Genomic DNA, 72,089 nt, shown 5'->3' with positions numbered 1-72,089 from the left:
GGGAAAATCGTTTAAAAACTCAAGTAGAGCATGGAAACACAATAGATCTAAGAAAATTGGAGAAAACCTCGAAGCGTCAGGGTTTCAGAAGAACCCTAGAATGAGAAAGGCTTTGAAAAGATCACCGATCTGAGTCGGAGAAGTCAGACGCAGGCTCAGAAGACCCGGATACACCGGAGCAAGGCCAGAGATGGCCGTGAAACCTCGAGCCGGCGAAGGTCTGGGTGGGAACCTTCAAGGTCTGGCCTTGGATATTCAAGTATCAAGTGTATAAGAGCAAAGTGAGGTGAGTTCAAGACTCCCATGGCCTGAGAGGCCATGGATTCCGGTGGTTCCAAGGTTGAAGACGGCGAGAGGGGGCTAGGGTTAGGGAATGTTCGAGAGAGTTTGAGAGAGGAGAGGGGTTTCAGAGGTAGCGGTTTAGATGAAATGAACTAGGGTTAGGGGTGTGGGTGGATTAAAAAAGGAAAGAAATGATTGTGGCCGTTGATCATTTTGATCAATGGCCCGGATCAAAAGGGGAGGCCTGGCGGGTTAGATTAGTTGGTTCAGGGGGAGGGTTAAATTGAAATTGGGTCGATCAATTTGTGATTTGAAATTGGGTTAATTGGGGGGTTGATTTGGGCTATAATTAAAATAAAATAGGGCTACTATTTAAATAACCGCTTTTTCCCTTTTATTTTATAAAAATAGTAAAATGATTTCAGAAAACAAATTAAAAGTACTAAATTAATTAATAATGTATAAATATTAACTAAAAATACTAGAGTCAATTTTGTAATTATAAACGTGATTAAATCTTAAGATATGCTAAAATTGCAATTATATGCAATTTAGCTTTAAAAATACTAAATAAATTTGTAAAAATGCGTAAAAATTACATTAGCTATATTTTGGTATAAATGTGAGAATAAAATGAGTTATTCACCAAAATGATGACTTTGGGAATAATTATTAGTTTTTGTACAACTAAAATGGGCAATAAATTGATCTAAAAGATCTTTTGAAAATTAGGAAAAAATACTAAAATACTTGGGCATACTTATATATGCACATACATACTATTTTGAAAGTATTTTGAATATATAAAATGCCTGGAGAAAAATTGGGTATCAACAGCTGCTCCTCTTTACCCGGGAAGGATGAAAGAGTTGTCAGGTAAAGATGTGATGGCCAATTTGACCGAATGAAATGGTTTGAAGAATCTGACATTGCTCTGGTTCCTGAGCTGCCTGCATATCCCTGGTCTTACAGGAATTAGGCTATATGTAGTTTAGGATCCGTCGGCGGAATATGCTGATAGAGATTTTTCAAAAATGGACGAGATATTCGGGTTGGGATAGATGGTTAATGTCTAGTAGAGCTGTGGGAACTGGAGCGGGGTTGATCCTATTGAGACGGCCGTTTCTCGCCAGTTTACCTGCAAATAAGCAATACAAGTGTATAGTGTGCGTAAATTTAAACATGATGCAAGTTCCCGTTGGACCATGCATGCTGTCAGGACAGTTAGGATGACGTCATAGGACCATGATGTCCTGGGCCATGAAGCGTATAATGAAGGATTTGCGGCCATGAAATGATGCTCTTGGGCTATGAGGATGGTGACTCCGAACCGTGATGCTTTTGAATAATGATATGCAAAAGATTAAAAGGATCCTTGGGCCATGGCATGGTGTTCTCGGGCTATGCAAATGGTGCCTCTGAACGATGATGCCCTAGGATAATTTGGCAATCTTTCAGCACATGAGATGCAGTAGGGTGGCGATTTTTCAGCCATGCAAGAAGTAAATGAAGGTGGCGATCTTTCAACTATGCAAGAAGTAAATGAAGGCGACGATCTTTCAGCCATGCGAGATGGAGGTAGATCTTAACCTCGGAAGGCAGAATGGTAGCCTTATGCAATGCAGGAAATGCAGATGGAGACAGAGCTTAGTCTTGGAAGGCAGAATGGTAGCCTTATGCAATGCAGAGAATGCAGAGAGAGACAGAGCTTAGTCTCGGAAGGCAGAATGAGAGCCTTATGTAATGCAGGAAATGCAGATGGAGACAGAGCTTAGTCTCGGAAGGCAGAATGGCAGCCTTATGCAATGCAGGAAATGCAGATGGAGACAGAGCTTAGTCTCGGAAGGCAGAATGGTAGCCTTATGCAATGCAGGAAATGCAGATGGAGATAGAGCTTAGTCTCGGAAGGCAGAATGGTAGCCTTATGCAATGTAGGAAATGCATAGGGAGACAAAGCTTAGTCTCGGAAGGCAGAATGGTAGCCTTATGCAAGAAGTAAAAGGGCAAAATAATAATAGAATTTTCTTAGCTGATAGCGGATTGCGATATTGCTACTGCTGGGGATACTGTGTCTGCTGGGGACACAGCGTGCAGCAACTGTGAGTAAGTGCAACGGTTCTGAGAGTTGTATTTCTAAGCAATGTGAGTCTCGTGAGTGTATAGTATATTTGATGATTATGCAACTGAAGTATCTGCATTCAAAGAAAAATCGTGAGTTTTATAAAGAGGGGAGGTTAGTTTGTATCTCCACTGGCTCTTCTTGACCTGCTCGGCTTTGATCTGGTGACGCTATACGTATTGTTGGGGGTAGCATTGCTGAACAGAGCAATTTGAGAAATAAACATGCGTGATTTAGTAAAGAAAATGTGACAATAAATACATAATTAAGATTAGTTTTCTTCAGATGAACCGATGACTGCGACGTGGTTCAAGACATTGCAACCTTCCTTGTTACGGAATTTTGAGGGTCCTCCTCAAAATTCTGCCCCAGTTTACTGGGTTGCTGCTTTTGACTATTGCTAGTGACAATTGGCTGTAATCATCTTCGGAATTTTGAGAGCCCTCCTTAAAATTCTGCCTTAGTTTCCAATTGCGGGGCAAAATAAGAGTTTTGTTGAATTGTGACCAAACCCATAGGGCTGCCTATGTATCCCCTCTTAAATAGGAATTAGGTCAGGCATAGTTCAAATTACATCATATGAGCAAAGCATAAAGATTACACATAGTAACGCTTGACTGCGTCTGAATTTATCGGCTTTGGCCAAACTTCTTCGTCCATTTCTGCGAGTATGAGGGCTCTTCCTGTCAGAACCCGATGAACCATGTATGGACTCTGCCAGTTGGGAGAGAATTTCTCTTGGCTTCATCTTGATGCGGGAAAATTTTCTTTAACACTAGCTGCCCCGGTGTGAACTGTCTTGGCTTGACTCTTTTGTTGAAGGCTCTGGACATTCTGTTATGATAAAGCTGACCGTGGAAAACTGCATTCATTCTCTTTTCGTCTATAAGAGCTAGTTATTCGCAATGACTTTTCACCCATTCTGCATCATCGAGTTCAACTTCCTGTATGATCCTTAGGGAGGGAATTTCCACTTCGGCGGGAATGACTGCCTCTGTACCGTAAACCAGCATATAAGGGGTTGCCCTAGTTGATGTGCGGACTGTGGTGCGATACCCCAATAGAGCAAACGATAGCTTCTTATGCCATTGCTTATGCCTGTCTATCATTTTCCTTAGTATCTTCCTAATATTCTTGTTGGCTGCCTCCACGGCTCCGTTTATTTGAGTCTGTAAGCTGTGGAATTCTTGTATTTGATTTTGAAGGTTTCACACATGGCTTTTATCAAATCACTGTTGAGATTGGAACCATTATCAGTAATGATTGATTCTGGAATTCCGAACCGACAAACGATACGGTCGCGGACAAAGTCAGCCATGACTTTCTTGGTCACTACTCTGTAAGATACTGCTTCAACCCATTTGGTGAAATAATCAATTGCCACTAGGATAAACCTGTGCCCGTTTGATGCGACATGTTCAGTTGGTCCGATAACATCCATTCCCCAAGTGGCGAATGACCATGGTGAGCTTGTTGCGTTAAGCTCATTTGGAGGCACCTTTATCATATCCGCATGTGTCTGACAACAGTGGCACTTCCGGACATACTGGATGCAGTCCGTTTCCATAGTCATCCAAAAAATAACCAGCTCGGAGTATCTTCTTAGCTAAGACAAAGCCATTCATATGTGGCCCGCAAGTCCCAGCATGGATTTATTCTAGCAATTTAGATGCTTCCTTTGCGTCGATACACCTTAGCAATCCCAGATCCGGAGTCCTCCTATACAGGATTCCTCCGCTGTGAAAGAAATTGTTGGATAATCTTCGAAGTGTATGCTTTTGAATAGGGTTTGCAAGCTCTGGATATTCTCTTTTCGCCAAGTATTCCTTGATATCATGAAACCAAAGTTTTCCATCCGCTTCTTCTTCGATGTGAGCATAGTAAGCTGGCTGTTCATTTTATTGGAATAGAGTCAATGAAATTCTTATCTGGATGTTGTATCATGGATGATAGGGTAGCCAATGCATCGGCAAATTCATTCTGGACCCTGGGAACATGCTGGAACTCTGTCTTTGTGAACCTCTTTCACAACTCCAATACATGATACAGATAGGGGAGTATCTTGGAGTTCTTGGTTGCCCATTCTTCTCGGACCTAACATATAAGAAAGTTTGAATCCCCGATCACTAGCAACTCTTAGATGTTCATGTCAATGGCCATCTTGAGTCCCAAGATGCAGGACTCGTACTCAGCCATGTTGTTGGTGCAAGGGAATTTGAGTTTGGAAACACGGGATAATGCTGACCGATTTCTGACACTAGGACTGCCCCTATGCCAACTCCTTTGAAATTTGCTGCTCCATCGAAAAACATTCTCCAACCATCATAGGATTCTGCAATGTCTTCTCCTATGAATGACACCTCTTCATCAGGAAAATACGTCTTTAAGGGTTCATATTATCCGTCCACGAGATTCTCGGCAAGATGATCTGCAAAAGCCTGTCCTTTGATTGTTTTCTGAGCTACATAGACTGTGTCGAATTCACTTAGCAGGATTTGCACTTGGATAGCTTGCCAGTGGGCATGGGCTTCTGAAAGATGTACTTCAATGGATCCATCCTTGATATGAGATACGTGGTATAGGCACATAAATAGTGCCTCAACTTCTGAGCTACCCAAGTCAGAGCACAACAGGTGCATTCTAATAGAGAATACCGGGCCTCGTACGGGGTGAACTTCTTGATAAGATAGTAGATGGCCTGCTCCTTCCTCCCCATTTCATCATGTTTCCCAAGAACACAACTGAACGCTCCATCTAGCACTACAAGGTGGAGTAATCGGGGTCTACCTGGTTTGGGTAGGACCAAAACTAGCGGTGTTGACAGGTACTCCTTAATTCTGTTGAAGGCTCTCTGACAGTCATCAGTCTATTTGGTAGCGGCGTCCTTCTTCAACATCTTAAAGATTGGCTCGCAAATAATAGTGGATTGAGCTATGAACCGGCTGATGTAGTTGAGTCTCCCTAGGAAACTCATCACGTCTTTCTTGTTCTTTGGCGGTGGCAATTCTTGAATGACTTTAACCTTTAATGGATCCAGTTATATTCCTCGGCGACTTACAATGAACCCGAGTAGTTTTTTGGCAGAAACCCCAAATGCACATTTCACAGGATTCAGTTTCAGGTTATACCTTCTCAATCTGTTGAAGAACTTCCTTAAATCTTCCATGTGATCAGTGGCTTTCTTGGATTTGATGATGACATCATATACATACACCTCGATATCCTTATGTATCATAAAAAATGGTAGTCATGGCCCTCATGTAGGTAGCCCCTGCATTCTTTAGTCCGAATGGCATCATCTTGTAACAGTACATTTCCCACAGCGTGATGAAAGCTGTTTTCTCAGCGTCTCCTTCATCCATCCAGATCTGATGATACCCAACAAAACAATCCACGAATGACTGCAACTCATGCTTGGCGTAATTGTCAATCAGGACGTGTATGTTTGGCAAAGGGAAGTCATCTTTTGGACTGGTCTGGTTAAGATCCCGGTAGTCAACACAGACCCTGACCTTCCCATCCTTCTTTGGCACTGGCACAATGTTGGCCAACCATCTCGGATATTCTACCACCCTGAGAACCTTAACTTTGACTTACTTAGTGACTTCTTCCTTGATTTTCAAGCTCATGTCAGGGTTGAGCTTCTGCTTTACTGGCAGACATGTCAGATCCGTTGGCAGTTTGTGTGCCATAATAGATGTACTCAAACTAATCATATCGTCATACGACCAGGCGAATATGTCCTTATATTCCTTTAGAAATTATGTGTATTCTTCCTTTTCTGAAAGTGACAAGTGAACGCTGATTCGTGTATCTTTAACATTTTTTACATCTTTCAAGTTAACAATCTCAGTCTCGTCCAGGTTGGACTTAGGTCTGTTCTCAAAAATTTTAACCTCTTTAACAATCTCTTCCGGTATATCATCTTCCTCTGAATCTATGCCCGTTTGTTGCATTGTCTCGTTGCATGTCACGATCGTTGGTTCATCAAAATAAGTAATAGTAACACTGTATAAATAAAGTAAATGAGAGAAAATAATGAGAGTATGATTTATAAAAAATTGGAGTGCTTTGACAAATTTCATAACTGTTTTGAACATTGGAGCTCTTATTTTGGAATTAAAAATGCAAAGAGAAAATCAACTAGCAAAAATGAAAGATAATGCATGGTGCTTTGTTCAGCCTTGCTACCTCGAAGCTTTCTGGGCTCTGGTGGTTCTGATGGTCCAGTTATTGAGGCATGCTCCCCTGCTTACGACTATATGGAAGGGCCTTTCTCCCCCCTCCTCGAAAATGACACAACAATCCATGTCATCATCTTTTAGGAACAAATTCCTTATTGCTGCCAGTGCTTCCTCTTCTTCCGACCCATAGATAACATCGGTTGGCTGGAAAGTTTGCTCCAAGTGTGGTATCGGCTGCTCCAGTGGGTAGTAAGGACCGCGCCATGGTGGCGACCAGATGTTGAATTCCTCCCAAGTATACTCATATCCCAGCCCAAAAGTGGTACTATATTTCTTTAGTTTGATAGGCTTGGCGATCCCTTGGAGATTCTTGCCAAGTCCTTTGCCAGGTTCATATCCGCTTCAGTTCAATATACTCTCAATTTTGTTGTCCCACCATTTGTCTTTGTCAACGGCGTTGACTCGCTCGATGTGGTGATAAGTTTCCCCGCCTATCTTTCTTCTTCCTCCGATTGCTGGGATGGTCTAGCGACTGTATATGGGATTGCTACCGTCGCCGTGGATGATCACCTCTTGGTGATTCCACTTAAACTTCACTGCCTGATGTAGTGTGGATGCTACATCCCCAGCGACATGAATCCACGACCATCCCAACAACAAATTGTAAGATGCCGACATGTCTATTACTTGAAATTCAACATCAAACCAAGTAGACCCCATTTGCAGACATAAGCTAATTTCCTCGATAGTGGATCTTTGGGAACCGTCGAAAGCTTTGACATTGATGGCCCTATCCTTGATCTCATGTAGACTTTTTCCCAATGTTCTAAATGTTACCAATGGACAAATTTTGAGGCTGGACCCTCCGTCAATCAGGATTCTGGTGATGAAATAATCCTCGCATTGCAGAGTGATGTGCAACGCCTTATTATGACTCAACCCTTCTGGTGGCAACTCATCTTCGTGAAAAGTAATCTTGTGACTCTCCAATACCTGCCCTACCATGTTTTCCTTTTCCCCTCCGGTGATGTTGCTTGGTACATATGCCTCACTTAGCACCTTTAATAGAGCATTCTTATGTGCATTAGAGCTTTGCATCAAAGCTAGGATAGAGATCTGTGCTGGCGTTTTGTTCAGTTGATTAATGACTGAGTATTCCTTTACTTGTATCTTTCTCCAGAGATCATCAGGCCCGGTTTCAGTGACGGTCGGCTAACCAGAGGCCTACTTACTCGACTCAGCTAAATGTTCCGGGGTATAAACCCTACCGGTTCTTGCCATACCTTGTGCTGCAACTGCTTCCCTAGACTTGGCTTTCCCTTTTCTTCTTTCCTCAGCTGTGTAGTCCCAAGGTATGGCATTTGGAATGGCGTTATAGCCAACATTGCTATTGGAATGGGCGCCTTTACCCCAAATGGAGCATGTATTTTAGACGGTAAAACTGCAACTTCGAACAGTGCGGGTGTGTTTGCTGGAGACCCAAATTCGACCTCAATTGGTGTTGGCGTCTTTGTGGGGGAGGGCTCTTCAAACTCAAGTGGTATGCACATATTTACCTCGGTGTCCCCAAAAGGCTGAGTCTGGACTACAATCGGATTGAGGGTGACTATTGGCTTCTTTGGTTTGTCACCTTCTGTGATTAAACCGATCGATCCTTTGGGATCCCAATCATCCTCTATCTCAATCATGTGAATGCCTCCACCCTTGTAGTCTGGAAGAGGGTTTTTGCGGACATTCGGAGTAGGCTCCTTTGTTGCAATGATCTTGTTATCGATCAAAGTCTAGATCTTATCTTTCAGAGAATGGCATTCATCAATGGTATGCCCTTTCATGCCGGAATTGTATGCACATGATTTGTTTGGGTTAACCCACTGAGAAGGGTTTTCAAGGTTTATAGAAGGGATGGGGGTGACATAACCGGCAGCTTTGAGCCTTTCATACAACTGGTCAATTGGTTCAGCAATGGCTGTATATTGTTTGGGAGGTCTGCGATCGAAATTTGGTCGGGGTCTGGGAAAGTTTTGGCGAGTGGGAGGTGATTGATAGTGAGAGGGTTGAGCATTGTAGGCTTGGTAAACATGTACGGTTGGGAATATCTGGGCGAAGTAGGTTGATATGTAGGAGGTGGAGGTGATTGGTAAGTAGGTGGTGGATTTGGTAAGAGGGCGAGAGTGCTTGGTAATTTGGAGTAGGTTGATATGTGAGTGGAGGCATCGGGTAGGTTTGGTATTTGATAGGGGACATGGTCCTCTGTGCAACCATCATGACGCTCACGTCCCTTTTCTTGTACGTGCCACCAGACTGTAGAGCCTTGTTGGTACCCTACAAGGCTTCAACGTTTGTGACCATACCACTTTTGATGCCTTCCTGAATCCTCTCACCTAGCTTTATGATGTCGAAAAATTTCTAGCTTTCAATCAGCATCAACCTTTCATAGTACTGGGGGTCTTGAGCTCGGATGAAAAACCTGTTCATTTGTTCTACCTCTAGAGTAGGCCTGACTTTAGCAGCTTCTGACCTCCAGCGAGTGGCATACTCGCGGAATGTTTCCGTGGGTTTCTTCTTTAGGTTCTGGATGTAGAACACGTCTGGTGCATTTTCTGTGTTGAACCTGAACTTGTCCATGAAATCGGACGCCATGATTACCCAGTTTGACAATTTCTTCATATCTTGGCTAATGTACCAAGACAGAGCATCTCCCTTCAGACTCCTCATGAAAAGTTTCATGCGAATCTTTTCGTCCTTCCCTACTCCGACCAACTTGTCACAGTATGTTCTCAGATGAACTCTCGGATCCCCTGTACCATCAAACATCTCGAACATAGGAGGTTTGTACTCCTCGGACAGTTCGATATCGGGTTGAATGCAAAGGTCTTCATAATTCAGCCCTTCAACCCCCTTACTTCCTTTGACGCCCTGAATCCGGCTAGTCAGTTTTTTGAGTTCTTCTGCCAGGTTCCTGATGAGTGAGTCTTTGTCATTAAACTTAGGTGTGCTTGAAATGGGTTGAGTGGATTGTGGTATAGTCTCCCCATAGATGAGGGTGTTATGAGTGTGGAAATGGTCATTTGTGGAGTTCAAAGGTTCTGGGATGAACAGTGGAGTATTGTTGGAAGTATGTCAGGTGTTGCAGTGATGGTGAGGAGCGGGATGGTTTTGTGGTTTCGGGATACTTTGTGGAGGTGTGGGGTTCTAAGCGTTAAGAAAATTGACATCTGGGGTAGTGAGGGAAAATGATAAGCTCGCCAAGTTCCGGACTTGGTCAAGTTCCTCCTAAAATTTTAACAGTTTTTGCTCGAGTTGGGACGCACTTTCTTTGGAGACCTGAGTACCATGAGTGACCTCTACCCGCTTAGTTGAGTTGTTCAAATCCTCCATCTTTTCTTTGTTCTTGTTTTTGACCGGACTTGTAGGAGGAGTGGGTGGAGGGCCCCGAGATCTTGTGAAATATAATGACGATGCCAGAGTGCACAAACTAACCTTTGGGGAGGGGAATAAAAAAAACAAAAAAAAAACAAAAAAGGTAACAAGTTAGTGAGGATTATGAAAATAAATGTTGCAATATTTAAACACATAGTGTGAGAACATAAATCGTGTCCTAATTTGGGGGACCTCTTTGTGCCCGAGGTAGGCCTAACGACAAGTTGATTTGGAGATCTTATAATGCTAAATGCCTCATTTTATTGATAAAAATAGACGAACCCCAAAACGACAGGAAATAAAATATTACTAGTGACCACTGGCCTTATTACATTTCTTAAAGCAAAAGAAAAGACTCCTATCTATTTGGTCCCAGAAGGACCTTCCCCAGACTCGGTATCTTTGGCTCCATCGAACAGCTTCACCAGCTCGCGAAGTCCCAGCAGCGAGTAGGCTCTAGCCAGGTGTCCACTTTCGTTTCCCTCAGCATTCTGGCAGTCCTCGTTCCTCTTGCAAAACTTCCTTTCCAGCTCCACTAAACCTCGTTCCAGGTAACCTAGTCGCTTGTCGGCACTGACAACCATGTCCTTCCACTCTTTAATCAGCTTTTGGTGGGCTTCTTGAATCTCACGGTGTTCGCTTTCACATTCCCGAATCCTCTTGCGCAGTTAGTTGTATTTGATCTATGCTTCAGCCCTTTCATCGATGATTCTGTGACCTCGAACAAACCCAGGTTGGCCCAGACCATTGTGATTATCCTCCAGCCATCCTGAATAGTACGGGGTGCAGCCAACATGGTATCTGTCTGGCTCGATAGTATCTCTTCCCATGGCGATCTTGCAATGCCACATATGTTGAGATTGACACTTATAAGGACTGTTATCAGCTTGGAAGTCAGCCCGGAAGTGACTCATCTGGTCGACCCTTGGTATAACCTGCTTCCTACCAGCCTGTCTCATAACCCGGAGAGGGACATAAAGGTAGGTTCCCCTCAAACCGATCAGTATCAGAAATAGTGCATCCCTGGATCGGGCGATGAACTCTTCAATAGGGAACCACTCGAACATCCATTGTATTTGATCCTCAGTTAGATTTTCGAAAAGCTCCACCCACCCCTTGGCATCTTCTGGTTGAGCGAACATGTTGGGCATGTAGTTCATTTGCCTTGGTTGATGGAAGGCTATATGATCGTCCCAGTCTCTAGGATTTGTTCATTCGGTCATATTTTGAGTTGGGGAGCTCGGATTTGGGCGATTTTGGAGGCAATATTCACTATACGGATTGGGGTAAGTGTTCTCTACTCGGTTTTGGTTATATTTCATGGATCCATCATCATTTTTGGGATTTGATTGATGATTTCAAAGTGAAATTGAGGGAGTTAGGGTTTGAGTTTTGGAGTGTTTTAAGTGAGGATTTGAGGGACCAAACGGTGTCCGATTTTGATAGGTTTTATATGGTTAGACACGGGAGAGAACTAGGTTTATGATTCTACCATTTTTGACTGATTCCGAGACGTGGGCCTGGGGGCCAAATTTTGGCCAATTTCGAATTTTTGGCATATTTTGTAGTTTTTATTGTGGAATTCGATTCTTTAGCACATGGTGATGGTATTAAACTAATTAGGGTTAGATTCAGAGCTTTTGTAGACCGAGTCCAGAGACGAGGGCATCCTGGAGTAAGATTTTATTTGGTTGAGGTAAGTAACAGTTTTAACTCTGGTTTTGAGGGTATAAACCTGGAGAATTTGATATCGTGTAACTGTTTGGAGGTGATACCCATGCTAGGTGATGGACGTATGAGTGTATACCTCGAGGGATGGAGACTTGGTTCGTCCCGTGAGGCCTTATGGACATCATCTGTGTTTACATAGTTACTTGTTGTTGAACTTGTCTGCCTTCATGTTAGAGATCATGCTTAGGCTTTATTCATGCTCAAATTAATTGTACTAAGTCATAGAAATTATTGTACATGTTTACCTCAGTCTCTATTATTTGCTTATATGTTGTGATACCTGCTGTGGGCTGTGTCCCCTTATTGGTGGTGCATTGTGAGGCTGGAGAGGTACATGATTGAGTGAGGCCGAGGGCCTGGTTGTGAGGATATTAATATCATAGCACGTGAGTTGTCCGCGTAGCACATGAGTTGACCGTGCGGGTCCAGGTATTGATACCATAGCACGTGAGTTGTCCGCGTAGCACGTGAGTTGACCGTGCAGATCCAGGTATTGATATGATGGCACGTGAGTTGTCTGTGTTTAGCGCTTGGGCTTTGAGAGCCTCTCCGGAGTCTGTACACCCCCCTAGTGAGCGCAGAGTGTTGAGTGTTTTGAGTGTGTAGAGTGCTGAGTGCTGAGTGCGAGTGATGAGTGATGGAGTGACATTGCTGTAAGGTTATATTTATTTGTGATGTTGCTGCATTTATCTGTTAAATTTCTTTGTGGCATTTACTAAGTTATGGAATTTACCTGTATATTTTTGTTTATATTTGTAAATTATAAAAATAAATAATTGGACTGTTTTACTTAGCTTGTCACTACTACTTAGTTCCTTAGTTATTTCTGTTACTACTGAGGTGGTTGTACTCATACTACACCCTGCACTTTATGTGCAGATCCAGGTGAGTTAAAACGCGACGATCGTTGAGTTCAGGCCGACTATCTGTGGAGATTGCAAGGTAGCTACTAGTGTTCGTAGGACCTTGTTACTCCTTTTTTCATTTCTTCTTGTGGACAGTTAGACAGTTTATATATCTTAGTTCATAGTTTTAGACGCTCATGACTTAGTGACACCCCGATGTTTGGGACTGATTTCCGTATTTTTCTATATTATATTTAGAGTTGATTTAGTTTATGAAAAATTTAAATGTTGAAATATTTTATTAATTTCTTATAATCGATTTAGTAGTAATATTTTGGGAAGTAGGCTTGCCTTGTAAAACGATAGGTGCCATCACGACCATGGTTAGATTTTGGGTCGTGACTAGTTGGTATCAGAGCGTAGGTTACATAGTCTCACGAGTGATGAACGAGTTTATTAGAGTCTTGCAGATCGGTACGGAGACGTCTATACTTATCTTCGAGAGGCTGCAGAACGTTTAGGAAAGCTTTACCTTCTTGAATTCTTATCGTGCGATATTGATTCAGCTTGAAGTGTAACTCTTTAAATTCCTTCCACGCATTCGTATGCGCACATGAGCGCTCGGTATCAGTTATGCAATGACGGCTTGTGATTCTTTGGATGAGGTGTGAGAGGTAATTTCTATGTGTTGATGTTGAGCCAGCCTGGAGGACTTGAGGCCGGGTTCTGAATGTAGCTTGAGCACTGAGCTATCAATTGTGTGAGCACGTGCTTGTGGACTTATATGTTCGATAATGTCCCTATTAGTGAAAATAATAGCTGGATGGATACGTGGTGAGCATGATGTGACCGTAAGATGAGTTCATATGATTTAAATATGACGAGAAGGTATTTCTGAAGGTTTCACCTATTTTAGACTCCGGATATGTTTTTAGACTCGTTCGAGGATGAACGTTTGTTTAAGAGGGGGAGGATGTAACGACCCGGTCAGTCGTTCTAAGAGTTATAGCCCCATTTCCTCCATCTATGCTTATTTATGTGTTGTTCAGCTGTGTTGAGTTGTATCGAGTTGGTAGGTTTGGGTTGGGAGTAGTTTTGGAGTGAAATGATTACTTAGTCTCTTAGTTAGAAAGCTAAGTTCGAAAAGTCAACCGAAAGTTGACTTATGGGTAATCGAATTCGAATTTTGATTTTTATGATTCGGTTAGCTTCGTTAGGTGATTTTAGACTTAGAAGTGTGCCCGGAATATAATTTGGAGGTCCGTGGTAGAATTAGGCTTGAATTGGTGAAAGTTGGAAGTTTAGAAGTTCTTAGGCTTGAATTCGAGGTTGATTTGTTTTGATGTTGTTTTGTTTGTTTCGGAGGTTCGACTATAGTGATATATGACTGGTTGGAATTATTGGTTGAGGTCCCGAGGGCCTCGGGTGAGTTTCGGATAGGTTTGAGTTGTGTTGCGCTCGTTTTTCTTATGTTTTGATATCGTTTCATCAATTATAAATGATATCATATTGAACAAATGAGCTCTGATTTTTTTTTTGATTGAAGCATTAGATTTGTATTGTAATTCCGGATCCGTAAAAGAATCGTCAAATTTGGACATCGTATGAGGATTTTATGGTTATTTTACTAAGAATTAGGATGTTAAATTTTTCAGATTAATTACAAAATTGCCACTGATAGCGTATTTAAAAAGCTGCACTATTTGTAAATATTAAAACCTACATATTTCATTTATTATAAGGTCAAATGGAGTGATTCAAAAGCCTAACTTGATTAAAATTTCACAAAGAATCCATTGGAAGCATAAAATATGAGTTTCGGAATCATTTGGCATGAGAAACGAGCAGAATAGCTGGCAGAAAAATATATAAAACTAGGATTTGTTCATTCAGTCATATTTTGAGCTGGTGAGCTTGGATTTGGGCAATTTTGGAGGCGATTTTCACCATATGAATTGGGGTAAGTGTTCTCCACTTGGTTTTGGTTATATTTCATGAATCCATCATCGTTTTTTAGATTTGATTGATGATTTCAATGTGAAATTGAGGGAGTTAGGGTTTGAGTTTTGGAGAGTTTTAAGTGCGGATTTGAGGGACCAAGTGGAGTCCGATTTTGATAAATTTTATATGGTTAGACTCGGGAGAGAATGAGATTTATGATTATGCCATTTAGACTGATTCTGAAACGTGCGCCCAGGGGCCGGATTTTGGCCGATGTAAGATTTTTGGCATATTTTGTAGTTTTTATTATGGAATTCAATTCTTTAGCACATGGTGATAGTATTAATTTGATTATGGTTAGATTCAGAGCTTTTGGAGACCGAGTCCAGAAACGAGGGAATCTCGGAGTAGGATTTTATACGGTTGAGGTATGTAACAGTTTTAACTCTGGCTTTGAGGGTATAAACTCGGAGAATTTGATATCGTGTGCCTGTTTGGAGGTGATACCTATGCTAGGTGACGGACGTGTGGGTGTATACCTCGAGGGATGGAGACTTGGTCCGTCTCGTGAGGCATCATGGCCATCATCTGTGTTTACGTAGTTACTTGTTGTTGAACTTATCTGCCTTCATGTTATACATCATGCTTAGGCTTTATTCATGCTCAAATTATGTGTACTCAGTCATAGAAATTATTGTACATGTTTACCTCAGTCTCTATTATTTTGCTGATATATTGTGATACTTGATGTGGGTTGTGTCCCCTTATTGGTGGTGCATTGTGAGGCTGGAGAGGTACATGACTGAGTGAGACCGATGGCCTGGTTGTGAGGATATTAATACCATAATGCCTAAGTTGTCTGCGTAGCATGTGAGTTGACCGTGCGGGTCCAGGAATTGATACCATAGTGCGTGAGTTATCCGCGTAGCACGTGAGTTGACTGTGCGGATCCAGGTATTGATATGATGGCACGTGAGTTGTTCGTGCTTAGTGCTTGGGATTTGGGAGCCCCTCCGGAGTCTGTACACACCCCCAATGAGCGTAGAGTGTTGAGTGTTAAGTGCGAGTGATGAGTGATGGAGTGACACTGCTGTGAGGTTATATTTATTTGTGATGTTGCTGCATTTATCTGTTAAATTTCTTTGTGGAATTTACTGAGTTATGGAATTTACCTGTTTATTTTTGTTTTGTTTTTTATAATTGTGAAAATAAATAATTGGACTGTTTTACTTAGCTCGTCACTACTGCTCATTTCCTTAGTTATTTCTATTACTACTGAGGTGGTTGTACTCATACTACACCCTGCACTTTATGTGCAGATCCAGGTGAGTTAAAGCGCGACGATCGTTGAGTTCAGGCCGGCTATTTGTGGAGATTGCAAGGTAGCTGCTAGTGTCCGCAGGACCTTTGTTACTCCTTTCGTCATTTCTTCTTTTGGATAGTTAGACAGTTTATATATCTTAGTTCATAGTTTTACACGCTCATGGCTTATTGACACCCTGATGTTTGGGACTCATTTCCGTATTTTTCTATATTATATTTAGAGTTGATTTAGTTTATGAAAAATTTAGATGTTGAAATATTTTATTAATTTCTTATAATCGGTTTAGTAGTAATATTTTGGGACGTAGGCTTGCCTTGTAACCTAATAGGCGCCATCACGACCATGGTTAGATTTTGGGTCGTGACAAGTTGGTATCAGAGCCTAGGTTACATAGTCTCATGAGTCATGAGCGGGTTTAGTAGAGTCTTGCGGATTGGTACGGAGACGTCTGTACTTATCTTCGAGAGGCTACAAAACCTTTATAAAAGCTTCACCTTCTTGAATTCTTATCGTGTGGTATTGATTCAGCTTGAAGTGTAACTCTTTGAATTCCTTACACGCATTCGTATGCGCACATGAGCGCTCGGTATCAGTTGTGCAATGATGGCTTGTTCCTTGGATGAGGTGTGAGAGGTGATTTCTATGTGTTGATGTTGGGCCAGTCTGGAGGACTTGAGGCCGGGTTCTGACTGTAGCTTGAACACTGAGGTATCGATTGTGTGAGCATGTGCTTGTGGACTTATATGTTCGATAGTGTCCCTATTAGTGAAAATAGTGGTTGGATAGATACGTGGTGAGTACAATATGACCGCGAGATGAGTTCATATGATTTGAATGTGACGATACGGTATTGCTGAAGGTTTCAACTATTTGAAACTCCGGATATGTTTTTAGACTTGTTTAAGGACGAACGTTTGTTTAAGAAAGGGAGGATGTAACCACCCGGTCAGTCGTTCTGAGAGGTATAGCCCCATTTCCCCCATCTATGCTTATTTATGTGTTGTTCGAAGTAGTTTTGGTAGGTTTGGGTTCGGAGTAGTTTTGGAGTGAAATGATTACTTAGTCTCTTAGTTAGAAAGCTAAGTTCGAAAAGTCAACCGGAAGTTGACTTATGAGTAATCAAATTCGGATTTGGATTATTATGATTCAGTTAGCTTCGTTGGGTGATTTTAGACTTAGGAGTGTGTCCGGAATATAATTTGGAGGCCCGTGGTAGAATTAGGCTTGAATTGGTGAAAGTTGGAAGTTTAGAAGTTCTTACGCTTGAATTCGAGGTTGATTTGTTTTGATGTTGTTTTGAGTGTTTCGGATGTTCGACTAAGTTTGAGTAGTGATATATGACTGGTTGGAATTATTGGTTGAGGTCCCGAGGGCGTCGAGTGAATTTCGGATAGGTTTGGGTTGTGTTGCGCTCGTTTTTATTATGTTTCGACGCCGTTTCTTCAAGTATAAATGATATCATATTGAACAAATGAGCTCCGATTTCTTTTTTGATTGAAGCATTAGATCAGTATTGTAATTACAGACCCGTAGCAAAAAGAGTCGTCGAATTTAGACATCGTATGAGGATTTCATGGTCATTTTACTAAGAATTAGGTTGCTAGATTTTTCAGATTAATTACGAAATTGCCACTGATGGCGTATTTAAAAATCTGCATTATTTGCAAATATTAAAACCTTCATATCTCATTCATTATAAGGTCAAATTGAGTGATTCAAAAGCCTAACTTGACTAGGATTTCACAAGATATCCGTTGGAGGCCTAAAATACGAGTTTTAGAATCATTTGGCATGAGAAACGAGGCAATAACTAGCAAAAAAATGTATAAAACTAAGATTTGTTCATTCGGTCATATGTTGAATTGGTGAGCTCGGATTTGGGCGATTTTCACCATATGGATTGGGTAAGTGTTCTCTACTCGGTTTTGGTTATATTTCATGAATCCATCATCATTTTTGGGATTTGATTAATGATTTCAAAGTGAAATTGAGGGAGTTAGGGTTTGAGTTTTGGAGAGTTTTAAGTGAGGATTTGAGGGACCAAACGGAGTCCGATTTTAATAAATTTTATATGATTAGACTCGGGAGAGAACGAGGTTTATGATTCTGCCATTTTGACTGATTCTGAGATGTGGGCTCGGGGGGCGAATTTTGGCCGATTTTGGATTTTTGGCATATTTTGTAGTTTTTATTGTGGAATTCGATTCTTTAGCATATGGTGATGGTATTAATATGATTATGGTTAGATTTGGAGCTTTTGTAGACCGAGTCGAGAGATAAAGGTATCCCGGAGTAGGATTTTATGCGATTTAGGTATGTAACAGTTTTAACTCTGGCTTTGAAGGTGTAAACCCGGAGAATTTGATATCGTATGACCGTTTGGAGGTGATACCACTACAACAAAATTGGCCTAAGGAAACGCAACGCTTCAAAAATGTTGCCAAAAGTAGCAATAGGAACAATTTTGTAAGGGTGACCTTTGATAAGAGCTTTTGGCAACGGAGTTTGGGCTACACCGGTAAAGTGTGCTCTTTATGTCCAAAGACTACACATTGCAAGTGTTGCTTAGTATTAAAATTTTTGAGAACGCTTATTCTGATATTAAGCAACACTTTACAAGCATTATCCTTGTCCTTGGTACATTAAAAGTAATGCGGTGCAGACGTGGTTTGAATTAAAAATAATTAGCACAAAAATTCCCACTTAAACGATTCCCTCTAAAATTTCTCACTTCCCCTCTAAATTTTTTTATTAAAAGTCTAAGCGATTCCAGTTGCCCCTTTACTCTAAGGTTTGAAACCCACAACCTTCTTCACTTGATTTAAAAAAAAAACTGTCCATTGCACCCAATCTTCGTCAAAAAGGGAAAGAAGAAAATGATTTCACCCAACTGGTGATGCTCTTCAAAAGCAGGAGATCTAATTTACTTTATTTGATTCCTCCTAAGATATGAGTTACATAAGTCAGTTTCTCAAGACAACAAGAAAGGTTCGACATTCAGGTTTTTTCTATTTCTTTTGAGACCATATACAGGATATTCTACTTTCATTCAGTTTCTGGGTTTAATCGAAAATTGTAGTATTTAGATTTGCTTATGAATACAGAATAAATGAATTTCTCAGGGAATTTATGATATTGTCCCTTTCTTATGAATTTGGGAAAAACTTGAGTTAAACAATTTGTAGATCTTTTAATGTCTCAGTTTTTGGATAGATCATTTATGGGTTTAGCATGAGAGGCTTGAAATTATTATATTAGAATTTTTTATACTGCCTTTATCATCTAAATTATTTTACCTACTTTTAAATACCTTTATTCCTGTCAATAAAGAATTTCTTTAAAAAAAAAAGTCAAGTTTGTTTTGCTTGTTCCGGGAAATGAAGGAAAAGTAGAAGATTTCCAAGGGTATTTGAACTTTCAACTTAAATGATAAAGAGCTACGAAACTCACGGATTTAGATATATCAAAGTTTTTTGATGAAACTCAACTTGATTGACTTGAATAAAACTAAAAGCTTTTGTTTTTATTGGAGGATTCAAATATTTTGAGACTACACAAATTGTTTAATTGGATCGGTGACATTTGACTAAATAATTACATGCTTGGATTTAATATAGTGAATCAATAGAAGTGTAATAAGAAATTATACAATTTTAGTTAGAGGAAGAACAATTTGAACAAAGTAGTAGCAGATAATTACTTCTTCCTGAATTATGTATATGTTTGATTTATACTACCCTTGAAGCTCTTTTATGAAATTTAATTTCCTTCTGTCTGAATTGCATGGAAGTTTTAAATATTGTTGAGTTTGTCATTTTCATGTTTTCATGTTATTCTACAATTTCTTGTCTAAAATTATGTATTTGTCTGTAGATTGACATTATCCTTTTTAAATATTATGTTTAATTCTTTTACAAAATTCAGTAAGCAAAGAATACAATTATCATTTTCTATTGTAGCATAGTGACTGCTGATATCATGTCTCATTAAAGCTTAGTAACAAAGTGAAGAAATTATCGGCTTCCCCGCTCCCCTAAAAATAAAAAAAAAAAAATTTGGAACTTGTGATTTGCCTCTTTATGTAAAAATTATTCTATATGTGTCTTAAGTAAATTTGTTCTTAATATGGTGAAATTATTTGCCTACTATAATAGTCTATTTCAGCCAACATTTATTTTTCAAAATCATTTGGCGTCCACCAAAACGATACTTGTGTTTGTCGAAGACATGCTCTATGATACTGGAATATAGCTATGCTTGTCAAAGATAATATTTTCTTGCACATAAAAATTGTCCCTGTTTTTTTGGTACTACTACTTTTTGTATATGATAAGAGATCTACGTAATAGTCAACTAACTCACTAGTTCGATACAATTGTAGACTTAAGCACTCTTTTATGTCTAACTATTATTCTTGCCTTTTGTAGTATTGAGCTTAGGGGAGCCAGTACTAGACGTTGTTATCTTGTGTATAGCTCCACTCCTTTTGAAACTTCTACAAGAATGAATAATCCAAGAATTTCTTGTCTTTTGTCAAACTTTGCAGTGGTTTACCGACAAGAAGATGCGATTCAACTTACAGGTCTCCTTTCTGAAAATATATATTGATTGAAATCCAAAGCCAGGCTTGCTCTAATATAACTGTTTATTAGTGTTGTAGCTAAAAATATTCTCATATTGTGAGAGAAAATAAAAAAATTACACGTACTAAAATATTTTCTTTTCTCTGTTTCGCCACAAATAAAGAAATGTATTTAATAATATTTCTAACTAAAGATTTCACAATACTCTTTTTTTTATAGGTTTGTTATGCCAATGAAGAATTGTGACCTTGACATCAAAGGGGTTTACTTTTCGCAAGTATTACTCAAACTGAAGGAACAATAGAATTAGTCAAGGTCCTTATAATATATAACTTCATCATATCTCATTTAGATGTGTTAGCTACCCTATCCTTCTACGATGATTCAAGTAACGCAGAGGCTGTTAGAGACCAAATGTTTTCAAATTCCTTTGGATCTAACTCATAGTCCAATTCTTGGAAAGGTACTTTTTTATTCATTTATTATTTATACATGCTAAAGTAAGATATTAGTACTATTGTTGGGATGGTGAATTCTCTTTTATGCATTAGTATCACCATTTTCATAGGGATTTCCATTGGTGCTACCGCTAGTACATAGAGCTAGAGGGTTCTGTTTTTGAGTCACCATCAAAATAGAAACGTAGTCTAGCTTCTGATCTGATTGAATATTTTCACGTATTGCATTTTTGTGATGTTATGTTACCACGAATGCAACATTTTGGCAAGTGCACCTGGTGTGTGAATTGAATTTAAGTAACATATTGTTCCTTTGTTGTATTGAATATGAGTTCTAATGATAATCTCCATTATTATTCATAATGTATGAAAATTACATGTGAAATCTTCTCCCTATAGTTTGCACTCTATTGGTTTCTATTTAATATTTGATTTTTTTTCAATGTGTAGGAAAATTCTTGTGATGCTATTAAACGTGGTGGCCAAAGTCAATTTGATCCATTTGAAGTTAATGATGAAGACTTTTGGACAATACATTTGATTTTGTAAAGTTCATATTTAGCACACTACTTGAAGCAATTTGCTTTATTGGTTGATTGTAGTATATGAAATGTATTCCTTTTTCGAAGTAAATTGCATGTATGTGTTTAAACAATCTCTTTTTTTATTGATTAATGAAGTACTTGAGATCTTTATACTTAAGTAATGACCTCAAATATATGATAAAATATGTATTTATTAATAAATACAATTATAGGATATATACAAAAAATATAATTTTTTTAAAAGCTTAGTAACAAAGACCACGCTTTAGAAGTGCAACTAATTTAGGAGCCACACTTGAAAAGCGTGACCTATGAGGTAAAAAGGACCCCGCTTTAGAAGTGTAGCCTTAGGACATGAAAAGTGTGGCCATAGGCAAGTTTAACCTTTACCTTATGAAAAACGTAGCCTTAGAGCAAAGGTTACGCTTGTTTGGCCACCCTTTGAAAAGTGTTGTCGTAGGTCGAAAAGTGTGGTCTTTGATCAAAAGCCACACTTTTTGTTAGTTTAGACCACCCTTTTCGGGTGTGGTTAAAAGCCTAATTTGTTGTAGTATACCCACGCTAGGTGACGGGCGTGTAAGTATATACCTCGAGGGATGGAGACTTGGTCCATCCCGTGAGGCCTCAGGGCCATCATCTGTGTTTACGTAGTTACTTGTTGTTGAACTTGTCTGCCTTGATTTAGAGATCATGCTTAGACTTTATTCATGCTCAAATTATTTGTACTCAGTCATATAAATTATTGTACATGTTTACCTCAGTCTATATTATTTTGCTGATATGTTGTGATACTTGATGTGGGTTGTGTCCCCTTATTGGTGGTGTATTGTGAGGCTGGAGAGGTACATGACTGAGTGAGGCCGAGGGCCTAGTTGTGATGATATTAATACCATGGCGTGTGAGTTGTCCACATACCACGTGAGTTGACCGTGCGGGTCCAGGTATTGATACCATAGCGCGTGAGTTGTCCGTGTAGAGCATGAGTTGACCGTGCGGATCCAGGTTTTGATATGATGGCACGTGAGTTGTCCGTTCTTAGCTCTTGGGCTTTGGGAGCCCCTCTGGAGTCTGTACACACTCCCAGTAAGCGTAGAGTGTTGAGTGTGTTGAGTGCTGAGTGCGAGTAATGAGTGATGAAGTGACACTGCTATGAGGTTATATTTATTTGTGATGTTGCTACATTTATCTGTTAAATTTCTTTGTGGCATTTACTGAGTTATGGAATTTACCTGTTTATTTTTTTTTAAATTGCGAAAAATTGGACTGTTTTACTTAGCTCGTCGCTACTGCTCAGTTCCTTAGTTATTTCTGTTACGACTGAGGTGGTTGTACTCATACTACACCCTGCATTTTATGTGCAGATCCATGTGAGTTAAAGCGCGACAATCATTGAGTTCAGGCCGATTATCTGTGGAGATTGGAAGGTAGCTGCTAGTGTCCGCAGGACCTTGTTACTCCTTTTGTCATTTCTTCTTTTGGACAGTTAGACAGTTTATATATCTTAGTTCATAGTTTTAGACGCTCATGACTTAGTAACACCCCGATGTTTGGGACTCGTTTCCGTATTTTTCTATATTATATTTAGAGTTGATTTAGTTTATGAAAAAAATTAAATGTTGAAATATTTTATTAATTTCTTATAATCGGTTTAGTAGTAATATTTTGGGAAGTAGGCTTGCCTTGTAATACGACAGGTGTCATCACAACCACAGTTAGATTTTGGGTCGTGACATCAACCCTCCAACCAAAGGCGTATCTAGGATTTGAAGATTATGAGTTTCTATCGTAATTTCAAATTAATAAACAATAATAATTGGGTTCATATTAAGATATTTATAGATATTTGGTGGACTTTTTAATAAAAATACAATCTTTATGCAAAAGTTACTGAATTCCCAGGAATCCTTGTACAATGCTCTAGACCTGCCACTGCCTCAAGTTCTCAGCCCGGTAAATCTCCCCCTCCCAAACCAACCCCCGCCTTGGCACACCGCCCACTCCTCCCTTGTCCCCCTTCCTCTGCCCCAGTCCTACCCCCTCTCCTCCCCTTGCCCTCATTCATTTGGTTTTCCATAGTTCTTGCCTAGATTATATATTTTTCAAAAAATATTTTCTGCTAGCTAATCAAATACTAAAAAAAAGGGTAAGAAAATCACTTATTTTTTAAGAAAATATTTTTTTATGAAAAATATTTTCCTTCATGCTAAACACACCCTAAATTAAGATATTGTTTTTGTTAGCAGAAACGTAAAATAAAGAACACAAGATTTAACGTGGTTCGGATCAAAATAATCCTACGTCCACCAGAGAACAGTTGCCTTTTTAATATTAACAAAGGAAGGGGAGAGTTCCCAATTACACTTGAGAGAATTTCTCTCTTAACTCTCTACTCACTACAATGTGTTGTATTATTTTTGGGATGATTTCTACAAATGAAGGAGTGCATCTATTTATAGAGGTAAAGACCTCCTCTTGATGTCATTGGTGACATCAAACTACCTCCTCTTGATGTCATGGGTGACATCAAAGGAGGAAGCTTCCTCCTAGCATCCACACCAACTCTTTCCACCAACTCTTCCAATTGGCATGCCATTGTTGACTAAACATAAACCAACACCTTCAGTTTTCTATCAATAAGTTGATAAACTAGAATTACAAAGAGCAACCAAAAAGAAAATGTGAATGTTTCTTCGCAAAATCACATGACCCTACCCAAGCACTGTATCGGCACCGAATGAACTAAGTCACATAACTCCTAGTTATCGTATTCACTATGTAGGCGAAATATTCTTAAGGACAACATATTTACACGCAACGAGCTAATAAATTTCTTTTGTCCATGTTATTTTTCTAACAAATTCAACCATTTAGATATAAATTTTATTATCCACTATAATGGTGGGAGGGCAAGGGAGAGAAATGGAAGGGATTCTGATGGTGATGGTAGGAAAAATGAGAGAGAAAAATAGTAAGGGACAAAAAACAAAAATTGAGAATGAAAAGAAATATTAATAAAGAAAAGTAAGGGCAGGTGTAACGATTTGGCCGGTTGTTTTGTGAATTAACACTCCGATACCCTATTAACTTCTTTTCCCGTGTCTTTTTCTGCTATTGTAATTTGCCGGGATGGTTCATCTGGAGTTTTAGAGTGTTTTGAGATATTTAGTCCCTAAATGAGTGTTTAAGTCTTAGAATTTGGACTGTAGTCGGAGCAGTATGAAGATCGCTCCAAAATGGAAATTCGTCGATTCCGTTAGCTCCATTGGGTGATTTCGGGCTTAGGGGCGTGTACGGATTGTGTTTTGGAGGTCCGTAGCTTATTTAGGCTTGAAATGGCGAAAGTTAAATTTTTAGAGTTTCAGGCCGATAGTGAAAGTTTTGATATCAGGGTTGGAATAAAATTCCGAAAGTTGGAATAGGTCCGTAGTGGTGAATGTGACTTGTGTGCAAAAATTGTGGTCAATCAGACATGGTTTGGTTGGTTTCGGCATCAGTGTTAGAATTTTGGAATTTCAAATTCATTTAGTTTGAATTGGAGGGTGATTTGTGGCTTTAGCGTTACTTGACGTGATTTGAGGGCTCGACTAAGTTCGTATGGTATTTTAGGATTGGTTGGTATGTATGGTTGAGGTCCGGGGGTCCTTGGGTGAGTTTCGGATGCTAAATGGATTAGATTTGGACTTAGGCATTTTCTAAAGTTTGTTGAATCTGATATAATCGTACCTGCGGATATGGGACCGCATGTGCGGTGCCGCAGAAGAGAAAATGGATCAAGGTAGAAGGAACCTCAGGTACACCTGGCTACGGCGGGACCGCAGATACGACCTAGTGACTACAGATGTGGTACCAGCCCGGGTAAGTGACTTTCGCACCTGCGATGCTTTTTTCGCAGGTGCGGGACCGTAGATGCGGCCCCATGGGCGCAAATGCGGAAATCACTGGGCAGAATAGATAATTTCGTGGGTTTGAAATTTCATAACACCAAATTCAATTTTTAACTCGGGAGAAGGTATTTTGTGAGGTTTTTGAAGAGAAAGTCAATGGGTAACGATTCCTAACCCTATTTCATTTATATTTCAACAATCTATAGTAATTTTCTCCATCTAATTAAGGAATTTGAGTGGGAAAAAATGGAATTTGGGGAAAACGTTCCCCAATCGAATTTTTAGGTTTTTATCGGAGTTTAAGCATCGAAATTGAATAATTTTTGGACGAGTGATCTTATGAGCTGGGTGTTCATAATTTGTGATTTTTACCCGATTCCAAGACATGGGCTCGGGGAGAATTTTTGGGCGTTTTCCTATTTTCTTGACTTAGCCTTGAATTCATTAGCTAAATTAATTGCTTATAGCTTTATTTACGTTATGTAATTGATTTGATTAGATTTGAGCCACTTGGCGTTGGATACTCGCGGCAAAAGCATGATTTTGGATTGATTTTAAGCTTGGTTCGCGGTAAATGGCTTTCCTAACCTTGTGTAGGGGAAATCCGCTTAGGATTTGGTACTATTGTTATATGAATGTCATGTACGTGAGGTGACGAGTGCGTACACGTGCTAATTATTGAAAAACCCCATTTTCATTAAGTAAATATCTATGCTATCCTTTAATTGAGCAATACCAGTACATGTAGCCTCTTGTTTAGCTTAGGAAAACATGTTTATGTGCTTTAACTATCTTATCTGCTTTAACTACTTACCTGGATTCTGTGCAACATGTTTAGTGTAAGAATTACCTGTCTTCCTTTCTATGAACTTGATTAGAACGCTAGATTTTTCCTAGCTATTATTGTTGTGTATATTGACTAAGTTGTGTATTTATTTTGCGACTACAGAATGGTATTCCAGGAGTTCCCCTTGTATGTTTGTGTTTGGGACTACGGGACGGTATCCCGAGAGACCCCCCTGTACTGGATATTTACTTTAGGACTACGAAATGGTGTTCTGGGAGATTCCTCTGCATATTTACGATTTGGACTACGGGATGGTATCTTGGGAGATCCTCTGTACATTTATGTTTGGGACTACGGGGTGGTATCCCGGGAGATCCCCTATTGTTATATCTATGTACTGAGTTATATACTTCCTATGATTTTATTTTCATTGATTGTTGGCATTTTTACCTCTACTGCGATATTTCATACTGTTTTACCTTATTATATGTATAAACTAGTAGGCCCCTGACCTGATCTCGTAACTACTCGACCGAGGTTAGGTTTGGCACTTACTGGGTACCGTTGTGGTGTACTCATGCCCTTTCCTGCACATAGTTTTCATGTGCAAATCCAAGTACTTCTTCTCAGCCATACTTCCAATGAGGCGAGATCTTAGAGACTTCGAGGTAAATTTGCCGCGTCCGCAGACCTAGAAGTCCCTCTCTATTCCTCCTTTAGTTATAGATTTCCTATATTTTCCTCGTATTTAGATTTTCCGGAGTTAGAAACAATATGTATTTCTGTAGCTTGTGATTCATGAGATTTCGGGTTTTGGGAGTGCTTATGTTCAGTTCGAGAGTGTTTTATTGTATGTCGAGCGGCATTTTAAACTTCTTTATTATATATACTTGTTAAATTGTTAGTTTTTGTATCTTTGTTTCATTCCATTAGTTGTTAGGCTTACCTAGTTATAGAGACTAGGCACTGTCATGATAGCTCACGGAGGGAGAACTTGGGTCATGACAAGTTGGTATTAGAGCACTACATTCATAGGAGTCATGAATCACAAGCCATTTTATTAGAGTCTCGCGAATCGGTACAGAGACGTCAGTACTTATCTTTGAGAGGCTATGGAACCATTAGGAAAATTCCACTTCATTTGATTCCTTGTTGTTCGAGATTATTGACTTCAAAATTCTAAACTTCTATCTTCTATTCTCTTACATATGGTGAGGACACATGCTACCGAAGATGACTAGGCACCTGCATCCCCTACTAGAGACGCCAGAAGCCGGGGCCGGGGTAGAGGCCGAGGACGCACACGTGGTGCAGCCAGAGCACCCACACGAGCTGCTACAGAGGAGCCACCGGCATCTCCAGCTGGATCCCAGGCGCCTGATACGCCTACTACTACTACTACTACTACTACTACTACTACTACTACTACTACTACTACTACTACTACTACTACTACTACTACTACTACTACTACTACTACTACTACTAATACTACTACTACTACTATTACTCCAGCTCTCTAGGAGACCCTAGCACGTTCATGAGTATGTACATCACTCTAGCTCAGGTACGATTGATTCCCCTTGCTGCAACCACATCTCAGGATAGGGGAGGAGCATAGACTCCTCCCACACCCAGAGCAGCTGGTTTAGGTTGATCAGATTCTAGAGGTTATACCGGTACCGCCTGTAGCCCCAGCTCAGCCCGAGGGTAGGGCAACATTTTTAGAGGAAAAGCAGCGAAGGCTTGAGATATACAAGAAGTACGACCCTCCTACATTTAATGGTCTAGCATCAGAGGATGCTCAGGCATTTCTGAAGGAGTGCCACTGTATCCTCCGCACTATGGGTATAGCAGAGTCTAGTAGAGTTTCCTTCACTGTCTTCCAGCTTCAAAGGGCAGCCTATCAGTGGTGGCATACTTTTGAGTTGGACAGTCCGGCTAAGGCAACTTCCCTTACATGGACCCAGTTTTCGGATATGTTTTTGAGGGAGTATCTCCCTTAGAGCCTCAAGGATACATGGCGCGTGGAGTTTGAGCATTTGCGCCAGGGTACTATGACTATTTCTATATATGTTGTTCGTTTCAGTAACTTGTCTAGACATGCATCGACCTTGGTTTCTACAGTTCGTGAGAGAGTTTGCCGGTTTATTAAAGTGCTAATTCCCAGCATTAGGTCTAGCATGGACTGGGAGTTAGATATGGATATATTATCGGTAGGTGGTGAGTATTGTTGGGAGAGTAGAGTGCATGCTTGCTTGGGATACGGAGGAGAGAGAGGCCAAGAGATCTCGAGAGTTGGGCCACTATTTTGGTGCCCGTGCCCCAATTGCAGTTCGTCATGGTAGGGGTTATGTGAGTCGCCCCATTCATTCAACTATTCCAGCAGCCATTGGTATTCCTGCTCTTCCTAGACCTCAGGAGCCTTATTATGCACCTCCAGTATCTAGAGTGCCTCTTGCACGGGGTGCTTTTAGTGGTCAGTCCAGCAGACCTGGCCGAGCCAGTCACTGCCACCACGCCATCCCAGAGCTTGTTTTGAGTGTGGCGACACTCACCATATGGTGAGGGATTCCCCTAGACTTAGGAGGGGTGCACCTCCACAAAATTCTCAGCTATAGCGTGCTCTGCATTGTTCCCAAACTATGATCACCACACCAGTATCTACCCCACCTACTCTGCCAACTAGATGTCGGGGAGGTAGAGGTCACCCTAGAGGGAGGCAAGGCTAGATACTATGCCCTTACTTCCCGTACAGAGGTTGTTGCCTTCGATTCTGTCATCACAGGTATTGTTCCGGTTAGTCATAGAGATGGATTGGTTCTATTCGATCCAGGCTCCATTTATTCTTATGTGTCCTCTTATTTCGCCCCCCCATTTGGGTATATCTCAGGATTCTGTGAGTTCCCCTGTTTATGTTTCTACTCATGTAGGAGATTCTCTTGTTTTGGACCGCGTTTATCAGTCGTGTTTAATTGATCTTAGTGGTTTTGAGACCAAAGTCGATTTATTATTGCTCAGTATGGTAGATTTTGATGTTATCTCGGGCATGGACTGATTGTCGCCCCATTATGCTATTCTTGATTGTCATGCCAAAACCATAACGCTCGCTATGCTAGGTGTACCTTGATTAGAGTGGAGGAGTACTTTAGATTACACTCCCAGCAGAGTTATTTCATTTCTTAAAGCTTAGTGAATGGTTGAGAAGGGGTGTGACTCCTATCTAGCTTATGAGAGAGATGTCAGTATTGATACCCCTACAATTGATTTAGTCCCAGTAGTGTGGGATTTCTCTGATGTGTTTCCAGCTAATCTTCCAGGCATGCCGCCCGACAGAGATATTGATTTTGGTATTGATTTGTTGTCGGGCACTTAGCCCATCTCTATTTCTCCTTATCGTATGGCTCCTCCTGAGTTGAAGGAGTTGAAGGAACTGTTACAAGAATTGCTTGATAAGGGCTTTATTCAGCCTAGTGTGTTACCTTGGGGTGCTCTTGTCTTGTTTGTGAAGAAAAGGTATGGTTCTATGCGTATGTGCATTGATTATTACCAGTTGAACAAAGTTACAGTGAAGAACTGGTATCCTTTGCCTCGTATTGATGACTTGTTTGATTAGTTATAGGGTGCTCGAGTGTTTTCTAAGATTGACTTGTGTTCAAGTTATCATTAGTTGAAGATTCGAGAGCCAGATATCCGACGACTGCTTTTAGGACTCAGTATGGTCATTACGAGTTCCTTGTTATGTCATTTGGGCTGACCAATGCCCCAACAGCATTTATGCATTTGATGCATAGTGTATTCATATCTTGGCTCGTTTGTCGTTGTCTTTATTGATGACATTCTAGTGTACTCCCGGAGTCGGGAAGATCGTGAGCAGTACCTGAGGACAATGCTTTAGACCTTGAGAGAAAAGAAATTATATGCGAAGTTCTCAAAATCTGAGTTCGGGTTGGATTTAGTGACCTTCTTGGGTCACCTAGTATCTAGTGAAGGGATCAAGGTGGATATGAAGAAAGTGGAAGCAGTGCAGAGTTGGCCCAGACCATCCTCAACTACAGATATTTGTAGTTTTCTCGGTTTGGCGGGTTATTATCGTCGGTTTGTTGAGGGATTCTCATCTATTTCAGCACCTATGACCAGGCTGACCCAGAAGGGTGCTCTGTTCAAGTGGACGGAAGAGTGTGAGGAGAGCTTTCAAAAGATCAAGGTAGCTTTGACTAGAGCCCTAGTATTGATATTGCCTACAGGTTCGGGGTCTTGTACTATCTATTGGGATGCCTCGATGATTGGCCTTGGAGCGGTATTAATGTAGGACGGAAGGGTGATTGCCTACGCGTTCAGGCATCTGAAGGTGCATGAGAAGAATTATCATGTCCATAATCTCGAGTTAGCTGCTATTGTTCATGACTTGAAGATCTGCCGTCATTATTTGTACGGTGTTCCTTGTGATATCTATACTAATCACCGGAGTTTGCAGCATTTGTTCAAGCAGGACCTTAATTTGCGTCAGAGGAGGTGGTTAGAGCTACTTAAGGATTATGATATCACTATTTTGTACCACCAGGGAATGCTAATGTAGTGACCGATGCTTTAAGTCATCAGGCAGAGAGTTTGGGGAGTTTGGCTTATCTACCCGCAGCAGAGAGACCCATGGCGAGGGATGTTCAGGCCTTAGCAAGCCAATTTGTGAGATTGGATATTTCAGAGCCTAGTAGGGTCCTAGCTTGTGTGGTTTCTCGTTTTTCCTTGTTTGATTGTATCAAAGAGCGTCAGTTTGATGACCCTTATTTGCTTGTCCTCAAGGACAAGTTCTTCATGATGATGCTAGAGATGTGACTATTGGTGATGACGGGGTATTGAAGATGCAGGGTCAGATATGTGTGCCCAATATTGATTGGCTTCCGGAGTTGATTCTAGAGGAGGCCCACAGTTTGCGGTATTCCATCCATTCAGGTGCCACAAAGATGTATCAGGATTTGAGGCAGCACTATTAGTGGAGGAGGATGAAGAAAGATATAGTTGGGTTTGTAACTCGATGCCTCAATTGTCAGCATGTGAAATATGAGCATCAGAGACCGGGTGATTTTCTTCAGTAGATAGAAATTTCGGAGTGGAAGTAGGAGCGGATAACCATGGATTTTATAGTTGGAATCCCACGGACTTGGAGGAAGTTCGATGTCATTGTGGATCAGGTTACCAAGTCCGCGCACTTCATTCCTGTATGTACTACCTATTCTTCAGAGCGGTTGGCTGAGATTTATATTCGGGAGATTGTTCGCCTGCATGGTATTCCAGTTTTCATTATGTCTGATAGAGGTACTCAGTTTACATCACAGTTCTGGAGAGTCGTACAGCATGAGTTGGGCACTCGGGTGGAGTTGAGCACAATATTTCATCCCCAGATGGACGGACAGTTCGAGCGCACTATTCAAATTCTTGAGGATATGCTTTGTGCGTATGTGATGGAGTTTGAAGGTTCTTAGGATCAGTTCTTGCCACTTGAGGAGTTTTCCTACAGCAACAGTTATCAGTCCAGTATTTAGATGGCCCCGTATGATGCTCTGTATGGTAGGCGGCATAGATCCCCGGTAGGTTGGTTCGAGCCGGGATAGGCTAGTTTACTGGGCACAGACTTGGTTCAGGATACTTTGGAGAAGGTTAAGGTGATTCAGGATAGACTTCGTACAGCCCAGTCCAGACAAAAGAGTTATGTGGACTGGAAGGTTTGCGATGTTTCCTTTATGGTTAGAGAGTGGGTATTGCTTCGGGTTTTGCCTATGAAGGGCGTTATGAGATTTGAAAAGAAGGGCAAGTTGAGCCCAAGGTTTATTGGCCCCTTTGAGGTGTTGGAGCGTGTTAGAGAGGTTGCTTCAAGGTTTATTGGCCCCTTTGAGGTGTTGCAGCGTGTTGGGGAGGTTTTTTATGAGCTTGCCTTACCTCCTAGTTTGGCAGGAGTTCATTCGATTTTTCATGTTTCGATGCTTCGAAGATATCACGTCGATCCGTCTCACATGTTGGATTTAAGTTCAGTCTAATTGGACAAGGATCTATCTTATGTTGAGGAGTCAGTGGCTATATTGGACAGGCAGGTTCAAAAGCTGAGGTCAAAGATTGTTGCATTAGTAAAGGTTCAGTGACGGGGTCAGCTAGTCGAGGAGGTGACTTGGGAGACCGAGCAGGATATGCGCAACTGTTATCCTCATCTTTTAACCACTTCAGGTATGTCTTTATGCTCGTTCGAGGACAAACGAATATTTTAAGAGGGGGAGGATGTAACGCCTAGCCGGTCGTTTTGAGAATTAACGCCTCGATTCCCTATTAATTGCTTTCCCCGTGTCTTTTTATGATACTGTAATTTCGGGATAGTTCATCTGGAGTTTCATAGTGTTTTGTGACACTTAGTCCCTAAATGAGAGTTTATCTCTTAAAATTTAGACAATAGTCGGAGCAGTATGAAGACGGCTCTGTAATGAATTTCGTCAATTCTGTTAGCTCCGTTGGGTGATTTTGGGCTTAGAGGCGTGTCCGGATTGTGCTTTGGAGGTCCGTAGCTTATTTGGGCTTGAAATGGCGAAAGTTGAATTTTTCAAGTTTCGGGCCGATAGTGGAACTTTTTATGTCGGGTTCAAAATCCGATTTCGGAAGTTAGAATAGGTTCGTAGTGGTGAATATGACTTGTGTGCAAAATTTGAGATCAATCAGACGTGGTTTGGTTGGTTTCGGCATCGGTTGTAGAATTTTATAATTTCAAGATCATTTAGTTTGGATTGGAGGGTGATTTGTGGTTTTGGCTTTGTTTGACGTGATTTGAGGGATCGACTAACTCCGTATGTTGTTTTATGTTTGGTTGGTATGTTTGGTTGAGGTCTCGGGGGCCTCAGATAAGTTTTGGATGCTTAACAGATTTAATTTGGACTTAGGCATTTTTTGAAGTTTGTTGAACCTGATATAATTGCACCTGCGGATGTGGGACCACAGGTGCCGCAGAAGTGGGTGGGTAGCCACAGAAGCGGAAATGGATCAAGGAAGCAAGAATCATAGGTGCGGCTGGGAGATTGTAGATGCGGGACCGTAGATGCGGCCTAGTGACCGTAGATGCGGCCCCAGCCTGGGTAAGTGACTTTTGTGCCTGTGATGCTTTTTCTGCAGGTGCGGGACTGCAGATGCAGCCCCATGGGCGCAAATACGAAAATTTTTGGTCAGAAAAGATGATTTCGAGGGTTTGAAATTTCATAACACTAAATTCGATTTTTAGCTCGGGAGAAGGAGATTTTGTGAGGATTTTGAAGAGGAAGTCAGTGGGTAACGATTCCTAACCCTATTTCGTTTATATAAAAAATAGGAATTTGGGGGAAAAGTTTCCTAATCGAATTTTTGGTTTTTTATCAGGTTTTAAGCGTCGAAATTGAATAATTTTTGGATGAGTGATATCGTGAGTGAATGGGTGTTCATAATTTGTGATTTTTATCCGATTTCGAGGCGTGGGCCGGGGAAGGATGTTTTGGCGTTTTCCGATTTTCTTTCCTTAGTCTTGAATTCATTAGCTAAATTAGTTGCTTGTAGCTTTAATTACGTTATGTAATTGATTTGATTAGATTTGGGCCACTCAGAGTTGGATACTCGTGGAAAGAGCGTGATTTTAGATTGATTTGGAGCTTGGTTCGAGGTAAGTGGCTTGCCTAACCTTATATGGGGGAACCCTCATTAGGATCGTGTACGTGAGGTGACGAGTGCGTACACGTGCTAATTGTTAAAAAACCTCATTTTCATTCAGTAAATATCTATGTTATCCTTTAATTGAGCAATACCAGTATATGTAGCCTCCTGTTTAGCTTAGGAAGGCATGTTTACGTTCTTTAACTATCTTATCTGCTTTAACTGCTTACATGGATTCTGTGTAGCATACTTCGAGTAAGAATTACTTGTCTTTCTTTCTACGAACTTGATTAGAACTGTAGATTTTTCCTAGCTAGTATTGTTGTGTATATTGACTGAGTTGTGTATTTATTTTGGGACTATGGATCGGTATTATGGGAGATCCCTCGGTATGTTTATATTTGGGACTATGGGACGGTATCTTGGGAGATCCCCCTATACTGAATATTTACTTTGGGACTACGGAACGGTATTTCGGGAGATTCCCCTGTACATTTACGATTTGGACTACGGGCCGGTATTCTGGGAGATCCTCTGTACATTTACATTGAGACTACGGGACGGTATCCCGGAAGATCCCCTGTTGTTATCTCTGTGTATTGAGTTATATTGTTCCTGTGATTTTATTTTCATTTATTGTTAGCATTTTTAACACTACTGCGATATTTCCTACTGTTTTACCTTATTATATGTATAAACTAGCAGGGGCCTGACCTGATCTCGTTACTACTCGACCGAGGTTTGGTTTGGAACTTACTGGGTACCGCTGTGGTGTACTCATTCCCTTTCCTGCACATGTTTGTCGTGTGCAAATTCAGGTACTTCTTCTCAGCCATACTTTTAGTGAGGTAAGGCAATCTTAGAGACTTCGAGGTATATCTGTTGCGTCGCAGACCTAGAAGTCCCTCTCTATTCCTCCTTCAGTTATAGACTTCCTATATTTTCCTCGTTGTTAGATTTTCTGGAGTTAGAAATACTATGTTCTGTAGCTTGTGATTCATGAGATTCTGGGTTTTGGGAGTGCTTATATTCAGTTCGAGAGTGTTTTATTGTATATGCCGCTAACCGAGCGGCATTTTAAACTTCTTTATTATATTTACCTGTTAAATTATTAGTTTCCGTATCTTTATTTTATTCCGCAAGTTATTAGGCTTAGCTAGTCGTACAGACTAGGTGCCGTCACGACAGTTCATGGAGGGAGAACTTGGGTCATGAGAGCAGATTATTTAATTACATGGCATTTTTATTGAGGGAGTCCTTCGCCATAGTGGAAAGCCGTTAGAGTTCGGGGGTATATTTGTCTACTTTCTTAACGATAGGGACGTATTTGCATCGATAGTAAAACTGGGAATAAACGTGGACAACTTGCTAAATTAAAGGGATAAATTTGACTTTCTTCCCAAAAGAAATTGTGAGTGTTGCTTCCCAAAATCACATGAACCCATCCAAGCACTCTATCAGCACCGAATGAACTATAACTCATATAACTCCTAGTTATCTTATTCACTATGTAGGCAAAATATTCTTAATGATAATGTATTCACACCTCGAGCTATATTCTATTGTACATATTATTTTTCTAATAAATTCAACTCTTCATATATAAAATTCCTTCAACATGGCCGGACTCGAAAATTTCATAATATCTTACATATACTAATCATTGAAAATACATCCATAGAATGGCAAATACGCAACCTTATTTATTTCACATGCTAGCTAGCTAGTACTAGCCAGTATTGCCAAATAGACATCACACAACACAATAAATAAATAAATAAATATATATATATATATATCTTCTATTTCTTGAGAAGATGACCCTCTACATCTTTGGTCATATCAAGGACTACGCCCATGAAAGCGAGGGGCTCAGGGGTATCTTCAGTTTTCTTCTCGTACACAAATGTCCATGTTATCCACTGGTCTTCAATGGATGTGACTATAGTGAAGGAATTATACAATTCTAATAAATCTCCTTCAATTACTTTCCAAGTGACTGATTTCTTTTGAGGATCGGTGGCTTCAATTGTATGCTTGATAAACTTTTCTCTTCCATCTATAATCATTAACATCTGAAATTAATGTTCAACTGTCCAATTTTTCATAAAAAGATATAAATATTCACAAAATAATATGTTCATATTTCTTCCTTTGTTTTTAATTTTCATTTTCTTCAAAAAATTATTAACGGACTTATCTTTAAGAATCTCACAAGAAAAATTGACATTTTGGAGAATCTGGGAATTAGTAGGGAAGACTATATATAAATTTGATTACATAGATATTTGGTTTTTCTAAGATATATTTGGTTGGTGATATTAAAGACTGCTAATAATATTAACAATTCATAAACTAGTTTAATTTGATGAAACTTTTGAGTGATAAAGATTAATAATAACGTCTAAGTGTTTACTGGAGCAAGCAAAATAAAATTAACAATTAATATAGTTTTAACTAAGAAAATAACTTCCACCTACAAGTGAAAGAATTTCTCAAAATATTTCTGTAGAGAGAGGGGGGAGGGGGATGTGTATTACCTTCGTTATATTTTGCGCTAACAACCGAACCAACCTTTCCGATTTCACCTTCATGAATCTCAAAAACATTGATCTTATTAGGGCTTATATTGGGTATATGATGAGTATTAACGTGAAAAATATCATGAACGGAGTGTCCTTCACACTTTACCTCCATTGAAGCAATCAACTTGCCTTTGATGCCCATATTTTCTTCTCCTCGGATTAGTAATAAGTTGTGAAAATTAAGTGGTGAGAAAATGTTCAGGACTTGTAGTCTTTATATAGATTTCAGTTAACTTTGAAAAGCTAGCTAGTAATACAAACCTTTATCCACCACATATTTATATCATGTATTTAAAAAAGCAATATTTTTATCAGACAAGTGGACAAGTTTTAGTTACATGTGTTGCATGTATTTTCTATTACAAGAGACAACAAAAATTCAATGTAATCTCATAAAGTGAGAATTGGGTAGGATAAGATGTACGCAGAACTTAGCCATACATTGTGAAGATAGAGAGGTTATTTCGATAGACCTTGGCTCCAGAAAAAAATGAAAAAGAACCAGTCACAATAAGCGCTAACAACAACAAGATAAGATGATAAGAGTGTTGCATGTGTTTTCTATCACTAAAAAATGTACAGAAGAAAAATAAACTATTGTAAAATAGCAATTGATCTTAAATAAATGCAACATTTGTTTAAATGGTGAAAATATGATGTTATTACATTGACACATTAGGTGAGTTCAATATCTTCCAAACATGCAAAAATGGTGAATTTGATTAAGTATTTGTATGGTAGATATTTATTATATGAGATAAAAATATTATATGTTATTGTGTTTTACCAAATATCTCTTTATAAACAATGTTTTTGGGTATGTTTTCCTAAGCGATGCTTAGCTGCTCTGTCATGATCAGAAGTTGCCATCAACATTGATATCTATCTTTAAAATAAAACATATCACGTGAAAAATCATGTTATGTTCTATGTCTTGTGCTAACCTAATTGAGGATTCTTTGGACAGTTTTACAAAAATAATATAACTTTTTCGAAATTACAGAAATATAACAATTATGTTGTCATTTTGCTAACCTAATCAACGGATTTTAAGCAATTAGTTTTTTGGGTGACTTATTCAAAAATTACAGAAATATAATAAATGCTGAATGAAAGAGCGGTTTTATGTATATCATATCGGAATAAATATAAAACGCCCAAGCATAAGAGATTCAAACACAAACTGGATTGATGGATTCTCTAGTCACATAGTGGCATCATAACCGATAAAAGGAGAAATAATTGCATTACTCAAAGGTCTGGAACTAGCTTTCACGAAAAATCGTATACCACTAATAGTGGAGACGGACCGCTGCGTATTAATTTCCATATTAAACAACACATGTGATAACAAAGCTTATGTTAATTTTCTACATCACTGCAGGTTCCTGCTCGATGCAATTGATCAACTGGCCGTTAGTCTACCGTGAAGGGAACCAATTGGCATACACTAGCTAAACATGGGAGCACCTAGAACTCATATACTTATGATGAGTGTGAAGACTATTTCTAGAGTAAATCACCTTTATTTTTTTTTCTCTATTTTCCACAAAGACTTTTTAGGGACTGCATCATTAAGATCAGTCCTATGCTGTAATAACACTTCTTAATTTCCTACTTAATAATACAACAATAACAACATGCGCAGTATTTTCCCATACTGTGGGGTCTAGGGAGGGTAGTGTGTACGCAGACCTTACCCCTACCTTATGAGGATAGAGAGGTTGTTTTCAATAGACCCTCGGCTCAGGAAAGCATAAGCACCACATTAATGAAAATATAGACGAGAAGGGATAGTACCAAAAATCCATATAAAAGCAGAATAAAAAGCAGCAAGATAGTAAGGTGATCAACAATGAAAGAGAACAACGGTTTGTCAAAAAAACCTACTATCAACAGAAAGTGAGACTGCGTGCCAATACTACTGCTATGAACACTTTAGACTACCTACTCTACTACCTTAATCCTCGACCTCCATACCTTTCTATCAAGGGTCATATCCTCAGTCAGCTAAAGCTACGCCATGTCTTGCCTAATCACCTCGCTCCACCTCTTCTTTGGCCTAGATCTACCTCTCCGTAGGCCCTCAAATGTCAATCTCTCACACCTCCTCACCGGGGTATCTGTGCTCCTCCTCTTCACATGACCAAACCACCTATGCTGCGCTTCCCGCATCTTATCCTCAATAGGGGCCACACCTACCTTGTCATGAATAACCTCATATTTGATCCTATCTAACCTGGTGTGCCTGCACATCTGTTTCAACATCTTCATCTCTACTACCTTCATCTTCTAGACATGAGCGATCTTGACTGACCAACACTAAGCCCCATATAACATTGTTGGTCTGACCACCACTCTGTAGAACTTACCCTTAGTATCGGTGGCACCTTCTTGTCACAAAAAACACTAGAAGCAATTCTCCGTTTCATCCATCCCGCCCCAATATGATGTGTGACATCTTCATCAATCTCCCTACCCCCCTGAATAATAGACCCAAGTTACTTAGCACTTCCTCTCCTAGGGATAACCTGCGAGTTCAGCCTCACCTCCCCTTTCTCTCCTTGAGTCTCACCACTGAACTTACACTCCAAGTATTTTGGCTTGGTCCTGCTCAACTTGAAACCTTTAGATTCTAGGGTCTGCCTCCATACCTCTAAATATGTGTTGATACCGTCTTGCATCTCGTCTATCTATATAATATTATCTACAAATAGCATGCACCACAACACCTCCCCTTGGATGTGGCACGTCAGTACGTCCATCACCAGAGCGAACAGAAAAGGGCTGAGTGCCGACCCCTAATGCAACCCTATCATAATCGAAAAATGGTCTGAGTCCCCACCCACCGTCCTCACTTGGGTCTTTACTTCATCATACATGTCCTTAATCAATCTATTGTAGGCAACAAGTACACCTCTAGCCTCCAAACATCTCTAAAAAATCTTCCTCAAAATTCTATCGTACGCCTTTTCTAAGTCGATGAACACCATATGCAAGTCCTTCTTTCTCTCCCTATACTGCTCTATGAATCTCCTAACAAGGTGGATGGCTTATGTTGTCGAACACCCTGGCATAAACCCAAACTATTTATCGGAACTAGACACGCTCCTCCTGACTCTTAGCTCTACCACTCTCTCCCAGACTTTCATAGTATGGCTAAGCAGCTTGATACCCTGATAGTTATTGTAATTTTGTGAAACTATCGTGCTCCACCTCCACTCTTCGGGAATCTTCTTCATTCTAAAAGTAACATTAAATAACCTAGTGAGCCACTCCAAGCCTGGCTTGCCCGCACTCTTCTAATACCCACTGGAATTTCATCCGGCCCGGTCGTTTTGGCCCTGCTCATATAACGTATAGCCCCCTCAACTTCGTCAATTCTAATCTGCCTACAATACCCAAAGTCACAACGACTCCTAGAGAGTTCCAAATCACCCAGTACAATGCTCATGTCCCCCTCCTCGTTCAAGAGACTATAGAAGTAAGTTTGCTATATCCGACGGACAAGCCCCTCATCCAACAAAACTCTACCTTATTCGTCCTTGATGCATTTTACTTAGTCCAAGTCGCGCACCTTTCTTTCTCGTGCCTTGGCTAACTTGAACAACCTCTTATCCCAACCTCGGCCCTCAAGTTCCTCATACAAACGACTAAAAACTGTAGTCTTGGCCGCCATAACTGCTAGCTTTGCCTCTTTCTTAGCCAACTTATAATGCTCTCTATTCGTCTTCTTCTCCTCCTACTTAATAATACACTTCTCTAATTAGCAAAAAATATATATATAATTCCCTATAAATGTCTGAGACTGCAAAGTACGTTGGGAAAATACTAAATAGAAATAAAATCTCTCTCATAAGCAAACTGCTACATGTGTAAGAGTTATATGCTCCCATCTCATTTTACGTAGACTGCCAAACCTTTTTTTAATTACACTACCAAACTTGGCAAAGTTTGAGATTGATTGACAAGAGACCAGCGAGGAATTGTAAGGAAATCCTATCTCGTGAAAACTAAATAGAGAGTCCAAACCTAATAAAGGGTAAAATCCATACATAAAAGTAGAGACATGCTGCGCCTGAATTTAAACTTTATGAATTCTGACTTTTAGGATAGTCACATCAGGGTTAGTAATTGAGTTTTAAATTTAATTTTTACATATTTGGTTGATTTCTTAACAAAAATATAAACTTTATCTACTGAGTTTGACATATAACATTCTAGTTTGGCCCCTGTATATGGGTCTTTAAAATAAGAATCTTAGAACTAAAGTCGTGGCTCTACTTTTCTTGATTGTTTATACCAGAGCATATATTTTTAAAAAATTAACCTAAATAACAACATGTAAACTAAAAATAGTCGATAGATGTATATATAATATATGTATACTGGCTAAGAAAGGTAAATTGTGAATTCGATCGACTATTTGTGTAAAGATTCCTTAAAAACAAAAGCAAGTGGATAATAATTAGTAGGGGTCGGCATTTGGGCAGTTCAGATTGCACGTGAAAATTTCGATTTCGATTTGGATTTTTGATTTTTGGATTGAAGAATTGACAATCCAAATCCAATCCAAATAAGCTGGGATTGGATTAGATTTTTTAAGTTCGGTTTTAGATTAATCGATTAGGATACTTTGGATTTTTTATTTTGAGCTTATAAGTTGATATGTTTCTTCTTTTTACAAAAATGAATTGTAACGACCCACCCCGGTCGTTTTGAGAGTATTCACCTTGATCCCCTATTTATTGCTCCCTCTATTTCATTTTGTGGTTACGTGACTTGCCAAAATGTTTGGTGTCCGGTTCGGAAGAGTTTCAGAGTGGAATGAGACACATAGTACCTAAATTGAAAGTTAAAGTCGTAGGAGCCGACCATTGTTTGACTTGTGTGAAGACGACTCCAGAATGGAGTTTTGTCGGTTCTAATAGCTCCATATAGTGATTTTAATCTTATGAGCGCGTCTGGACGTTGATTTAGAGGTCGTAGGTCATTTCAGCATTAATTGGCGAAAGATGAAAATTAGTAGAATTTTGGGAAGTTTAATCAGGAGTGGACCTTTAAATATCAGGGTCAGATTCTGATTCCAAAAGTTGAAATAGGTCCATAATGTCAATTATGACTTTTGTGCAAAATTTGAGGTCAATCGGACGTGATTTGATAGGTTTCAACATCGGATATAAAAGTTAAAAGTTCAAAAGTTCATTAGGCTTGAATTGATGCGCAATTCGCGGTTTTACATTGTTTGATGTGATTTGAAGGCTCTACTAAGTTTGTATGATGATTTAGTACTTGTTGGTATATTCGGTTGAGGTCCCGGGGGCCTCAGGTGTGAGTCCAAAAGTAAATATGCAGGGGGATCTGCAGGGATACCGTCTCGTAGTCCCAAAGTATATGTGCAGGGGGATCTCCCAAAATACCGTTCTGTAGTCCAAAAATAAATATGCAGCTCAAACAATGAAAATTACAGAAGAGATCCTACAGTTTAGGCTAAGTAAAGTTAAGAGAAAACTAGGAAAATTCAATAGGCATGATGCACAGAGTTTAGATAAGCATTTAAGATACGTAGACATATTATTCTAAGCTAAACAAGATAAGCACGCATGCTGATAGAACTCAAATAAGAAGAAAATAGGTTATTACTCAGTAAAAATTGGATTTTACAACAAATAGCCCGTGTACGCACTGGTCACTACACGTACACGGTGCTCACATATCAAAACAGTACCAAATCCTAAGGGGAGTTCCCCCACACAAGGTTAGGCAAGCCACTTACCTCAAACCAAGCTCAATCAATCCGTAACAATGCCTTTTCCACGAATATCTCACTTTAAATGGCCCAAATATAACCAAAAGCAATTACATATCATAAATACAACTATAAATAGACTAATCTAATTAATGAAATCAAGACTTAAGCAAGAAATTCGAAAATCTCCCTAAAACGTCTCCCCAGGCCCACGTCTCGGAATCGGCTAAAAGTCATAAAATATGAACACCCATTCACTCACAAGTTCACTCATACCAAAATTATCTAAATCCGATATCAAAATCCCAATCAAATCTCAAAAACTTAGTTGAAGAACTTCCACCCTTCTTCCCCAAATTGCTCTCCCAAATTCCTTAATTTAATGATGAAATCAACTATAGATGAATGGAATACAACCAAAAACGAGTTAGGAATCATTACCCCAAAGTTCTCTCTTAAAATCCTTGAATTATCGCCTTAATCCGAGCTCTCAAAGTCCCAAAATTGAAAATGTGATAAAATCCTCGACTTGGCCCTTTTTCTGCCCTGCGATCCCGCACATGCAACCTGAAGTCGCACCTTCGACGCTGCACCTACGAAAATCCCATTGCATGTGCGGATTCCACTTAAGGTCCAAAATTCCGCTTCTGCTACAAATGGATCTCACTTGCACACCCACTCCTGCGGAATCTGTCAGATTCTATGATTCTCAGCTCCAGGACCCCTTTGCTTTTGCGTTCCATCTTCCGCCAAAGTGACTCTACTTCTGCGGTCCTTCCCTCGCACCTACACCCATAGACCAAACTTCTCCAATCGTACATGCGCACAATGGCTCGCTTCTGCGGGCTCGCACCTATAATCAATCTTGCGCAGGTGAGATTGCACCAGGTGCAGCAACTTCAGCCATTCTTCCAAAACCAACTTTAATCTGTTAACCATTCTAAATCCACCCGCGGTTCCCGGTACTTCAACAACATATGCCAACAAGTCCTAAAACGCCATCAAAACTTAGTCGAGGCCTCAAACCACATCAAACAATGCTAAAATCACGAATCACCCTCCATTCTTAATTCCATGTTGTTACTTCCGTAAATTCTTTATCGTTTCACTTCCCTATCATTCTATTTATTTTATTATATCTTCTGCCTTGTTCTTATTATCTCTACTAGGGTCTTGACCTGACCTCGTCACTACTCTACCAAGGTTAGGCTTGTCACTTACTAGGTACTGTTGTGGTGTACTCATACTATGTTTCTGCATGTGTTTTGGTGCAGATCTAGTTACATTATATAAGCCTCGATATTAGAGTGTTACGTTGCTGCTTGTAGACTTCAAGGTACACCTGCCCGCGTCCGCAGGACTCAGAAACCCCTTTTATCCCATCTTTTTCCTTGTTCCTTTATGTTTCTTGATAGAGATGATCCATAGGGTTGTGCAACATTGCATCTAGAGCTTGTGACTTATATCTACCGGGTTTTGGGAGTTGTATATACTTTGAGTTGTAGTCTTTACTTTATACAATTGTTGACGTTTTTGAGCTTTTATATTATTATTTCAATTATTCCGCATGATGTTAGGCTTACCTAGTCTTAGATACTAGGTGTCATCAGGACATCCTATGGCGGGAAATTGGGGACGTGACAAGTTGGTATCAGAGCTCTAAGATCATAGGTGTTATGAGTTATAAGCAGGTTTAATAGAGTCTCGCGGATCGGTACAGAGACGTTTGTACTTATCTTTGGGAGGCTATGGAACTGTTAGGAAAAGCTTCACTTCTTTAATTCCTTATCGTACAAAATTGTTGACTTCAGGATTCTAAACTTCTGTCTTTTTATTCTCTCACAGATGGTGAGGACATGTATAGCTAGATAAGATGACAAGACACCCGCACCCCTAGTAGAGCTGCGAGAGGCCGAGGCCAGGGTAAAGGCGAATGACGTCCATGTGGTGCAGCTAAAGCACCAGCATGAGCTGCTACATAAGAGCCACAGTAGCTCCAGTTGGAGCGCAAGCACATGAGATGCTTGTTATTGCACCAACACTCCAGGAGATCCTTGCCCAGTTTCTGAGCATGTTCGGCACTTTAGCTCAGGCATGGTTGATCCCACTTGCTCCAACCACATCTCAGGCCGGGGGAGGAGCATTGACTCCTGTTGCCCGTACCCTAGGGGTTCAAGTCGACTAGGTTCCAAAGGTTATACCACTGTAGTCGGTAACCCAAATTCAGTCCGAGGTTAGGGCAGCAGTTTTAGAAAGGGAGCAGCTTAGGCTCAAGAGGTAAAAGAAGTATCACCCTCCTACTTTTTGTGTCTTGGAATCAGAGGATGCCTAGGGTTTTCTTGAGGAGTGCCACCGTATCCTCCGTACTATAGGTATTGCATAGTCTAGTGGGGTTGGTTTCACTACGTCCCAACTTAAAGGAGCAGCTTATCCGTGGTTGCGAGCGTATGACTTGGGTAGTCCAGCCGAGGTAGCTTCACTCACTTGGACTCAGTTCTCAAATATGTTCTTGAGGGAGTATGTTCCTTAGAGTCTCATAGATGCATGGCACGCAGAGTTTGAGTATTTGCGCCAGGGTTTTATGACCGTGTCAAAGTATGCGGTTCGGTTAAGTGATTTGTCTAGGCATGCACCAGCCTTGGTTGTAACTGTTAGAGAGTAGGTCCATCAATTTATCAAGGGACTCAGCCCCAACATCAGATTTAGCATGGCCCTAGAGTTGGAGATGGACATCGCATACCAGCAGGCAATGGGGATTGCTAGGTGGCTGGAGGGTATGCTGACTTGGGAGAGAGAGGAAAGAGAGCTCAGGAGGTCTCGAGAGTCTGGCACATATAGTGGTACTCGTGCCCCAGCTGCAACTCATCATGGTAGGGACTATGTGAGTCACCTTATTTATCCAGTACTTCTATCCGCGAGCGGTATCCCGGCCACTCCTTTGCCTCAAGCTCTCTATTATGCACCACCGTTGTCCAATGCACCTGCTGCACGGGGTGCTTTTGGTGGTCAGTCCAACCGATCAAGCCCGAGCCAGCCATAATAGGCACATTCTTCGAGGGCTTGTTTTGAGTGTGGTGTAGGTCGTCACATGTTTCACAGACTCAAGAAAGGTGCACCTCTATAGACTACTTAGGCTCAGCGTGCTCCACCGGGTCCTCGGGATATGTTTACAGCACCCGCTACCACTCTACCTACACAGCTAGCTAGAGGTAGAGGTCGCCCTAGGGGGAGGCCAAGACAAATATTATGCTCTTCCTGCTAGGGCGAAGGTAGTTGCATCCGACTATGTCATCACAGGTATTGCTCTAGTCTGTTATAGAGATGCATCAGTTTTATTTGATCCAGGCTCCTCTTACTCATATGTGTCATCTTAATTTTCTCCATATTTGGGTATATCTCGTGATTCTTTGAGTTTTCCTATCTATGTGTCTACACTTGTGGGAGATTATGTTGTTGTTGACCATGTGTATCGGTCGTGTTTGGTTGTTTTTAGTGGTTTTGAGACCAGAGCTATCTATTATTGCTCAGTATGGTAGACCTTTAATATTATTATGGGCATGGACTGGTTTTCGCCTTATTATGCTATTATTGACTTCCCGCCAAGACCATGATGTTGGCTATGCCAGGAATACCACGGTTAGATTGGAGAGGTACTTTAGATTATACTCTTAGCAAGGTTATTTCATTTCTAAATGCTCAGCGGATGGTTGAGAAGGGGTGTGAGGCATATCTAGCAAATGTGAGAGATGTCAGTGTTGATACTCCTACCGTTGAGTCAGCTTTGGTAGTGAGGGATTATCCATATGTATTCCCGGCAGATCTCCTAGGCAGGTTGCTCGACAGGGATATCAACTTTTGTATTGATTTATTACCGAGCAACAGCCCATCTTTATTCCTCCATATCGTATGGCTCCATTAGAGTTGAAGGATTTAAAGGAGCAGTTGTAGGAGTTTCTTGATAAAGGCTTCATTCAGCCTAGTATATTGCCTTGGGGTGCTCCAATCTTGTTTATGAAGAATATGGATGGTTCTATGCACATGTGTATTGATTATCGACAATTAAAGTAGGTTACAGTGAAGAACAGGTATCCATTGCCACGTATTGATGACCTATTTGATCAGTTATAGGGTGCTATAAAGCTTTCCAAGATTGAGTTACATTCAGGCTATCACCAGTTGAATATTCGGGAGTCGAATATCCCAAAGACTGCCTTCAAGACTCGGTATGGTCGTTACGAGTTCCTACTGATGTGATATGGGTTGTCCAATGCCCCAGCAACATTCATGCACTTGATGAACAATGTATTCCGATCCTATCTTGACTCATTCTTCATTTTGTTTATTGATGACATTCTAGTGTACTCCCAAAGTCGGGAAGATCATGAGCAGCACCAAAGGACTGTGCTTCGGACCTTGACAGAAAAGAATTTATATGCAAAATTTTCAAAGTGTGAATTCATGCTATATTCAGTGGCATTTTTGGGTCACGTAGTATCGAGTGAGGGGATCAAGGTAGATCCGAAGAAGATTAACGTAGTGTAGAGTTGGCCTAGACCATCCTCAGCTACAAAGATCCGAAGTTTCTTAGTTTGGCGGGGTATTACCGTCGATTTGTAGAGGGTTTCTCATCTATTGCAGCACCTATCACCAGGCTGACCAAGAAGGGTGCTCCATTCAGGTGGACAGAGGAATGTAAGGAGAGCTTTCAAAAGCTCAATACTACTTTGATTACAGCCCCAGTATTAATATTGCCTGCAGGTTCGGGGTCTTATACTGTGTATTGTGATATGTCACGTATTGGTCTCAGTGCGGTGTTGATGCAGGATGGTAGGGTGATTGCCTATACGTCCAGACAGCTGAAGGTGTTGTAATTACCTGGTTGGTCGTTTTGAGTGAATTAGCCCCGATCCCCTATATACTGCTTCCCCCGTATCTTTTTAGGCTTATGTGACTTGTCGGGATTTTGTTGTTGTGGTTTTGGAGTGATCTAGGACACTTAGTCCATAAAATAGAAGCTTAAGTCTTGGGATTTTGACTATAGTTGGAACTGTGTGAAGACGACTATGGATGGAGTTTCGTCAGTTCTGTTAGCTCCGTTGGGTGATTTTGAATTTAGGAGCATGTCTGGATTGTGAATTGGAGGTTTGTTGCTGAATTAGGCTTGAAACGACGAAAGTCGAATTTTTAGAGATTTTGACCGAAGGTGGACTATTTGATATCGGGATCAGATTCTGATTCCGGAAGTTGGAGTAGGTCCGTAATGTTAAATATGACTTGTGTGCAAAATTTTAGGTCAATCATACGTGGTTTAATAGGTTTCGGCATCAGTTGTAGAAATTTGAAGTTTCAAGTTCATTAAGCTTGGATTGGAGGGTGATTCATGTTTTTGTTGTTTTTGACTTTTTTGAGGGCTTGAATAAGTTCATATGATGTTTTAGGACTTGTTGGTATGTTTGGTTGAGGTCCTGGGGGCCTCGGATGCGTTTCGGATGGTTATCGGGCCAATATTGGACTTGGGTAGACGACTGATGCTTTAGTGATTCTGGTTTCTGGTTTCCTTCTACGTGTTCGCGAAGAGTCTCCCACACCGCATAGAGGAGTTGAGGGTTGCTGAGATTTTTATCTTCGCATTTGCGAAGCTGTGGGTGTTGGGTCTACGCATTCATGGTAGTTGTTATGCATTCGCGAAGGAGAATGGTCGGAAGGGGCTACAGGCTTTTTAGCCTACGTGATCGTAAAGTTTTGCACGCATTCGCGAAAGGTCTAGAAAATAAAGCTTCACGTTTGTGAGAGGGTCCTCGTGATAGAGTAAGTGGATTTTTGGTCAGAATCTTTTTGTACTTCGCGAACGCGAGGAAATTTCGCATTCGTGAAGAAAGAATGCCTGGGCAAAATATAATATTTCAAAATCGAGGGTTAGGCCATTTTTATCAAAACCTGAGATAGAGAGCTCAGATTTGGATGAGATTTTGAGAAATTTTCAGAGACATCGATTGGGTAATATTCTACATATGATTTTGGTTATATTCCATTAATCTACCATTAATTCAATCCTTTAATTTTAGATTTGGGGTGAAAATTTTGGGAAATATGGGAGAAGATCTTCAACTAAAATTTTGGGTTTTGATTGGGATATTGACATCGGATTTGAATAATTTTGGTATGAGTGATCTCGTGAGTGAATGAATGTTCATATTTTGTGATATTTACCCAATTCCGAGATGTGGGCCCGGGTTGACTTTTTGGGGTAGTTTTCTAAGTTCTTTCTTAAGGCTTGATTTCATTAATTAGATTAGTTTCTTATAGTTATATTTATGGTATATAATTACTTTTCGCTATATTTGGGCCTTTCGGACTCGGATACTCATGGAAAAGGCATTGTTACTAATTAATTGAGCTTGGTTCGAGGTAAGTGGCTTGCCTAACCTTGTATTGGGGAACTGCCCTTAAGATTTGGTACTGTTGGGATATGTGATCATCGTGTATGTGAGGTGATGAGTGTGTACACGGGCTATTTGTTGTAAATATGGCTTTTACTGAATAATAACCTACTTCTCCTTAATTGAGTTATACTAGCATGTGTAGTTATCCTATTTAGCCTAGAATAGCATGTCTACATGTCTTAAATACTTATCTGAACTCTATGATACATGCTTAGTGGTTTTCCAAGCCTTTTCCTTGACTTTTACTTAGTCTAAACTGTAGGATTTTGTACTGTAACTGTTATTTCCATTGATTTGAGATGTGTGTTTACTTTGGTACTACTGGACGATATCCTGGGAGATCCCCCTACATATTTACTTAGGGACTACGAGACGGTATTCTGTGAGATCCTCCTACACATTTACTTTTGAGACTACGAGGTGGTACATGGGGAGTTCTCCCTGTACATTTATTTCTGGGACTACTTCTCTGTGGATTTTCTTTTTGTTAAATTACAGTCTTTTATTACATTACAATATTTTCTTTGCCTTAATTATTTTATATACACCAGTGAGCCTCGACCTAACCTCGCCACTACTCGACCGAGGTTTGGCTTGGCACTTACTAGTACCATTATGGTGTACTCATGCTACTCTTCTGCACATGTTTTCATGTGTAGATCCAGGTACCTCCTACCAGCCCCGCTATTAGTTGTGTATTGCTACTGCTCTGGAGTCTTCAAGGTTCATCTGCCCATGTCAACAGACCTCGGAGTCCCCCTGTATCCCTTTTATGTTATCCCTCCTTTTCTATTTCTAGTTACTGATGTATAGAAACAGTTAGACAAATTCTTAGAAGCTTGTGACTTATAATGTTCCGGGTATTGGGGAAATTCTATGTATATTCGAGAGTTGGTTATTGTACATGCCGAGCGGCATTTCTATCAGTTATTTAATTGCATGTTGCTATTAGTTGTAACAATTTATGCTTTCATCTTCATTGTTCCGCAAATGTTAGGCTTACCTAGTCATAGAGACTAAGTGTCGTTGTGACTTCTCAAGAAGGGAAAGTTGGGTCGTGACAGGTGCATGAGAAGAAATATCCTGTCCATGACCTTGAGTTAGCAGCTATTTCTCATGCCATGAAGATTTGGCAGCACTATTTGTACGGTGTCTCTTGTGAGATCTACACTGATCACCAGAGTCTGCAACATCTGTTCAAACACAAGGATCTTAACTTGCATTAGCATAGGTGGTTAAGTTGCTTAATGACTATGATATCACCATTCTACATTATCCCCGGAAGGCCAATGTGGTGGTCGATGCCTTAAGTTGTAGGGCAAAGAGTTTTGGCAGTTTGGCATATCTACCAATGGTGGAGAGGCCATTAGCATTGGATGTTCAGGCGTTGGCCAACCAGTTTGTGAGATTGGATGTTTCTGAGCTGAGTTGATTTTTGGCTTGTGCGGTTTCTCATTCTTCTCTTTATGATCATATCAGAGAGCATCAGTTTGATGACCCTCATCTACTTGTCTTAAAGGACACTGTTCAGTAGGGTGATGCCAAGAAGGTCACCATTGGAGATGATGGTACATTGAAGATGCAGGGTAGGCTATGTGTGCCCAATGCAGATGGTTTGCGTGAGTTGTTTCTCAAAAAGGCTCACAGTTTAGGATACTCCATTCATCCAGGTGTTGCGAAGATGTATTAGGACCTGAGGCAAGATTATTGGTGGAAGAGAATAAAGAAAGACATAGTGGAGTATATAGCTCGGTGCCTAAATTATCAGTCGGTGAAGTATGAGCATCAGCGGCCAGGTGGATTGCTTCAGAAACTAGAGATTCTAGAGTGGAAGTGGCAGCGGATCACTATGGATTTTTTGTTGGGCTCCCACGGACTTAGAAAATGATTGATGCAATTTGGGTGATTGTGCATAGGTTGACCAAGTCGGCTCATTTCATTCCAGTGGCAACTACTTATTCTTTTGAGGAGCTGGCTCGAGTTTATATCCGCAAGATTATCAGGCTTTATGGCGTACCTGTTTCCATCATCTCTCACCAGGGTACACAGTTTACATCGCGGTTCTAGAGAGGTATATGCATGAGTTAGGCACTCGGGTTGAGTTGAGCACAACATTTCACCCTCAGACGGACGAGCAGTCCGAGCGCACTATTCAGATATTGGAAGATATACTATATGCATGTGTGATAGAGTTTGGGGGTTCTTGAGATCAGCGTTTGCCACTTGTGAAGTTTGCTTACAATAATAACTACCAGTTGAGCATTCAGATGGCCCCGTATGAGGATTTGCATGGTAGACGGTGTCGGTCTCCGGGAGGTTGTCTAGGCTATTGGGTATAGGCTTGATTCAGGATACTTAAGAAAAGGTTAAATTGATTCAGGATTGACTTTATACAGCCCAATCCAGATAGAGGAGTTATGCGGATCGAAAGGTTTAAGACATTGCATTAGTGGTTGGGGAGTGGACCTTGCTCCGGCTTTTGCCCATGAAGGGTGTTATGAGGTTCGATAAGAAGGGCAAGTTGAGGCCTAGGTATATCTGGCCTTTTGAGGTTCTTGAGAGGGTTAGAGAGGTGGCTTACAAACTTGCACTACCACCTAGTCTAGCTGCAATTCTTCTATTATTTCATGTTTTTATGCTTCGGAAGTATCACAATGACCCGTCTCATGTGTTATATTTCAGCTCAATCCAATTGGACAAGGATTTGTCTAATGTTGAGGAGCAAGTGGATATTTTTGGTACGCAGGTTCAAAAGTTGAGGTCGAAGAACATTGCTTCAGTGAAGGTTCAATGGAGGGGTCAGCCATTCGAGGAGGCGACTTGGGAGACCGAGCATGATATACATAGCCGTTATCCTCATCTTCTCACCACTTCAGGTATGTCTATATACTCGTTCAAGGATGAACGTTTCTTTTAAGAGGGGGAGGACGCAACGACCTAGCCTGTCATTTTGAGAGTATTAGCCCAGATCCCCTCTTTATTGCTCCTTCTATTTCATTTTGTGATTATGTGACTTGCCGGGATTCCTGGTGTCGGGTTCAGGATAGTTCCGTAGTGGAATAGGGCACGTAGTCCCTAAATTGAAATTTAAAGTCGTAGTAGTCGACCGTAGTTTGAATTGTGTGAAGATGACTCTGAAATGGAGTTTTGCAGTTCCAAAAACTCCATATAGTGATTTTCGTCTTATGAGCATGTCCTTACATTGATTTAGAAGTCTGTAGGTCATTTCGGTGTTAATTGGCAAAAGTTGGAAATTTGTGGAATTTTGGGGCGTTTGATTGGGAGTGGACCTTTTGATATTGGGGTCGGATTCCAATTCTTGAAGTTGGAATAGGTCCGTAATGTCAATTATGACATGTGCAAAATTTGAGGTCAATCGGACGTCATTTGATAGGTTTCAGCATCAGATGTAGAAGTTAGAAGTTCAAAAGTTCATTAGGCTAGAATCGATGTGCAATTGGTAGTTTTAGTGTTGCTTAATATGATTTGAAGGCTTGACTAAGTTTGTATGATTATTTAGGACTTGTTGGTATATTTGTTGAGGTCCCAGGGGCCATGGGTGTGATTCGGATTGTGATCGTATCATTTTTGGACTTAGAGGATTTTCTGAAGTTGGGCTGGTCTGGTGTCATCGCACATGCAGTGGGATTGGCTGTAGGTGCAGACCCGCATAAGCAAGCTTTGAGTCACAGATGCAGAGCTGGCCTTGCCCAGCTATGGTCGCAGAGAGCAGGAAACTTTCAGTAGAGGCGTTTTGCTTTTGCGATAGCAGGTGCACAGAAGCACCAGTACTCATAGGTGCGATCCTTTTCCCGCAGAAGCAGTCATGCAGATGTGGGCCCTTATCCGCAGAAGCAGAAGCCCTAGTGATAAGTGTTTTCCGCACCTGCGATGGTTTTTCTGTAGGTGCAGCATCGTAGAAGTGATTCTTGGGCCTCATATATGGCTTGACTAGGCAGAAAAAGGGAAATGTCGATGGTTTGATTTCATTTTCACTTTAGGACTTTGTGAGCTCGGATTGAGGCGAGATTTTGGGGGATTTTCAAAGAAAAGAATTGGGTAAGGATTCTTGACTTCTTTTTTATTAAGCTTCACTAATCTATCTTCGATTCTTCATTTAATTAAGGATTTCATTTGAAAAATTAGAGGAAAAGGGTGTAAAGTTCTTAGACTGAATTCTTGAGTTTTGAAAGAGGAGATAAGGTCAGTTTTGGATAATTCTTGTATGGTTGGACTCGATATCGAATGGGTTCAATTTTTCTAATTTTGGTCGGGTTCTGAGATGTGGGCTCGGGTTGATTTCCCAATTCTTTGCTAAAATCATGATTTCATTATTTAGATTAGTTTCCTATAGTTATATTTGTTGCATGTAATTGTTTTTGGCTAGATTTGAGCTGTTCAGAGTTGGAAAATTGAGGGAAAGGCCTTCTTATTGATTGATTGAGTGTGGTTTGAGGTAAGTGACTTGTCTAACCTTGTGTGGGGGAAATTCCCCTTAGGATTTGGTATTGTGGTGATAACTAGTTATATGTGAAGGCCGTGTACGCAAGGTGACGAGTGTGTAGATAGGGCTAAATGTTGAAAAATTGGTTTTAGCTATGTAGTTTCCTTTTATGCCGTAACTGAGTTCCTTTAGCTTGTATAATCATCATGTTCGTATTTGGGTGTTAATGCACGAAGGGTGATGTCGTGCCATATTTTAAGAGTTAATGTACGAAGGGTGATAACGTTCTGTATCTATTGATTTATAATGAAAGTGACAGTAAAAACGCGAAAGGTGATGCCATGCAGTATTATTGTTCCATTGTGAGGTTGAGAGTAAAAGCACGAAGGGTGATGTCGTGCAATTTTATTCATTGTGTTTATTCATTTTACTGGTTAAAGGCACATTGACTATTCTAGTTATTATTAAATGTTGTATTTTATCATATCTTGTACCCATTTTACATGCCCCCCCGAATAGTACGTGTTTAGCCTTTATTTGTTGTTATCTTGTACATATATTATTATTTGCGCAGGTTTATTACATGGGTGTCTTGTCATAGGCTCGACACTTATGGAGTATACGGGGTCGATTGTTCTTACACTACACTCTACACTTTTTGTGCAGATTTTGGTACGGGTTCCAGCTGTTCGTGAGGTGTTTTAGCTCGGAACTGCTTTTCGAGACTCGAGGTAGATCTGTTGGCGTCCACAGACCTTGAAGTCCCCTTCTATTTTCCCTAGTTTTCTGTTCTTTTTGTTCAAGATAGTTGTATTTATTTCAGACCCCTATTTGTAGAGATTCTAGAAGCTCATGAATTGTGACTCCAAATTCGGGTTATATTAGTTATTATTGGATTTTATGCTATTCCGCACTCAGTTTTAGTCTTATTTCCATTTAATTGATTTTGTATATTGAAATTGGTTAAAATTAGCTTAAAGATACTCTAATGTTGGCTTGCCTAGCAAGTGAAATGTTAGGCACCATCACGGTCCCGAAGGTGAAAATTCCGAGTCGTGACAAATACATTGCTACAGTCGATATTATTGAGATATTAGATTATATACTCGTATTGTAGATCATTCTTAAGATTTTGAAATACTTGAATAATAAGATTCTTGAGGGTTTATTGAACTATTGTTGGCTTGAAAGTTGTGATTGGGGTTTATTTGGAATATTTGCTTAAACAATCTCCTTGATGTTGTTTATGCTTCTTATCTTGTTTGTCATTGATGTACATATGCCTGGTATGGAAGAGTGTAAATCACGAAGGGTGATGTCGTGCCATTATATATATATATTATCATGTGAGGGAGAGTGTAAAGCACAAAGGGTGATGCCGTACCATTTCATATATTTTATATTGTGAAGAGAAGTGTAAAGCACGAAAGGTGATGCCATGTCATTTCATTTGAGAGTAAAAGCACGAAGGGCTATGCCGTGTTGTTTTATTTGAAAGTAAAAACACGAAGGGTGATGCCGTATCATTTCATTTATATTATCCTAATCTCATTTACATTATCATCTGAGGATGAGAGTAAAAGCACGAAGGGTGATGCCGTGCCATGTCATTTATATTATCATGCTTTTATATCATCATAAGTTCATGGCACGATGGGTGTTTCTGTTTAGGCGAGCACGAGGGACATGCATTATGTTGTGATATTTTTTCCTTGTGTATATGTTCATGGCTTTACCTTTAGCTGTTATTGTCGTACCTATATTTCCTGTGTGACTTGTCGTTATTGTTCTGTCTTTGTTCTCTACTCCAATTGTTGTTGTGTTTCCCATGCCTTCTATTTGTTTAACGTGCAAATATCATACCTACTTCCTATTGTTATATCTACATCCATGTCGTATCTAGTTTGTTGCACTTTAGTATAAGCTTTCCACCATATTAGCCATTCATACCTCTATTTGTTATCTTATAAAGATCATGCTTTCCCCTCTTAATTATTATACCTACATCCAAGCCTTCTATCCTGCTAGTTAGGTGAAATTATGTCTTTCTTCCTAATTGATGTCATCATTTCTATGTTTCCTACCTTGTAATTACTGTTCTCGACATTCCTTTCACCTGGTTGGTATTGTTACACGTATATTTTAGTGAGGATGAGATAAATGCATGAAGGATGTTGTCATGCCATTGAAATTGTTGTCTTGAGTATATTTTTCACACTATGAAAGTTATGGATTTATTACTATGATTTGCTTGTTATCACTCTAAGGAAAGGATTGGTCGTGATATTGAGGAATATTAATCGTGATCCTTCTAGAAATCATTTACTGCTTTGCATAATTGTTTCCTTGTACTCTATCCTGTTATGTTCTAGTATTATTCTATTGCCAGTCTTCAGTACAAGTTATATCAGTAAGTATCTTTTAACTAAAAATCCTCGTCACTACTTCACCGAGGTTAGTCAAGATACTTACTGAGTACATGGATCGGTTGTACTCGTACTACACTTCTAAACCTTGCATGCAGATTTTAGAGCGGAGCTGCGGGTGATATCGGGAGCTGACTTTGAAGATGTTTGTGCTTTATAGATATGGCTACCACTTGTCCCTAGGTAGTCCTAGAGATGAATTTTGTTTAAGTACATTTCAAACAGAAATTGTATTTATTTCATATTCGTTTTTGCAACAATTTAGTCTTAGTAGCCATGTCCTGTACTACCAGTCCTTGGGATTTTGTATGAAAATTCAGTTATATCGATTGTTGACCACATTTATTTTATTAGAATTTTGTTAACTATTAGTTGGCTGACCTAACAGGCCGAGTTAGGTGACATCACGACTAGTGGATTTTTGGGTCGTAACACTTGACCGCCCTTGACATAGGGTGGCTACGCCATTGTGCACCCCTACCTTACTCCGACCCATCCCACCACGACAACTGCCAACCAGAGATGGATTCGGGATTTGATGTTTATGGGTTCCTATCATAACTTAAATTAATATACAATAATAACTGAGTTCATGGTTAGATATTTAGTGGATTGTTTAATAGAAATACAAAATCTATGCAAAAGTTAGTTGATTTTCGGGAACCCATATACAATGCTCTAGATCCGACACCACCGCTAACCCCCGTCCCCACCCACCACACATTCCTCCCTCGCCCTCCGTGAACTGTCGTGACGGCACCTAGTCTATACAACATGGTAAGCCTAACAAATTTTGAAAGAGAAAACAACAGAATAAAACTAGCCAAAACTGTGGACAAATATTAAAATGAAGCATTTAAGATGCCGCTCGGCATATACAATACAACTCTCAAACTGAAATTACATTTCCCAAAACCCGGAATCTCATGAAATCACAAGCTATTAAATAATTATAAGTGTCCAACTCTAGAATGTCTAAACAAAGTAAATACAGAAGAACTAATATTATAAGGTAGAATGGAAAAGGACTCCTCGGTGTGCGGACGCGGCAGATATACCTCGAAGTCTCTGGAGAATCGCCTCGCCTCAAGGGTAGTAGGGTTGAGTCGAAGTACCTGGACCTACACATGAAAAACAGGCACAGAAAGGGCATGAATACACCATAGCGGTGCTCAGTAAGTGCCAAGCCTAACCTCGGTCGAATAGTGACGAGGAAGGTTAGGGACCTACTGAGTTTAAACGAAAAACAAGGTATAACAGTATAGAATTAGACAGTATAATTAAGTGAAACAGTAAGAAGCAACACAGGATAGATAGAACAACAACAACTACAACTGAGACAAAATAATCGTAGAAAGGAATACACCTCAACACAAAGATAACAACTGAGGATCTCCTAGAATACCTATCCGTAGTCCCAAATGTAAATACTCAGTACCGGGGGAATCTAGCGGGTGCAGTCTCGTAGTTCCAGTGCAGGGGGATCTCCTAGAATACCAATCTGTAGTCCCAAAGTAAACATGCAGGGGGATCTACCGGGATACTGTCCTGTAATCCCAAAGTAAACACACAGCAACAACACAAAAAATACACAATTCAATTCAAATTTCATACCAAGGTCAAACCGGTATTTCTAACCTTGCATGCTGCACATAATCCAAATAAGGCAGTTTGAGCAAGTAAAGCAATTAAGTCAATTAGACATAGATCCATAAGCTAACAACATGCTTAAATTGCAAATAGTATAAACAAAAAGGAAACACAATTAAAGTTACTTAATAAAAACAGGATTTTCAACAATCAGCACATGTACTAACTCGTCACCTCACGTACAAGGCATTTCAAATATCAACAATACCAAATCCTAAGGTGAGTTCCCCTACACAAGGTTAGGCAAGCCATTTACCTCGAACCTGCTCAAAAATCAACTCGAAACCACACTCTTACCACGAGTACTCGTCTCCAAATGACCCAATCTATTAAAATCGATTGCATAATGTAAATATAACTTCAAGTAACTGATTCCACTAATTAATTCTAAGCTAATACACGAATTAAGGAAAGTTACCAAAATGCCCCCCGCCCCATATCTCGGAATCGGGTAAAATTTATATTTTCAGAATCCTCATACTCTCACGAGTTCAGTCATACCAAAAGTACCAGAATTGAACCTCAAATGGTCCCTCAAATCACCACTCAAAGCTCTCCAATTAACCAAGCCGTAAGCCTAAATCTACCACTGATTTTCCTTCAAGTTTCATGCTTACAATGATAAAAATCACCACAATAATGAGCTTAAGGAGCAAAGACCTTACCTCAATGAATCCCTCTAAATATCTCCCTTGAAAAAGCTCTCCAAAGCTTCTTCCCTTTGAAAATTTATGAAAAATAACCCAAATTCACGAAGGAAATCTTTTTATGCTTTCTGACCTAGGTTTTTCGCACATGTGGTCCATTTCCGCTTCTACGCTACCGCTTCTGCGGATTTCACTTAAGTCCTCTTCTCCGCACCTGCGACCCGGAATCCGCATCTGCTATACCACATGTGCGGCACACTCCCGCTTCTGCAGTTTCAGTTGTCTTCACTTTTGGTCGCATCTGCGGTAGTGATCTCGCTTCTGCGGGCTGGCACCTGCGGTCCCCAAGCCACAGGTGCAGTTATGACAGCGAACTCAGTAGCTTCAGCTGCAAATTCCCAACTCCAAACATCCCGTTAACCATCCAAAATTATCCTGAGGCCTCAACCAAAAGCACGAACAAGTCATATACCACTATCCAAACTTATACCAATCCTCAAAACACCTACAACAACACCGAAACATCGAATTAACTATGGATTAAAGCCTAAGAACTCCAAAAACTCTCAAATTATGCTTTCGATCAAAAAGTCTATCAAACCTCGTCTGAATGACCTGAAATTCTTTGCACACACGTCATAATAAACACTACGGAGCTACTCTAGCTTTCAGAATTCCATTCCGACCCTTAGATCAAAATTTCACTATCGAACCGGAAACTTCAAAAATTCAACTTTCGGAATTTCAAGCCTAAATAAGCTACGGACCTCCAAAACATAATCCGAACACACCCTTAAGCCCGAAATCACCCAACAGAGCTAACGGAACCAACAAAATTTCATTCCGAGGCCTTCTTTACATTGCTTTGACTATGGTCCAAATTCTAAAACTTAAACTCTTATTTAGGGACTAAGTGTCCTAAAACTCTCTAAAACTCCAAATAAATCCTCCCGTCAACTCACAATAGCAGAAACAAACACGGGTAATGCAGTTAATAGGGGATCAGAGCGTTAATTCTTAAAACGACCGGCCGGTTCGTTACATCCTCCGACACTTAAACATTCGTTCATCCTCGAACAAGCATAGCGACATACCTGAAGTAGTGAAAAGATGAGGGTAACAGTTGCGCATATCTTGCTCGGTCTCCCAGGTCGCCTCCTCGACTGGATATCCCCACCACTGAACCTTTACTGATGCAATGTTCTTTGACCTTAGCTTTTGAACCTGCCTGTCCAATATCGTCATTGGCTCCTCAACATAAGTTAGATCCTTGTCCAACTAGACTGAACTGAAATCCAACACGTGTGACGGATCGCCATGATACCTCCGGAGCATCGAAACATGAAATATCGAATGAACCTTTGCCAAGCTGGGAGGTAAGGCAAGCTCATAAGCAACCTCCCCAACACGTCTCAATATCTCAAAAGGACCAATAAACCTCGGACTCAACTTTCCTTTCTTCCCAAATGTCATAACGCCTTTCATAGGCGAAACCCGAAGCAGAACCCGCTCTCCAACCATATACGAAACATTACGAACCTTCTGGTCCGCGTATCTCTTCTGTCTGTACTAGGCTGTATGGAGTCTATCCTGAATCACCTTAACCTTTTCCAAAGCATCCTAAACCAAGTCTGTGCCCAATAATCTGGCCTCACCAAATCAACCCACCGGGGATCTACACCGCTTTCTATATAAAGCCTCGTACAGTGCCATCTGAATGTTGGACTAATAGTTGTTGTTGTAGGAAAACTCCACCAATGGCAAGAACTGATCCCAAAACCCTCCAAACTCAATCACACACGCACGGAGCATATCCTCAGGAATCTGAATAATGTGCTCGGACTATTCGTCTGTCTGAGGGCAAAATGTTGTACTCAATTCCACCCGACTACCCAACTCATGTTGTACGGCCCTTCAGAACCGTGATGTGAATTGAGTACCTCTATCTAAAATGATGGAAACTGGAATACCATGCAGACGAACAATCTCCTGGATATAAATCAACGCCAGACACTCCGAAGAATAGGTAGTAAAAAAGGAATAAAGTGTGCGAACTTGGTCAGCCGATCCATAATCACCCAAATGGCGTCGAACATACTCAAAGTCCGTGGGAGTCCAATTACAAAGTCCATGGTGATCCGCTCCCACTTCCACTCCAGAATCTCTATCTACTGAAGCAACCGACTCGGTCTTTGGTGCCCATACTTCACCTGTCGACAATTGAGGCACCGAGCTACAAACCCAACTATATCTTTCTTCATCCGCCTCCACCAATAGTGCTGCCTCAAATCCTGGTATATCTTTGCGGCACCCGGATGAATAGAATACCACAAACTATGGGCCTCCTCTAAAATCAACTCCTGAAGCCTATCAACATTGGGTACCCAAATCTGACCTTGCATCCTCAATACCCCATCATCACCAGTAGTCACATCTCTAGCATTTCCATGCAGAACCTTGTCTTGAGGACAAGAAAATGAGGGTCATCAAACAGACGCTCCCGGATACTATCAAACAAGGAAGACCGGGAAACTACGCAAGCTAGAACCCGACTAGGCTCCGAAAGATCCAATCTCACAAACTGGATGGCTAAGGCCATAACATCCATCACCATGGGCCTCTTCGCTGCTGGTAAATAAGCTAAACTACATAAGCTCTTCACCCCGCGGCTCAAAGCATCGGCCACCATATTGGCCTTTCCCGGGTGATACAAAATAGTGATATCATAGTGCTTCAGCATCTCTAACCACCTCATCTGACACAAATTAAGATCCTTCTGCTTGAATAGATGCTACAAACTCTAGTGGTCAGTATAAATCTAACAAGACACACCGTAAAAATAATGACGCCAGATCTTCAAGGCGTGAACAATAGTAGCTAAATCGAGATCATGGACAAGATAATTCTTGTCATGTACTTTCAATTGTCTGGACACGTAGGCAATCACCCTACCATCCTGCATCAATACCGCTCCAAGGACAATCCTCGAGGCATCATAATAGATAGTATAAGACCCCGAACCTGTAGGCAATATCAAAATTAAGGCTGTAGTTAAAGCTGTCTTGAGCTTCTGAAAGCTCGCCTCACACTCTTCCATCCACTAGACAGGAGCACCCTTCTGGGTTATCCTGGTCATAGGGGCTTCAATGGATGAAAACCCCTCAACAAATCGATGATAATAACTCGCCAAGCTAAGAAAACTGTGGATATCTGTAGATAAGGATGGTCTAGGCCAACTTTGCACTGCTTCTACTTTCTTCGGATCCACCTGAATACCCTCACTCGAAACCACGTGGCCCAAGAATGCCATGGAATCCAACCAAAACTCATATTTCGAGAACTTTGCATATAACTTCTTTTCCCTCAGAGTCTGAAGCACTGTCCTCAGGTGTTGCTCATGATCTTCCCGACTCCGAGAATATACCAGAATATCATCAATAAAGATAATGACGAATGAGTCAAGATATTGCTGGAACACACTGTGCATCAAATGCATGAAGGGTGCTGGGCCATTGGTCAGCCCAAATGACATAACAAGGAACTTGTAATGACCATACCGAGTCCTCAAAGCAGTTTTCGGGATATCTGGCTCCCGAATCTTCAAATGATGGTAACCTGAATGCAAGTCAATCTTAGAAAACACTCGTGCAAAGGATACCGGTTCTTCACTGTAACTTTGTTCAATTGGCGATAATCAAAGCACATATGCATAGAACCATCCTTTTTCTTCACATACAAAATAGGAGCACCCCAAGGTGATACATTGGGCCAAATAAGCCTTATAAGCAATTCATGTAACTGATCATTCAACTCCTTCAACTCAGAAAGAGCCATACGATACAGATAAATAGAAATGGGCTAAGTGCCCGGCAACAGATCAATGCATAATCAATATCTCTATCGAGTGGCATTCCCGGAAGATCAGCTGGAAACACGTCAGGAAAACCCCGTACTACTGGGATTGAATCAACTGTAGGGGTATAAATATTGACATCTCTCACATAAGCTTGATATGCGTCACACTCCTTCTTAACCATACGCTGAGCTTTAAGGAATGAAATAACTTTGCTGGAAGTATGATCTAAGGTACCCCCTCCACTCTACTCGCGGTATACCTGGCATAGCCAGTGTCACGGTTTTGGTGTGACAATCAAGAATAGCATAATGGGGCGACAACCAGTCCATGCCCAAGATAACATCAAAATCTACCATGCTGAGCAATAATAAATCGGCTCGGGTCTCAAAACCACTAAGAGCAACCACACACGACTAATAAATGCGGTCCACAACAAGAAAATCTCCCACAGGAGTAGAAACACAAACAGGGGAACTCAAAGAATCCCGAGGTACACCCAAATGCGGGGCAAAATAAGAAGACACATAAGAATAGGTGGAGCTTGGATCGAATAAAACCGATGCATCTCTATGACAAACCAGGATAATACCAGTGATGATAGAATTGGAGGCGACAGCCTCCCCGACCTCCACCTCTAGCTGGCTGAGCAGGTGGGGTAGCAACTGGAGCGGTAACCATAGCCTGAGAACTCTATAGGGCACGCTGTGGCTGAGAAGTCTTTGGGGGTGCACCCCTCCTAAGTCTGGAGCAATCCCTCACCATATGTCGTGTGTCACCACACTCAAAATAAGTTTTATGAGGACGTGGTAGCTATAACTGGCTTGGTCCAGGTCTGCTGGACTGACCACTGAAAGCACCCTATGCAGGAGGCGCACTAGATACTGGAAGTGTATAATAAGGATCCTAAGGCCTAGGAGGAGCTGTGATACCACTGGCTGCTAAAAGAGCTGAATGAATAGGCAACTCATATAACCCCTACCATGACGAACTGCAGCTGGAGCACAGACACCAGAATAATGGCCCGACTCTCGGGAACTCTTGGTCTCCCTCACCTCTCTATCCCTAGTATGCATACCCTCTATCCTCCTAGCAATGCTTAGCAGCTGCTGATAAGAAATATCCATCTCCAACTCACGGGCCTTGCTAGACCTGATGTTGGAAATAAGCCCCTCAATAAACTGGTGAACCCTCTCGCTAATAGTAGAAACCAAGGCTGGGGCACGTGTAGCCAAGCTAGTGTAACGAACATCATACTCCGAGACGGTCATAGTACCCTGGTGCAAATGCTCAAACTACATGTGCCATGCGTCCCTGAGGCTCTGAGGAACATACTATTTTAGGAAAATATCTAAAAACTGAGTCTAAGTCAGCGAAGCTGCCTCATTCGGACTGCCTAACTCATAGGTATGCCACCACTCATAGGCGGCTCCTCAGAGCTGGAAGGTAGTGAAGGAACCCCCGCTTGATCCTGATATACCCATGGTACGGAAAATACGGTGGCACTCATCTAGAAATCCCAGAGCATTATCTTATGCTAGACCACTGGATACATGAGGCTTGTACTTTTTGAACCTCTCAAGCCTCAACTGCTGATTCTCGGAAGTCGCTGCCCTGTTCTCGGGTTGATCTGGGACTACAGGCTATATAGGAAAAATCTCTGGGACCTAATCAACATGCAGTCGCTTCTCAGGAGTACAGGCGGTAGGAGTCTGTGCTCATCCCCTGACCTGAGACATAGCTACAATAAAGGGAAGCAACCCTGCTTGATCTAGAGTGGTGTACATGCTCATGAACTGCGCAAGAGTCTCCTAGAGAGCTGGAGTAGTAGTAGCAGTAGGCGTATCAAGAGCCTGGACTCCGGCTGGAACCGCTTGTGGCACCTCTATAGCAGCTCGCAAAGGTGCTCTGGCTGCACCACGTGTGCGCCCTCGGCCTCTACCCTGACCCCGACCTCTGACAACTCCAGTAGGGGGCACAGGTGCCTGATCATCTTTGGTAGCACGTGTTCTCACCATCTGTGAGAGAATAGAAGACAGAAATTTAGAATTGTGATATCAAAATCTCGCACGACAAGGAAATCAAATAAAGTGGAATTTTCTAATAGTTGCATAGCTTCTCGTAGATAAGTATAGACATATCCGTACCGATCCACGAGACTCTAATAAACCGTATTGTGATTCATGACTCCTATGAACCTAGGGCTCTGATACCAACTTGTCACGACCCAAGTTCTCCCTCCGTGAACTGTCGTGACGGCACCTAGTCTCTATGACTAGGTAAGCCTAACAAATTGCAGAAAGAGAAAACAACAGAATAAAACTAGCCAAAAATGTGGAAAAATATCAAAATGAAGCATTTAAGATGCCGCTCGGCATTAAAATACATCTCTCAAACTGAAACTACATTTCCCAAAACTAGAAATCTCATGAAATCACAAGCTATTGAATAATTACAAGTGTTTAACTCTAGAATGTCTAAACAAAAGTAAATACAGAAGGGCTGATATTATAAGGGAGAATAAAAAGGGACTTCTCGGTCTGCAGACGCGGCATATATACCTAGAAGTCTCTGGAGAATCGCCTTGCCTCAAGGGTAGTAGGGCTGAGTCAAAGTACTTGGATCTACACATGAAAAACATGCGTAGAAAGGGCATGAGTACACCACAACGGTACTCAGTAAGTGTCAAGCCTAACTTCGGTTGAGTAGTGACGAGGAAGGTCAGGGCCCTATTGAGTTTAAATGAAAAACAAGTATAACAATATAGAATAAGACAGTATAATTAAGTGCAATAGTAAGAAATAACACAAGATAGATAGAACAACAACAACTATAACTGATACAAAATAATCACAGAATGGAATACAGCTCGACGCAGAGATAACAACGGGGATCTTCTAGGATATCGTCCTGTAGTCCCAAATATAGATATCCAGTGGATCTCCCAGGTGTCGTCCCGTAGTCCAACTCATAGTGCATGGGGATATCCCGGAATACTGATCCGTAGTCCCAAATGTAAATACTCAGTACTGGGAGAATCTACCGGGTCAGTCCCGTAGTTCCAATATAAAAGTGCAGGGGGATCTACCGGAATACCTATCCGTAGTCCCAAAGTAAACATGCACGGGGATCTTTCGGGATACCATCCCGTAGTCCCAAAGTAAACTCACAGCAACAACACAAAGAATACACAATTCAATTCAAATTTCATACCAAGGTAAAACAGGTATTTCTAACCTAGCATGCTGCACATAATCCAATAAGGCAGCTTGAGCAAGTAAAGCAATTAATTCAATTAGACATATTTCCCTAAGCTAACAGTAAGCTTAAATTGAAAGTAGTATAAACAAGAAAGGAAACACAATTAAAGTTACTTAATGAAAATAGGATTTTCAACAATTAGCACAAGTACGCACTCATCACCTCACTTACAAGGCATTTCAAATATAAACAATACCAAATCCTAAGGGGAGTTCCCCCCCACAAGGTTAGGCAAGCCAATTACCTCGAATCGGCTCAAAAATCAACTCGAAACCACGCTCTTGCCACGAGTACTCGACTCCAAATGACCCAATCTATTCAAATCAATTGCATAATGTAAATATAACTTCAAGTAACTGATTCCACTAATTAATTCTAAGCTAATACGTGAAATTAGGAAAAATAACCAAAACGCTCCCGGGCCCATGACTCGGAATCGGGTATTTTTAGAATCCTCATACTCTCATGAGTTCAGTCATACCAAAAGTACTAAAATCGGACCTCAAATGGTCCCTCAAATCACCACTAAACACTCTCGAATTAACCAAGCCCTAACCCTCAATTTACCACTGATTTTCATTCAAATTTCATGCTTACAATGATAAAAATCACCACAATAATGAGCTTAAAGACCAAAGACCTTACCTCAATGAATCCCTCTGAAAATCTCCCTTGAAAATGCACTCCAAAGCTTCTTCCCGTTGAAAATTTATGAAAAATAACCAAAATTCGCGAAGGAAATATTTTTATAATTTCTGACCGATGTTTTTTGCACCTGCGGTCCATTTCCTCTTCTGCGCTACTGCTTCTGCAGTAAAGGGAACCGCTTATGCAGTTTTCACTTAAGTTCCCTTCTCCGCACCTGCGACCTAGAATCCGCATCTACGGTCCCGCACGTGCGGCACACCTCCCGCTTCTGCAGTTTCAGTTGTCTTCACTTTTGGTCGCATCTGCGGGCTCGCACCTGCGGTCTCCAAGCCGCAGGTGCTGTTATGACAGCGAACTCAGCAGCTTCAGCTGCAAATTCCCAACTCCAAACATCTCGTTAACCATCTGAAACTATCCCGAGGTCTCAACCAAAAGCACAAACAAGTCATATACCACTATCCAAACTTATACCAATAATCAAAACACCTACAACAACATCGAAACATCGAATTAAACATGGATCCAAGCCTAAGAACTCCAAAAACTCTCAAATTACGCTTTCAATCAAAAAGTCTACCAAACCTCGTCTGAATGACCTAAAATTTTGCACACACGTCACATTCAACTCTACGGAGCTAATCCAGCTTTCGGAATTCCATTCCGACCCTTAGATCAAAATCTCACTATCGAACCGGAAACTTCAAAAATTCAACTTTCGGTATTTCAAGCCTAAATAAGCTACAGACCTCCAAAACACAATCCGAACACGCCCCTAAGCCCGAAATCACCCAATAGAGCTAACGGAACCAACGAAATTCCATTCCGAGGCCGTATTTACACTGCTCCGACTACGGTCTAAATTCAAAAACTTAAACTCTCATTTAGGGACTAAGTGTCCTAAAACTCTCTGAAACTCAAAATAAATCCTCCCGTCAACTCACAATAGCAGAAACAATCACGGGGAATGTAGTTAATAGGGGATCGAGGCATTAATTCTTAAAATGACCGGCCAGGTCGTTACATCCTCTTACACTTAAACATTTGTTCGTCCTCGAACAAGCATAGTGACATACCTAAAGTAGTGAAAAGATGAGGGTAACGGCTGTGCATATCTTACTCGGTCTCCCAGGTCGCCTCCTCGACTGGATATCCCCGCCACTGAACCTTTACTGATGCAATATTCTTTGACCTTAGCTTTTGAACCTGCTTGTCCAATATCGTCACTGGCTCCTCAACATAAGATAGATCCTTGTCCAACTGGACTGAACTGAAATCCAACCCGTGCGACGGATCACTGTGATACCTCCGGAGCATCGAAACATGAAATACCGGATGAACTCCTGCCAAGCTGGGAGGTAAGGCAAGCTCATAAGCAATCTACCCAACACGGCTCAATATCTCAAAAGGACCAATAAGCCTCGGACTCAACTTTTATTTCTTCCCAAATATCATAATGCCTTTCATAGGCGAAACCCCAAGCAGAACCCGCTCTCCAACCATATACAAAACATCACGAACCTTCCGGTCCGCATAACTTTTCTGTATGGACTGGGCTGTATAGAGTCTATCCTGAATCACCTTAACCTTCTTCAAAGCATCCTGAACCAAGTCTCTGCCCAATAATCTGGCCTCACTGGGCTCAAAATAACCCACCAGGGATCTACACCGCCTACCATATAAAGCCTCGTACTGTGCCATCTGAATGCTGAACTAATAGTTGTTGTTGTAGGCAAACTCCACCAATGGAAAGAACTGATCCCAAGACCCTCCAAACTCAATCACACATGCACGTAGCATATCCTCAGGAATCTGAATAATATGCTCAGACTGTTCGTCTGTCTGAGGCTGAAATGTTGTACTTAATTCTACCCGAGTACCCAACTCATGTTGTACGGCCTTCCAGAACCGTGATGTGAACTGAGTACCTCTATTTGAAATGATGGAAACTTGAATACCATGCAGCCGAACAATCTCCTGGATATAAATCTACACCGGACGCTCTGAAGAATAGGTAGCAAACAGAGGAATAAAGTGTGTGGACTTGGTCAGCCGATCCACAATTACCCAAATGGCATCGAATTTCCTCAAAGTTCGTGGGAGTCCAATTACGAAGTCCATGGTGATCCGCTCCCACTTCCACTCTAGAATCTCTAATCTACTGAAGCAACCCACTCGGTCTCTGGTGCTCATATTTCACCTGCTAACAATTGAGGCACCTAGCTACAAACCAAACTATATCTTTCTTCATCTGCCTCCACCAATAGTGTTGCCTCAAATCCTGGTACATCTTCGCGGCACCCGGATGAATAGAATACCGCAAACTATTGTCCTCCTCTAAAATCAACTCCCGAAGCCCATCAATATTGGGTACACAAATCCGACCCTGCATCCTCAATACCCCATCATCACTAATAGTCACATCTCTGGCATCGCCATGTAAAACCTTGTCCTTGAGGACAAGCAAATGAGGATCATCAAATTGACACTCCCGGATACGATCAAATAAGGAAGACCGGGATACCGCGCAAGCTAGAACCCGACTAGGCTCCGAAAGATCCAATCTCACAAACTGGCTAGCTAAGGCCGTAACATCCATCACCATGGGCCTCTTCGCTGCTGTTAAATAAGCTAAACTCCACAAACTCTTCACTTGGAGGCTCAAAGCATCGGCCACCACATTGACCTTTCCTGAGTGATACAAAATAGTGATATCATAGTCCTTCAGCATCTCTAACCACCTCATCTGATGCAAATTAAGATCCTTTTACTTGAACAGATGCTACAAACTCTGGCGGTTGAATAAATCTAACAAGGCACACCGTACAAATAATGACGCCAAATCTTCAAGGAGTGAACAATAGCAGCTAACTCGAGATCATGGACAGGATAATTCTTCTCATGTACTTTCAACTATCTGGACGCGTTGGAAATCACCCTACCATCCTGCATCAATACCGCTCCAGCGCTAATCCTCGAGGCATCACAATAGATAGTATAAGACCCCGAACCTATAGGCAATATCAAAACTAGGGCGGTAGTCAAAGCTGTCTTGAGCCACGGAATCCCTTCACTCAAAACCACGTGGCCCAAGAATGCCACGGAATCCAAACAAAACTCATATTTCGAGAACTTTGCATATAACTTCTTTTCCCTCACTGTCCTTAGGTGCTGCTCATAATCTTCCCGACTCCAGGAATACACTAGAATATCATCAATAAAGACAATGACGAACGAGTCAATATATGGCTAGAACACACCGTGCATCAAATGCATGAAGGCTGCTAGGGCATTGATCAACCCAAATAACATAACAAGGAACTCGTAATGACCATACCAAGTTCTCAAAGCAGTCTTCGGGATATCTGGCTCCCGAATCTTCAACTGATGGCAACCTGAACACAAGACAATCTTAGAAAACACTCATACACCCTGAAGCTAGTCAAACAAATCATCAATACGAGGCAAAGGATAACTGTTCTTCACTGTAACTTTGTTCAACTAGCTATAATCAAAGCACATATGCATAAAACCATCTTTTTTCTTCACAGACAAGATAGGAGCACCCCAAGGTGATACATTGGGCCGAATAACCCTTATCAAGCAATTCTTATAAATGATCCTTCAACTCCTTCAACTCAGAAGGAGCCATATGATACGAAGGAATAGAAATGGGCTGAGTTCCCAGCAACAGATCAATGCAAAAATCAATATCTCTATCGGGCGGCATGCCCGAAAGATCAGTTGGAAACACATCAGGAAAATCCCGTACGACTAGGACTGAATCAACTGTAGGGGTATCAATACTAATATCTCTTATATAAGCTAGATATGCATCACACGCCTTCTCAACCATACGCTGATCTTTAAGGAATGAAATAACTCTGTTGGATGTATGATCTAAGGTACCACTCCACTCTACCCGCGGTATACCTGGCATAGCCAGTGTCACAGTTTTGGTGTGACAATCAAGAATAGCATAATGGGGTGACAACCAGTCCATGCCCAAGATAACATCAAAATTTACCATGATGAACCACTAAGAGCAACCACACATGACCGATAAATGCGGTCCACAATAAGAGAATCTCTCACAGGAGTAGAAACATAAATAGGGGAACTCAAATAATCCCGAGGTACACCCAAATGCGGGGCAAAATAAGAAGACACATAAGAATAAGTGGAGCCTGGATCAAATAAAATCGATGCATCTCTATGACAAACCAGGATAATACCTATGATGACAGAATTGGAGGCAACAGCCTCCCCGACCTCCACCTCTAGCTAGCTGAGCAGGTGGGGTAGCAACTGCAGCGGTAACCATAGCCTAAGAACTTTGCAGGGCACGTTGTGGCTGAGAAGTTTGTGGAGGTGAACCCCTCCTATGTCTGGGGCAATCCCTCACCATATGGCATGTGTTACCACACTCAAAACAAGCTCTGGGAGGACGTGGCGGCTATGACTGGCTCGGGCCAGGTCTGCTGGACTGACTATTGAAAGTACCCTGCGCAGGAGGCGCACTAAATACTGGTGGTGTATAATAAGGCTCCTAAGGCCTAGAAGGAACTGGGATACCACTAGTTGTTGGAAAAGCTGAATGAACAGGGCGACTCATATAACCCCTACCATGACGAACTGCAGCTAGAACACGGACACCAAAATAATGGCCCAACTCTCGGGACCTCTTGGTCTCCCTCTCCTCTCAATCCATAGCATGCATACCCTCTATCCTCCTAGCAATGCTCACCACCTGCTGATTATAAATACCCATCTCCAGCTCACGAGCCTTGCTAGACCTGACGTTGGGAATAAGCCCATCAATAAACTGGCGAACCCTCTCGCGAACAGTAGAAACCAAGGCTGGGGCATGTGTAGCCAAGCTAGTGTAACGAACAGCATACTCCGAGATAGTCATAGTACCCTCGTGCAAATGCTCAAACTTCGCGTGCCATGCGTCCCTGAGGCTCTAAGGAACATACTCTATCATGAACATATCTGAAAACTGAGTCCAAGTCAGTGAAGATGCCTCATCCGGACTGTCTAACTCATAGGTACGCCACCACTCATAGGCGGCTCCGCGGAGCTGGAAGGAAGTGAAGGAACCCCCGCTCGATCCTGATATACCCATGGTACGGAGAATACAGTGGCACTCATTTAGAAATCCCAGAGCATCATCTGATGCTAGACCACTGAATACAGGATGCTTGTACTTTTTGAACCTCTCAAGCCTTAGTTGCTCATCCTCGGAAGCCGCTACCCTATCATCGGGCTGATCTAGGACTGTAGGGTGTACAGGAAAAATCTCTAGGACCTGATCAACATGCACTTACTTCTCAGGAGTACGGGCTGCGGGAGTCTGTGCTCCTCCCCTGACCTGAGACGTAGCTGCAGCAAGGGGAAGCAACCTTGCCTGAGCTAGAGTGGTGTACATGCTCATGAACTACGCAAGAGTCTCCTGGAGAGCTATAGTAGTAGTAGCAGTAGGCATATCAAGTGCCTGGACTCTAACTGGAATTGCTGGTGGCACTTCAGTGGCAGATCGCATAGGTGCTCTGGCTGCACCGCGTGTGCTCCCTCGGCCTCTACCCCCGCCCCGACCTCTGACTGCTCCAGTAGGGGTTGCAAGTGCCTGATCATCTTTGGTAGCACGTGTCCTCACCATCTGTGAGAGAATAGAAAACAGAAGTTTAGAATTATGATATCAAAATCTCACACGACAAGAAAATCAAATGAAGTGAAATTTTCCTAACAGTTACATAGCCTCTCGTAGATAAGTACAGACGTCTCCGTACCGATCCGCGAGATTAATAAACCGGCTTATGATTCATGACTACTATGAACCTAGGGCTCTGATACCAACTTGTCATGACCCAAGTTCGCCCTCCGTGAATTGTTGTGATGGCACCTAGTCTCTACGACTAGGTAAGCCTAAAAAATTACTGAAAGAGAAAACAGAAGAAAAAAACTATCCAAAAATGTGGAAAATATCAAAATGAAGCATTTAAATGTCGTTCGGCATTAAAATACAACTCTCTAACTGAAACTACATTTCCCAAAACCCGAAATCTCATGTAATCACAAGCTATTGAATAACTACAAGTGTCTAACTCCAGAATCTTTAAACAAAATAAATACAGAAGGGCTGATATTATAAGGGAGAATAAAAAGGGACTCATCGGTCTGCGGACGCGGCATATATACCTCGAAGTCTATGGAGAATCGCCTTGCCTCAAGGGTAGCAGCGCTGAGTCGAAGTACTTGGATATACACATGAAAAACATGCGTAGAAAGGGCATGAGTACACCACAACGGTACTCAGTAAGTGTCAAGCCTAATCTCGGTCGAGTAGTGACGAGGAAGGTCAAGACCCTATTGAGTTTATATGAAAAACAAGTATAACAATATAGAATAAGACAGTATAATTAAGTGCAATAGTAAGAAATAACACAGGATAGATAGAACAACTACAACTATAACTGAGACAAAATAATCACAGAATGGAATACAGCTCGATGCAGAGATAACAATGGGGATCTCCCAGGATACCGTCCTGTATTCCCAAACATAAATATCTAGTGGACCTCCCGGGTTCCATCCCGTAGTCCAACTCATAGTGCGCGAGGATAT

The 72,089-nt window shown here is 41.0% G+C and overlaps 1 protein-coding gene and 1 long non-coding RNA gene across 4 annotated transcripts; one reads left to right on the top strand and one right to left on the bottom strand.

Moving 5' to 3' along the window:
* Nucleotides 1-18,480: 18,480 nt before the first annotated feature.
* Nucleotides 18,481-21,589, top strand: LOC104238603 (uncharacterized). Of its 2 annotated transcripts, none has more exons than XR_713924.2 (4): nt 18,481-18,834; nt 20,274-20,428; nt 20,649-20,892; nt 21,338-21,589. It is a non-coding gene; the product is annotated as an uncharacterized lncRNA (long non-coding RNA). The 2 variants fall into 2 exon arrangements; XR_713925.2 differs by having other exon boundaries at nt 18,481-18,847.
* Nucleotides 21,590-35,394: 13,805 nt separating this feature from the next.
* Nucleotides 35,395-36,596, bottom strand: LOC104238602 (kirola-like). 2 transcript variants are annotated; one of them, XM_009793003.2, is made up of 3 exons: nt 36,451-36,553; nt 36,300-36,347; nt 35,395-35,834 (listed from the first exon to the last, which is right to left on the bottom strand). In XM_009793003.2, exons 1-3 carry the CDS (start codon nt 36,484-36,486, stop codon nt 35,562-35,564), a joined length of 357 nt encoding a protein of 118 aa, XP_009791305.1. In that variant the 5' UTR covers nt 36,487-36,553; the 3' UTR covers nt 35,395-35,561. The 2 variants fall into 2 exon arrangements, with proteins under 2 accessions (XP_009791305.1, XP_009791304.1); XM_009793002.2 differs by having other exon boundaries at nt 35,395-35,818; nt 36,300-36,596.
* Between the last annotated feature and the right edge of the window lie 35,493 nt (nt 36,597-72,089).

This window comes from Nicotiana sylvestris, chromosome 9 (assembly GCF_000393655.2).
Source record: "Nicotiana sylvestris chromosome 9, ASM39365v2, whole genome shotgun sequence".
NCBI classification, from domain to species: domain Eukaryota; kingdom Viridiplantae; phylum Streptophyta; class Magnoliopsida; order Solanales; family Solanaceae; genus Nicotiana; species Nicotiana sylvestris.
The sequence above is the reverse complement of the archived record's forward strand: the minus strand, read 5'-3'. Positions and strand labels throughout refer to the sequence as shown.

Coding starts and splice junctions, on each gene's coding strand:
- LOC104238602 (XM_009793002.2), bottom strand. CDS start 36,486: ATGGGCATCAAAGGCAAGTTGATTGCTTCAATGGAGGTAAAGTGTGAA. Junction 35,819..36,299: donor TAGCGCAAAATATAACGAAG/GTAATACACATC, acceptor TAATGATTATAG/ATGGAAGAGAAAAGTTTATC.